This window comes from the organism of the source record quoted next, unplaced genomic scaffold (assembly GCF_019419815.1).
Source record: "Pyrus x bretschneideri cultivar Hongxiangsu unplaced genomic scaffold, Pyrus_bretschneideri_v1 Contig7, whole genome shotgun sequence".
NCBI lineage: Eukaryota > Viridiplantae > Streptophyta > Magnoliopsida > Rosales > Rosaceae > Pyrus > Pyrus x bretschneideri.
The window spans coordinates 3,387,208-3,452,792 of record NW_025999809.1 but is presented as its reverse complement, the minus strand read 5'-3'; the positions used below and the strand labels follow the sequence as shown (position 1 = coordinate 3,452,792).

Below are 65,585 nucleotides of genomic sequence, written 5' to 3'. Positions count from 1 at the left end.
TTAATTGTTTCTTATTTCATATGAGAGCAGGGGGTGATTTGTGCAATTTTCCTGTCAAAATGTTTAAAGAACCGTGCCCTGCACTGGGTTGCAAAACTCCCGACTGTAAAATATTTGTGTGACGGTGACCACACAGATTGGATTAATGAATCTCAATCTTAGGATAAGGGATAGTAAGAAGCAACAGAACCTTGTATGAGAGAAATTAATAAGGAAGAGGGAGAGAGAGAGAGAGAGAGAGAATAAATCCAAAAATTGCCGTCACAAATGGAAAATATTGGTCAGTGGACAGGAAGGCAGTGAATGATGAGTTCGTAGCAAAACGGACTACGTGATAGTTTTGAGTCGGTTGTAGTCAATGTTCATCAGGTTCAAGCTGTGATGTTTTGGTAGATATCTGAAAATTTTCCTATTAGAAGTAACTAGAAATTGATGTTCGCACGTTGCTGCGGGATTAAAAGAATTATAAGTTATAGTTCTATCTCTATCTTTCCAAAAGCATTTAAATTGAATTTCTATCAACAATCTGAAACAACACAATTGTAAACATAACGTTTGGTGATCTAATGGTTAAAAACTATGTAAACCACCTAGTAGACATCAAAAAATAAAATGTACACGAAAATTAAGGACTCGATTTACCTTGGAGTTCACAGGATTAACGTAAGTAAATCTCCTCCTAAGATCCTTAGATGTTATTTCTGCTATGTATACAGGTATGTTAGAGCAGTTATATTTTTATTTAAATATTTAAATATATTTATGTTTTGTTTTATTACCAATATTAAAAGTCAATTAATTTTGGCTTAAGGAGTTATCTCCCCTAAATATGAAACATGCAATTGAACCGTTTTAGTTTTAATTTTCAGTTTGAATTGATTTTTGTTTTGTCCCGTTATGGTTTTTATCCGTTTTGATTTCAATTGCCATTATTCCTTGCGGTTTTGATTTCAATTGCTTTGATTGATTACAGATTGCAATCTCAACGTATTTTTTTATTATAATATATATTTATATACACACACACACACCAACATATATAAAAAGATAGATACAAGTCATGCAGATGCAAAGAGGCTAAGAGAGAAAGAAAAAATAGTTTTACATATTGATTTAATAGCAATATATCGAAAGGGTGTAAGTTTGAAGGTTCTTCCGTTGTGCAAGGAAGAACCTTATTAGAAGAAGAAGGTTCTGGGCTGTTTTATCCTGGGGACGATGTGATGTTTGTGAACTGCTTGCACACGTTGGGCAGAGCTGCAAAACGTCTTAAAGAGAGCGACTTAGTTTGCGACTCATCCCAAGAATCATTCACTACTCAAGGCTTCTACATTTTTAGGGTAACTTCGTTCCTTTCTATTTCAGTTTACAACAATTTTAAGACGGATTCAATCTGCCATGCATTATAAGGAAAACTCTGCTTCTCAGGAAAATCTTTTTGAAGAGCAACTGATTGCAATGACATCAGAAATCAACGTAGTTGATGGATCCGAGGGATGGTGAGTGGATACTGGCACTTCTCGCCATGTTTGCTACGATCGTTCCTTTTTCAAGACCTATTCTGTGGCTGAGGGAAGGAAAGTCTTGTTGGGTGATTCGCACTCAAGTGATATTGCTGGTACTAGAAAGGTGGAGTTAAAGTTCACATCTGGAAAAACCATGATACTAAAAGATGTGGTGCACGCTCCGGCGATAAGGAAGAATCTTGTCTCAGGCTTTCTTCTCAACAAGGCTGGATTCACTCAAACGTTTGGAGCAGATATGTATAATCTTACTAAAAATGGGGTTTTTGTGGGAAAGGGATATGCTACTGATGGAATGTTTAAATTGAATATTGATAAAATGTCTACTTCTGCTTACATGTTGTCTTCTTTTAATACTTGGCATGCTAGACTTTGTCATGTGAACAAACGCTTGGTTAAGACCATGAGTAACTTAGACTTTTTACCCAACTTATCATTGAATGATTTTGAAAAATGTGAATGTTGTAGTCAAGCTAAAATCATTAGAACTTCGCATAAATATGTTAATAGAGAATCTGAACCACTTGACTTAATTCATTCCGATATATGCGAATTTGATAGAGTGTTAACTAGAAATGAAAAACGTTATTTTATTACCTTTATTGATGATTGTTCGAATTATTGTTTTGTCTATCTTATGAAACATAAATGTGAAGCTATTGACATGTTCAAAACTTTCTTGACTGAAGTTGAAAATCAATTTAATCGTAAGATTAAAAGATTTCGTAGTGATAGAGGACAAGAATATGATTCCACTGAATTTGTTAATTTGTTTAAGTCTCATGGAATTATTCATGAAACTACTGCTCCTTATTCTCCTGAAATGAATGGTAAAGCGGAAAGAAAAAATCAAACTCTTTGTGAATTGACCGTTGCTACTTTGCTTAGTTCTGGAGCTGTTTCTTATTGGTGGGGTGAAATTGTGTTGACTGTTTGTTATGTGTTAAATAGAATCCCTAACTCAAAAACAAATATTTCTCCTTACGAAATTTGGAAAAATAAGAAACCAAATGTGTTGTATTTCAGAACTTGGGGTTGCTTAGCTTATGTTCGTAAAGCTGATCCAAAAAGATCAAAATTGGCTAGTAGAGCATATGAATGTGTTTTTATTGGTTATGCATGTAATAGAAAAGCATATAGATTTTATGATTTGAAAAATCATGTCATAATTGAGTCAATTGATGCTGATTTTTATGAGAATAAATTTCCTTTTAATCTTCAAAATAGTGGGGGTTCTAATTCTTCTAAAATTTATGAACCTACTGTTGTAGAACATAACAAATCTGCATTAGAACCTAGGAAAAGTAAAAGAGCTCGAATAGCTAAAGATTTTGGGCTTGATTTTCATGTGTATAACTTACAAGAAGATCCTAATACAATTCAAGAAGCTTTGACTTCCTTAGATGCAGATTTGTGGCAAGAAGCTATAAATGATGAAATCGACTCCCTAGAGTCAAATCAAACTTGACACTTGGTGGATCTTCCACCTGGTTGCAAAACAATAGGTTGCAAATGTATTCTTAAAAGAAAATTAAAACCTGATGGATCAGTTGAAAATTTTAAAGCCCGACTTGTTGCCAAAGGCTATAGACAAAGAGAAAATATTGATTTCTTTGATACTTATTCACCTGTGACTTGAATAACTTCTATTCGTGTATTGTTTGCTTTTGCTTCTATTCATGATCTTGTTGTGCACCAAATGGATGTTAAAACAGCTTTCTAAATGGTGAATTGGAGGAAGAAATATATATATGGATCAATCAGAGGGTTTTATTATTCCAGGACAAGAAAATAAAGTTTGCAAGTTAGATAAGTCACTTTATGGATTGAAACAAGCTCCTAAACAATGGCATGCAAAATTTGATAGTTTGGTTACTTCGAATGGTTTTAAAATAAATGAAAGTGACAAATGCATCTATTATAAGTTTGAAAGTAATATATGCACTATAATATGCCTATATGTAGATGATTTGCTTATTTTTGGTTCGAATATTCATGTTGTGAATAATGTCAAATCTTTGTTATGTGCTAATTTTGATATGAAAGACTTGGGTGAAGCTAGTGTAATACTTGGTTTGAAAATAACTAGGTCCGAACATGGGTTTTCTTTAGATCAATCTCACTGCATAGAATTTTTTTTAAGAAAGTATAATTATTTTGATTGTAAAGCAGCATGTACTCCTTATGATCCTAGTGTAAAATTGTTCAAGAACATTGGTGACAGTGTTAAACAATCTGAGTATGTTAGTATTATTGGTAGCCTTCGTTATGCTACTGATTGCACTAGGCCTGATATATCTTATGTCGTAGGAGTTTTATGCAGGTTTACTAGCAGACCTAGTTTGGAGCATTGGCATGCTATAGAGAGGCTTATGAGATACCTTAAAAGAACGATGAATTTCAGATTACACTATGAGAAGTTTCTCGTTGTCCTAGAAGGTTACAGCGACGCTGATTGGAATACTCTTTCAGATGACTCTAAAGCCACTAGTGGATATATTTTTAGTATTGGTGGTGGGGCTGTGTCATGGAAGTCTAAGAAACAGACTATCTTGGCGCAATCTACTATGGAGTCAGAATTAATAGTGCTAGCTACGACAAGCGAAGAAGCAGGATGGTTGAGAAACCTACTGTCAGATACCCCTTTATGGGAGAAACCGATTCCAGCAATTTTGATCCATTGTGATAGCATAACGGCAATAGCTAAAGTGCAAAACCGTTATTATAACAGGAAAAGGCGACAAATATGTCGTAAGCACAGCACTGTAAGAGATTATCTCTCTAATGGAGCTGTAAGAGTGGATCATATACGGTATGAAGAAAACTTGGCTGATCCTTTGACGAAAGGACTAGCACGAGAAAAGGTTTGGAAAACCTCGAAAAGGATGGGACTAAAGCCCGTAGAAAATTGAGTCATTTGTGATAGCAACCCAACCTATAGACTGGAGATCCCAAGAAATAGGTTCAAGGGTAATAACAAGTCATAAGTGATATGAGTGAAGTCTTGCTAATTTTAATTTGGAATATTATTCCATGTCCATCCCTAAGAAGCATGACATCCCGAAGCGTTTTTAGGTTGAGATTTTTTTTCTCTTAGTAAGGTCTATACTCTATGTTGAGTGGGATATCTAGCTATAGGAATATCCTTGATAGTCTTACCCATGTGAATGTGGAAGTGAGGCCGCTTCCTATGAAATCTTGGGCAAGTTTCTAGAGCGTTCACTATATTGGGATATAAGCACAAGGCCGTAAGTGCTGGCTTTTTAAACTTCACCTTAATAAGGTTATGTGTGTGGTGTTGTCAGAGATAGAGTTCAAAACTATAAGTTACTCTAGTAGAATCTGGATCACTAACACTATGTACAAGTTCAAGTTGAGAAACACCTTTGCTTATGCATAGCTTTATGATATGTTGCTTGATATATATTTTAAATAAAAACAAGTGGGGGATTGTTAGAGCAGTTATGTTTTTATTTAAATATTTAAATATATTTATGTTTTGTTTTATTACCAATATTAAAAGTCAATTAATTTTGGCTTAAGGAGTTATCTCCCCTAAATATGAAACATGCAATTGAACCGTTTTAGTTTTAATTTTCAGTTTGAATTGATTTTTGTTTTGTCCTGTTGTGGGTTTTATCCGTTTTGATTTCAATTGCCATTATTCCTTGCGGTTTTGATTTCAATTGCTTTGATTGATTACAGATTGCAATCTCAACGTATTTTTTTATTATAATATATATTTATACACACACACACACACACACCAACATATATAAAAAGATAGAAAGATACAAGTCATGCAGATGCAAAGAGGCTAAGAGAGAAAGAAAAAATAGTTTTACATATTGATTTAATAGCAATATATCGAAAGGGTGTAAGTTTGAAGGTTCTTCCGTTGTGCAAGGAAGAAGGTTCTGTGCTGTTTTATCCTGGGGACGACGTGGTGTTTGTGAACTGCTTGTACACTTTGGGCAGAGTTGCGAAACGTCTTAAGGAGAGCGACTTAGTCCGCGACTCATCCTAAGAATCATTCACCACTCAAGACTTCTACATTTTTCGGGTAACTTCGTTCCTTTCTATTTCAGTTTACAACAAGGTACCTGCCTATGAGAAAGAATTTAGTCGTTATGTACGTGTTCTATGGATATTTTATAAACTAATACAAATTTTGAAGAAGCAGCAGAGTTTGTTTGCAATTTGCAATTACCACATAGATAACAGAAGGCAGACAGGAAAAGAAGAAGAAGAAAGAAACAGAAAACAATAAAAGAAAAAGAACCATTTCAAGGAGAAAGAAATAGAAAACAACAACCAAGGAAATGTTACTTTTCAATTCTTAATAATGTCATCCCATCGTTCAGTATAAAGATCAACTGAATTTGCCGGTTGAAAATTTCCAGAAAATCTGCTATAAAATGTCACCACACATTAGACTTCTTAATTGCATTCATCATATGTATATGGGGATGGGAAGGAGAAAAAACCATTGCAAATGCTATACTGACCCGCCCTACAATACTGAATATTTCAGATAGCCACATTGTCAGTTTCAAGATACCAACACGAAAGGAATGAAAAATACCTTAACAAATGCAGTGCATACTCAAAATTATGTAAAGTTCCAAAAAAAAAAACATTATATTTCAGAAAATTGTGTTCAAATTTCAAAGTTGATATAACTAAGGCAGCACTAAAACACAATAATTTAGAACAGAAAAGGAAATGTAACTAAAAAAAAGTTAACCGATGAAATTATGGAGAAACATGCACGAACCTTGAAAGCCTTTTTGTTGAATTCTTTAACAATCTAATGCGACTGAAACACTAAAGCTGAAAAGAAAGAAAAAATCATTCACCAAGGGGACTAAGTTTTAAACACAAATCAAATACAAAGTTGCATTTACACCATTGCAACATGCTATCACTATGAAATTCTCATGTAAAACCATACAACACAAAATATAGAGTGAATGAACAGAAGTGAAACACTAATATAAACTAATAATGTCTAAATTACTTTTACAAACTCTCTATAATAGAGATATCCAGTCCAGTTTGTTAGATATTTTGGTCCCAAGGTATTGCACTATCTTTCATATGACCAATGAAAAATAAGCAAAATTGAAAAGGTATGATAAGCAGAAAACAGAAGGCTGGATGGGAATGGGTATTCCTTTTACTGTTTGTTTTGTTGAAGGATTAATTACATTTACCATTTCACACATCACTCAATGTATTCATATAAAATTCCTTCTTGGTGTAGAAGCACCGCATCGTAACTTATCTACCTCATGAAAACAACTACGTTCAGTTAAAGAAATTCCCTAGATTGTATCTTAAACTACTTCTTAACTTTGTCAGCCATACCAATCTAATAAAAAATCCATGTTTCATTCAATCCTTATTAATTCTAACTCCAAGTATTTCAGCATGCAGATTATAGAAAAATCATAACAGAACGTATAAATGAATTAAAAAACAGTGAAATCCAAATATACAAACTGAATATAACTTCAAGTATAAATGAATTAAAAATCATAACAGAACATATAACTTCAAGTATTTATGCAATAATATAAACTGTGCTTTAGCACCACACCTAATCCTTACCTTAATTCTCAGAACACCCAGATTCCCAACACCAATTTGACAATCCAACCATGAATTTCCAAAAGTCTCCCAAATCCCAATCTTGAGCATGCATTAAATCATATATACTAAAACTCGTAGGGTTGGGCATTGTGAATGACCAGTGGGCGGACTGTTTTGCCCCTCCGTTTTATATCGATTTCCCTTGCTGCTCCCCACGTCCTCATCGTGCACCTTTTCGTTGGATTTTCTTCCCCCTATAGTGTTATACACGTGTTGCTCATCGTGGAGGGGAAGAAACATGGAAAAGCTGGCTCTTCCATTTGCTTCCACAGATTTCTCGAGCTCTCTCTCAAGCTCCGAATCGTTGGCCTCCGCAAGAAGGTATGTCTCTCTAACTTTATTATTATTATTTTTTTTCAATTCGAATTTTCTTTGCATGAATGTTGGATCTGTTGCCTTCGGGAAGAAATTTTAACCTAGAAAAGCTTGATTTTCAGGAAATCGCCAATTCGAAAGCTTGGGTTTCCTGGTGAGTTCTCCGACATATTTGTTGAAATTTTTGTGATTTTAATTTTAAAAATCTGGGTTTTTTTGTTCAATGGTTTGCTCCATCTTATTAGCTTTCTCACTAGAGATCTTTGCCATCGCTACTCCACCAAACTTGCATCCGCTCTTTCGAACAGGTATGACTTCTTTCATTTTCTTTTGTTTCCGAGAAAATTTAGGGCTCGAAAATGTGTAGAATTGTAGAAGTTAAAACCTGTCTCAATCTCTATGTTGGTCTGTACACAATGAAATTGAATTTTGTGTTTCGGCATACCCTTACAGGAATTTTATGATTTGGGAATTGTACAAGTTAGTGGCGATTTGAAACCGTTAACCGGGATGAGAATTAGAGTGATTTGAAAACAGAGAGCAAGGAATTGCAGGTGGGTAGTGATAAAGATAATGGTGAGGATACTATGATCAAAACAGAAATTCACTATTTTGCAGAGTTTTGAAAGTTGATTTCTTTTCTTTTTTCATTTTGATTTTTGATTTTTGTATTTTTGAACAGGTGGTGTTCTGATTTTTCATTCCTTCTCATCACTTCTACAAGAGGTTAGTTTTCTTTTCTGCATTTAAAGAGTATTTAAAGAAAAATTGTATGTAATTGATTTTCTGCTATAATGTTTTGAAATTCCTTATTTTACTTGAATGTAATAGTGCTTGCTTTTGCTTTCACCCAGCTACCAAATTCGGTTTTGTTTGTATGGTAACATGGATTGCTCAGGTTAGGTAGGAGAGGATGGAGGTGAGAAATACAATTGGGAAAGATATGCTGAGAGATTTACAAAACACCTTTGAAGCTATCAGTGAGGATTCTTCTGTTTAAAAGTAGGAATTTTTTAATTTTTCGTGGAATCAATGTTTTGTTTTCGACTGACTTTATAAAGGATTGCTTGGACAAGTACAGGGTGTTTGGGATTGAAAGGCTGGGAGAGGCCACATACGGGTTCAGAGAGAATATTCTTTTTTGAATCTCCATACGTGCAATTCCCTCTACATTAGAGGGTATTTTCATATTATTTTGCACATAAATTTATTGAAGGGTTTGTGTATAAAGGTTTCATTAATGGGGATTTCTATGCAATGACTGTTTGGGATTGAAAGGTTATTCTAGCGTTTATTTTAAACTTACTGCAATGACTGTTTGCAAATTTACAAAATTTGTGTTTAATTTGAGTAGCTGGAATGGAAGACGCAATTCCAACACCTATCAATCAGGTACAACCGTATAAAAAGGCAATAAAGATTAAAGTCCACGTGTGTAGAATGTGGAGACCGAGAACTTTAGGAACAACTGATAAAAATACAAGTCTGCACTATATACTGATTGGCGAAAGGTGAGCAATCATTATGTAATGATTTTAATTAATAAACGTTTAGTTTTGCCCATTGAAAGTTTGTTAATTGTTTTAATGCATATGATATAACGTTTCTACTTTCTGTAATAAACACTATCTAGGATCTGCTTATCATCTTTAGAAATTGCTTGATTTTGTATTGTCAAATGATATATATTTTCATACTGATTGTGTTTGTATAGTATATGGATTTCTTTTTATAATATTCAAAGCATATGATTCTTTGTATTAGAATTTTTTATACGTAAACAATTTTTTTAAAGTGTTAATTAAAATGGTTAATTGATAGTTACTATTTACCTATGCATATTCTTGCTTAGTATTTACTATCCACATGCATATTCATGTTATACTAAATGTAATGTTCACTGTCATTCACTTATTCACCGGATATTTAACAATATTTTTTCCCTTGCATTTTTTTCCCATGCTGAATTGTCAAGCAACAAGCATATAAACTTATACGAATTTTGTTTTTTCATTGTTAATCTACTGATGCTAGGGATGATTTGAGCTTTTACATTCTTTTGAACATTTTTCATATTTAACTTGCAGCATCAATGTCACTGTACAACTTTACACAATTGTTTGTTATGTCTTTCTCCCTTTTGTGTAATTTTAGTCAATTGAACTACTCTTTTCAGCTTAAGATTGAACTGAAGTGCTAAGAACTTAGTTAAATGAAAGTTATACTTTGGTTTGATGACATTTTGGTGTTTGGTGTTGAGTGCATGATTATTAGGTCCACAATCATTGGATACATGATCTTTCATATGTTTTCACCATAATATATCATAGCCCCGCAACAACGCGCGGGTCGCACTTTCTAGTCCTATCTAAAACTTGAATTCGTTTTTACAGAACAAAAAGTAGAAACATTGGGAATGCCTAATTTCCTAAACTGGCTTTTGCTTTCTCACTCTTCCGCAAAAAGAAAAAAAAAAAAAAAAGGTCTAGTCCTATCTAAACCTTATGAGCTCTGTTAATCATTATTTGTTGGCATTTTCGTCATGGTACAAAATGATTTACTTGCAAGAATTGCAAAGTACCATGACATCTTGACAAAAAAAGAAAGTGTTTCTTGCAAGAAGCACTTCTAGTGTTTTTTAGGATTTATTTGCATTTTTACTAAAGATTAGTTTCAAAAGCATTTCACAAAAAAACACTTTTACCTATTTTAAAAGTAGTTCTAAACGAACCATAATAAGAATGTGTGATGTGTAAAAGTGGATGTGTGGGTAGCACTATCCCTGAAAATAACATAGAAACTGAGCTGAAAAGAGACTTCACCAATTGGGCCTACAACATCGTGGTCCCAGGTCGAATCTGGCTCCACCAGTACAATCCTAAAAGCCCAAAAAAAAATCCCAAAAGCCCAAGATAATAAAGAGAGGCTACGACCCTCCTATTTTTTTATTTATTTTCCTATGAAAAAACGGTAGGGAAAAAAAAAAACTGAATTAAGTTTAGCTAAGTTGATTAGTTGATTAATATATCTCTTTTTTCTAAATTTGAAAGAGGTTATCAAGTTCTATATCTTTTAATGGCCTTATTATTATTAACAATTGCATGTTCATTTTATTAGCTCATGATTGGTAGCTTTTGAACAATGAAGAAATGATTAGCAAGCATCATGCCCCGCCACACCTAGAGATTCTGCTTAGTCTTCAATATCCTTACGAGTTCATATTATTCTCCATATAGTACGCGATCAAATTATATGATGAGCGTTGTAAATTCATATCTTTAATGAGAAAATGTTTTGGGTTTGAGCCATTTGATATGATATATGGTATGCTCGAATGGGTGATTGTACGCTTAGGATCCGTCCGGTAAGGTTTTGATTATCCTTTGTTTTGGATTTCTCTTCTTGATGTGCTATTTCTTCTTGTCTCACTATCCCTTTCGTATAAGCTTGAGCTTTAAGCCCCGTTTTCCACAAGTAGCAGCTTTTGCTCTAGCAATTTTCAGTACTAATAATAATTTTGCCACTTAGTTTTACAATTAACAGTGTTCCTCTTCACTTGTAAGTGAAAAAGTCTTAGGTTCGATTATCGTCAAAGGTAAATTTGAACCTCATTATATTGCTAGTTCATTGTGAGGCTTAGCCTATCCTCTTCTCTTATTGTAGATAATATCGTTTGTTTAAAAAAAAAAAATTATTATGCATGGGCAAGAATTAGCTTTTGCCCTGTTTTCCATAAGAAGTAGCTTTTGCTCCACCAATTTTCAGTACTAATAATAATTTTGCCACCTAATTTTACGATATTCATCTTCACTTATAACTGAGAGATTTTAGGTTCGATTCTTGCCAAAGATGAATTTAAACCACATTATTGCTAGTTCATTATGAAGCTTAGTCTATCCCTTTCTCTTTAGTGTAGATAATATCATTTGTTAAAAAAAATATTATGCACAGGCAAGAAGTAGCTTTTGCTCCACTAATTATCAGTACTAATATTATTTTTGCCACCTAATTTTACAGTTTAGTATTATTTCTCTTCATTTGTAAGTGAGAGATCTTAGGTTCAATTCTTGCTAAAGGTGAATTTGAACCATATTATTGCTAGTTCCTTGTGATACTTAACATACCCCTCTCTCTTAATGTAGATAATATCGTTTGTTAAAAAAAATATATATATGCATTAGAAAGGGAAGTGTGCTTCACGTCTGAGAAGTCAAAGTTTATAATGAAAATGAGTCATCTCAGGAAGCCAACCAACAACTTCCTCAAAGACACTAGCAGGGTCTGGGAGTGCCCCAGTCAAGCAGCTAATTGTCCAAGTCGTCCCTCAGCATTTTACCAAAAGGAATGACCTCAAAATGAAGAAATTATTGAGTGCTGGCATATTTAACAATTTTGTCGTCTTTTTATTTTATAACATGTTATTTTGTTTATTATATTGATTTTTCGTTGGGTTGAGATGCTGAATGACATATTTTGTTAAAGGATATTATGAGAGAATCGTACATAGTTTCGTTTGACCGAGATGTGTTTTTGTCTATTTCCATAAAAATATAGACACTAATATTGTGTACCGTTGTGATAATTACGCTGAAAAATTTTCCTTTCACTTAGGGGTCAAGGAAAAAAAAAGATGGACGTATAAACCACTCTGGCATTTAAGTTATGTCTTGACCATGGACATTAATTTTCTCGTTGAACTCTCTTTCCGAGTAAAATTCCTGGTTTCTTTCACATTCCCCAGTGTTATTAAAAGCTAGAGAATTTGTGGGTTTGATTGAGCACTATCTCTAGCTCTGGTCATTTGGCTTCAATTTTATTAAAACAGTAGAAATTTTTAAGATCGTTTTGATGGCTTTCTTAATACGTGATACCTTGTTGAGCAAACAAAATCTTGGCAACATTTTTATTTGTTGCGTCTTATTGCTAAGTTGTAGTTTCAGCTCTGCCGTTGAGAGTGATATCAACTGCTTGAAAAGTCTAAAAGCAACACTTCAGGACCCTTTAGGTTACCTAAAATCTTCATGGAATTTCAACAATAACACAGAAGGTTTCATCTGTAACTTTCTGGGAATCGAGTGTTGGCACCCTCACGAGAGCAAAGTTTTAAATATCAAGCTTTCGGATTTGGGGCTCAAGGGCCCGTTTCCTCATGGTGTAGCGAATTGCACAAGCTTAACAGGATTAGATCTTTCGAGCAACAAGCTCAGTGGACCTCTTCCTGAAGATATCGGTAGAATTATTTCGTTCATTGCAACTCTTGATCTCTCTTCTAACAGCTTCTCAGGGCAAATCCCAACAAATATTACCAATTGTAGCTATCTGAATGTGCTTAAGCTTGACAGCAACTTGTTCACCGGTAACATCCCTCTAGGGCTTGGCCAGCTCAGTAGGATTAAAATATTTAGCGTGGCAAACAATCAGCTCTCTGGCCAAGTCCCAGCCTTCGGTAACAATTCTGTAGTTACAATAGAAAGTTACGCAAACAATGCTAAACTTTGTGGGGAGCCTCTAAAGCCTTGTCGATCGTCTCAAGTGAAGTCCACTAGTACTCTAGTTAAGGTTTTGAAGTCAAACAGTGTTGTTATAGCAGCAGCAGCTGGTTTTGGATTTGCTTTTCCTTTTTCTTTCTGTTTTTTCCTTCCAAGAGCTCCTAGTGTGCGTCGCTTGTGGGTCTTCTATCGAGGATATAAACTGAGGTAGCCAGTAACCTTTGTCCTTTTATGTTATGTTTCAGTGAAATATATGCGGAGTTCTTGTTTCGGAGCATTTTCAGTGTACCATGAAAATCCTCATGTGATGTTATTATTATTATACTCAAATTATAATATACATATGTGGATCTCTCATTGAACAGCTTCTCGGGGAAAATCCCCCCGAATCTTCGAATTGTAGCTATCTGAATGTGCTTAAGATTGAAAACACTGAGTTCGCGGGTGAAATTCCACATTTAGTGTGGCCAACAATCGTCTATCTGGTCCAGTCCCAAATTCTGGTGGTTATGTGCAGTGGCGAAGCCGAAAATTTACAACAATAGGGTCATAAAATAGAAGCTTCCAAAAATTCATCAAACTTTTACTTATAATTGTTAACTTATAATTTTTTTTCTACAAAATATTCATGAAGGGTGCTTGAATTGGATTCACGAATACAACCAAGTGCGATGAAGGGTGTTTGAATGAACTTAAACCTCAGGGAAGCTTTGAATTAAGAGATATAAAGTCTAGATGGAAAATACGTTTGAGAAAATTAGAATTAGATGCCTCATTTTAGACTTTTGTAGACTAAACATTTATGCTTTTTGAGTTTTTGATTAAGCTTATAAAACATTTGATTAAGATACTCAGACTTGAACTACTTCAGATTAATTGAAATTAATTTACATTTAAATATCTGCTATATATTTTAATAATTTCAACTATATTTAAGTTTAAAAATTTAAACATTTCAAATCTAAATGTACACCCACGCCAAATGGAAACGTACCAACATTAAATGAAAACGTACGTCAAACGAAAACGTACCAACCCCGAATTCAAATGTACCCAATTATAAACTATATTAAAATGAATATTCATCTTTTTGAAATGTTTAAAAATATGTTTAATTCATACATAATGCTCTAGATAGTTTTGTTTTTTGGTTGATAAGTCTCTGGAACAACTTTTAGTTGATCGGAGATAAATCATTATTATTGTAGATAATGCTAAATAATAACAATAAATCATATAATTTTGAATGAACAAAAAGGTTATTATCCGTTGATTAATGGCTCTTTCTAGAAAGAAAAAATAATTAATTAAAGTAATTCAAACTTTTACATTGTTAACGACTCTTTCTATAAAAAAAATAAAAAAAAATTAATTAATGTAATTCCTCATTATTAGAACAAAAAGTAATAAAACTTATGTTTTGAAAACAAACATACCAAAAATTCAAATGTACAAAAAACTAAATGTACTAAAAATTCAAATGTACCAAGAAGCCAAATGGACCAAAAATTCAAATGTACCAAGTAATTAAATGTACTTGTACCATTATAATCAAACGTACCTAATTAACAACGAGTTTTGTTACATTCTATTTAATTTACTAAAATAAATATTTTAATAAAAAATAAAAAAAATTAAATCATTATAATAAGAGATGCATAAAAATAGGAAGAAAAAAAGAAATGCTAACGTGAATAGACTTCAAATGAAATAAAATGAAATAAAATTAAAGTACCAAAATTGTAGGAAAAATGTTTAATCAAATTTGCAAAAGGAATAGATGTTTAACCTATATTTCAAAACGAGGCTTCTAGTTCAAAACGTCCCAATACGTTTCTATGTTTGATAAGTCTTCAGCTTGTTTGATAAGTCTCCTTATTTCATGATCTATTGACACATATAATATAATAACGAGGAGAATGTCGAAAATCGGTCAATAATATGTCGGCTTCTTTTTGTTGACAACAATGATTAGTCTTTTTTTTTTTTTTTTTTTTCTTTCTAATCGACAATTAGTTATTTAAAAAAAAAAAGAAAAAGAAAAAAGGAACACATATTCAACAGCCGAAGTAATGGAATGAATATAATAACGAGAAGAATGTCGAACATCGGTCGATCATATGTCAGATTCTTTTGTTGACAATAATGATTAGTCTCTTTTTTTTTTTTTTTTCTAGTCGACAATTAGTTATTTTATAATAATAATAATAAAAAAAAAAGAAAAAAAAAAAAGGAACACATGTTCAATAGCCGAAGTAATGGAATGAATATTTTTCTCCTTCTCGTCCTCTTTTGTACCATTGTATGTATAGTTATAGTTAGACTTTGTGGCTTTAGGAACTTGCTTATCGACTCTATATTATGTTGTGGTTTGTTCTTAGGTATTTGTCAATTTCACCATATGCGTAAGGAAATTGGCCACCTCTGTTGTCTCTGCATCATTAATCGATCTCCTCATATATGATAGATATTGAAGCAAAAGTGGAGAACTTGGACCACTTTTCGGGTTTAAGAAATAGATAACTTAAGAGTGAAGATTAGGGATGGGCAAACGGGTTCTGGACCTGCGGGTCGGGGCGGATCCTTACGATTCGGGATGGGTAATGTTTGGGTCCAAAAATTATAATTACAAAACGGGGCGGGTCTTTGTAAAAAACGGAGCGGGCCGGTTTTAAAACTTGGAAAAAAAGGGGCCCCCGGCCGGACCGTTTATTTCCTACCCTCTCTTGGTCTCAGACCGAAATCGCTCAACCTCAACACCACTTCTTCCTCATCCTCAAGCCTTTTCTTTCTCCATGGACCTTTAACAACAACCCAATCTTCTCCGGCAACCCCAAACCCAATCTTCTCCGGCAAACCATCTTCTTCCTCCCTTCGGTGCAGATCTCACACTGAATTACTCTTTTCTCCAGCAACCCACCTCCAATCCTTCTATTTTGTAGCAACTACATATCGTCCTCCTCCGTCGTGGACGACATCGATTATTAGATGTCTTCTATCGTCTTCCTCCACGAACTTCAGGCCACCGATGATTAGCCATGGCCAGAAACAAGAGGCCGCCTTGGGGTTTTGAATCTGGCTTCTGGGTTTTGCGTTTTGAGTTGAATCTAGCTCCTTTGATCTTTAATTACAATCACATTTATACGGATATATATATATATATAGTGTAAGTGACTGATTTAAAGAAAAAAGAGGGATCCGAAAAACGACGGATGTGTGGAGAAATAGGGGCCAAGAGTTGAGAGGGTTTGAGAGAGAGAACTGCGACCTTAGGGTTTCGAAGGTAGAAATGGAAGTATGCACGGTGGCTGTGCAATCTGTGCCACACCTTCGTTTTCAGGTTCCGTTTGGACGGCGATCGGGAGCGAAGCAAGATCGAGAGTTGCAGAGGAAGCTCGGTTTCTGGTGATTCCACCAAGTCCTGTCTTTGATCAGTAGATTGGGAGCGAAGCAAGATCTAGAGTTGCAGAGGAAGCTCTGTTTCTCTTCCAGTTTTTTAGTTTCTGTTTGGTTTAATTTGTGCATAACCTGAGCTCAATTCCAATTGTAGTTTTGAATTCGTGCATAATCCCATCCGGGTGGCCTTTTCAACTCTGAATTCCAATTGTGATTTCCGAGTTCGATTTTTCTCATCATTTTACTTGAATCTGCTCTCCTCTTACTTGAATCCGCACCACGACGTCGATGGAGAGGACGTCGTGGCCTTGGCGGAGGCGGAGACATCAAGGAAGATGGCGATTTACTTAAAAAAAAAAAAAAACCTGTGGACCCGGCCCGTTTCTAACGGGCCGGATTAGATCCGGTTTTTGTATTAAAATATGATGTATCCGGTCCGATCCGACCCGTTCCTTTTAAATGCGGGTCTGGTCCGATCCCTTTAAAATTGAATCTGACCTAACCCGTGCCTAGCCCTAGTGAAGATAGGGCACTGACGTGGCAAAAGTACTCATGATGTAGGACAAGAATTAAGTTATTTCACAAGTAATAAAATTAAAAGGAAGAGGGGACAATCAAGAAAAGTAATTGGGAATTGATAATTTGAAAGGTTATTTTATGGTCATATCGTAAAAGTGAATGTTTTGAACTTTTCAGACTATTCGGATTGACGTAATTTTAGTTTAGTATGTTTGTTTTGGATCTGTAATATATAGATTCAAAGAAAATGATGTGATCTACAAAACTCATTATGTTGCAACGAACCCATGCGGAATTCAAGCGAATTATGTCGTTTACCATCTTTTATTCGGATTTTAATAGTTTAGGATGTTTTCATATTTTTATATTTGTTTATTTTCTTTTTTATTTGGTTTTCCTTTTTTTCTCTGTTCTTTCCTTTCGAGCTCCTACTGGTGTGCTTTATTTCATCGTGTGTCACGAAGATTGAAGTCGAAACAAATCTAACCACTAATTCGGATCAAATCATGTATACAAATAATCTTGTACTTGCAAAAGAGAAATTTTACAAAACATTGATTTTTTTTTATTGGAAAAAATACGCATTGCCGGACTACTAGTTCATTGAATTGCACAAAAAAAGGAACACAAATAAATAAAAGAACAATATTTGGATTTTGGGTCAAGCTGTCAATTGTCCAAGTCGTCCCTCATCTTTTTACAAAAAGAAATGACCTCAAAATGAAGAAATTATTACTTGCGACATATTCAATCTCTTCGTCTACTTACTTTATAACACCTTACTTTGGTCATTATTTTACAAATTCTTTTCTATTATTATAAAAAAATTCTCTTTGACAATGGTAGTCGAGAAAAAAAAACACGAACGCATAACCACTCTTGCATTTAAGTTAAGTCTTGACCATATGGGCATTAATTTTCTGGTTGAACTTTCTTTCCGAGTGAAATTTCTGGGTTCTTTCACATTCTCCAGTGTTATTAAATGCCAGAGAACTTGTGGGTTTGATTGAGCGCTATCTCTAGCTCTGGTCATTTGGCTTCAACTTTATTAAAACAGTAGAAATTTTTAAGACCGTTTTGATGGCTTCCTTAATACGTGATACCTTGTTGAGCAAACAACATCTTGGCAACATTTTTATTTGTTTCGTCTTATTGCTAAGTTGTAGTGTCAGCTTTGGTTTTGAGAGTGATATCAGCTGCCTCAAAAGCATAAAAGCCTCATCCTCCAGGCTACTTAAGCTCATGGGATTTTAGCAACCACACCGAAGGCTTCATCTGCAAATTTCTGGGAATCGAGTGCTGGCGCGCAAACGAGAGCGAAGTTTTGAACATCAAGCTTTCGGATTTGGGGCTAAAACGTCACTTTCCTCGGGGCTTAGCTAACTGCTCATATTTAACTGGCCTAGATCTTTCCGGCAACAAGCTCAGTGGACCTCTTCCTGAAGATATTGGTAGAATCCTAGCGTTTATTACGACTCTTGATCTCTCATCGAACAGCTTCTCGGGGAAAATCCCCCGCAGTCTTCCGAATTGTAGCTATGTGAATGTGCTTAAGCTTGAAAACAATGAGTTCTCGGGTGAAATTCCTGCACAACTTGGCCACATCAAAAGGCTTAAAACATTTAGCGGGCCAACAATCATTTGTCTGGCCAAGTCCCAAACTTCGGGAGCCATACTGCAATCACTGCAGAAAGTTACGCAAACAATGCTGGACTTTGTGGGAAGCCTCTGAAGCGTTGTCAATCGACTCTAGTTAAGGCTTTGGAGTCAAACAGTGTTGTTATTGCAGCATCAGCTGGTTTTGGATTTGCTTTTCCTTTGTCTTTCTGTTTTTTCCTTCAAGAGCTCCTAGTGTGCGTCGCTTGTGGGTTTTCTATCGAGGATTTAAACTTTGGTAGCCAGTAACCTTTTTCCTTTTAAGTTATGTTTCAGTTAAATTATATGCAGAGTTCTTGTTCCGAAGCATTTTCAATGTACCATGAAAATCCTCATGTGATATTATATTCCTCTCAAATTATATTAAGCATATGTTGATCTCTCATCGAACAGCTTCTCGGGGAAAATCCCCCGAATCGTTCGAATTGTAGCTATCTGAATGTGCTTAAGCTTGAAAACAATGAGTTCTTGGGTGAAATTCCTGCACAACTTGTCCAGCTCAAAAGGCTTAATACATTTAGTGTGGCCAACAATCGTCTATCTGGTCCAGTCCCAAATTCCAGTGGTTATGTTCAGTGGCAGGACCAGAAATTTACAACAATGGAATCATAAAATAGAAGCTTCCAAAAATTCATCAAACTTTTACTTATAATTGTTAACTTAGAATTTTTTTTCTACAAAATATTCATTCCAAATCTATCAATCAATACAAAAACCCTAAAAATCCCAATAAACCCAAGATGAGAAAAATATTGACATGATTTGGATTCACTAATACAACTAAGTGCGATGAAAGGTGCCTGAATGAACTTGAACTCCAAGGAAGCTTTGAATTAGGAGATACAAAGTCTAAATGGAAAAGGCATTTCTGTGTTTGATAAGTATTCAGTTTGTTTGATAAGTCTGCTTATTTCATGATTTGTTGACACATGATATAATAACGAAGAGAATGTCGAAAATCGGTCGATAATATGTCGGATTCTTTTTGTTGACAATAATGATTAGTTTTTTTTTTTTTTTTTACTGTCGACAATTAGTTATTATATATATATATATATATATATATATATATATATATATAAAAGCAACACATATTCAATAGCCGAAGTAATGGAATGAATATTTTTCTCCTTCTCGTCCTATTTTGTACCATTGTATGTATAGTTATAGTTAGACTTTGTGGCTTTAGGAACTTGCTCATCGACTCTATTATGTTGTGGTGTGTTCTTAGGTATTTGTCAATTTCACCATGTGCGTAAGGAAATTGGCCACCTCTGCTGTCTCTGCATCATTAATCGATCTTCTCGTATATGATAGGAAAGGGATTATATTTGGATCTCTTCCATCAAATCCACCCTATCAATCAATCCGGACCTTAAAAATTTGATCTAACGGTTAAAAACAAGAGACCTCTTTAAAAGTTATAAAAACTTTAGCTATGAGATCAAATTTCAAAAGCCTGAATTAATTGATGAGGTGAATTTGGTGGAAATGATTCGGAAATGATCCCTTTCTCTCTTAGATATAGAAGCAAAAGTGGAGAACTTGGACCACTTTTCAAGTTTAAGAAATAGAGAACTTAAGAGTGAAGATAGGGCGTGACGTGGCAAAAGTACTCGTGCTGTAGGACAAGAATTAAGTTATTTCACAAGTAATAAAATTAAAAGGAAGCAGGGACAATCATGAAAAGTAATTGAAAATTGATAATTCACGTGTTAATAGGTTATTTTATAATTATATCTTAAAAGTGAATGTTTTGGAATTTCTAATTGTCTGGATTGAAGCAATTTTGGTTTGGTATGTCTATTTTAGATCTGTAATATATAGGTTCAAAGAGAATGACGTGAACTACAAGACTTACTAAGTTGCTACGAGCCCAGGTTGAATTCAAGCGAATTATGTCGTTTACCATCTTTTCTTCGGATTTTAATAGTTTTGGACGTTTTCATATTTTTATATTTGTTTATTTTCTTTCTTATTTGGTTTTGCTTTTTTTTTTTATCTGTCCTTCCCATTCGAGCTCCTACCGGTGTGCTTTATTTCATCGTGTGTCACGAAGATTGAAGTCAAAACAAATCTAACCAGTAATTTGTATCAAATCGTGTTCGCAAATAATTTTGTACTTGAAAAAGAGAAATTTTACAAAACATTGATTGTTTTTTTTTTTTTTTTGGTTGTTGGAAAAAATACGCATTATCAGACTACTAGTTCATTGGGAAAGGGATCCGGATCGCTTCCACCAAATCCTACCAATCAACAAATCCGGACATTTGAAATTTGATCCAACTGCTAAAATTATTATAACTTTGAAAGGAATCCTCTATTTTTAGCCGTTGAATCAAATTTCAAAGGTCTAGATTTGTTGATTAGTAGGTTTTGGTGGAAGGGATCCAAAGAGGATCCCTTTCCGTTCATTGAATTGCACAAAAGAGGAACACAAATAAATAAAAGAACAATATTTGGATTTTGGGTTAAGCTGTCAATTGTCCAAGTCGTCCCTAATCTTTTTACAAAAAGGAATGACCTTAAAACGAAGAAATTATTGACTGCGACATATTTAATTTTGTCATCTACTTATTTTATAACACCCTACTTTAGTCATTACTAACAACGGTGTCCGCGCGATGTTGCGGGTTTTTAAACAGCATAAAACATGTAGAAGATTATGTATACAACTCTGCTTAAGTCAATCTATTTCCAACTTTGACTAACTCAAGTAATAGATAAAAGTTTGTTTCTTACTGAAATATACGAATTTGAATGAAATGTATCAAAGTATAGAGCGGAGCAAACCTTGTAATTTCTGTAAGGTGGGCAGCTGGAATACCAATAGTGATATAATTTGACGGAATCTGGCTGTAATCCAGCTTGGTTGTTCCTTGTAAATTTGTTGGAAAATGTAGTAGTTGGCTTGAAAACAACAATCAAGAGCGTTGAACGAATCAAACCTGAATGATATCAAGTCCAATCTTAATTATGTACCAATGGTGAACTTATATTTCACAGGCACCATGAAGCATATAAGTTTAACCAAACAATGAAAATCCAGCTAGAAGTGTCCATGTTTAAACATTTGAAACAAATAGAAGTCTAGTGAAACAATCAAAACCCAGTTAGAAACCTCAATGGTTGAACTCACAAACTATGTAAGTTTATGTTGTATTAATTCATGCACATCATTGCCCTAAAACAACTGAAAATGCTAAGAAAGGTTAGATATACATAGGATTTTGATGCTAAAAGCAGTACCTGAAGTGGGCAAAAAAGTTGGACAGTGCAGTGGACTTGAGAACTTCTCCATGAGATATAAGACACATCATTATGGGCAAGAAATTCGGAATTTAGTGTTATGGTTGAGCGTATGGAAACAATATAAATTAGAAAGAGAAGGGGGACAACTTGAACACATATTGGAGGAGTTTTGACGCTATCTTTTATCAAATAGGTGTAAAATAACTATTCATATCTGCAAAGAACATCTAATAGAAACTGAGAAAAACAAAGCAAAGCAATTAAAACAATCTTATAATGCAGTTTCACACCAACACAATAAACAGATTTGTAGAAAATGCTGGCAAAACAAAGAATAACAAAAAGAAAAAACATGCAATGATCATAATCCAAAATCATTTAAGTAATTAATCCACATTGGAAATCACACAATACAAACCCAAACCAAAATATATCATGCGAGACATTTTATTTCTACCTTTGTTATTGCGTCTTTATACTGATCAATAGCAGAATTGCTTTCTTTTTGAACAATTTGCGAAGGGCAATTTTTTAAAAACCTGCAATCACAATATATAGTTTTAACACGACAAAGAGGGAATTACAGTTTCAAGAATTTATAACAGCAAAACAATTACCCCATAGCGATAACATTGATTATTAAGATATATCTCTTAATCAAAATGAAAGAATACACATCAACAAAAAATGTTAAGTTTTTGTCCTTCCAGATCAATACACCTTAAAAATTAAGTGATACAATGAAAGTGAAAAAGAATAGGCAAAAGTGATGAAAAAAACAACGGTCCCAACTCTTGGATCCTCGATGATAACAGAGACCAACACCTGAAGAACCAGATTCAATGAGAAGGAATAGGAGGAAGAAGAAACGACCCAAGTTTAAACATCATAGAAAAGAAACTGATTTCAGTACCATAGAGTTTGATTTGGGGATGTCTTTTCTTGTTAGACTAAACATATAAACCAAGATCGTGTAACATGAATCACAGCCATCCAAACACAAACTGTAGTTCATAACCTTTGTACAAAGTAGAACTCTTACCTGCAGATCCAACTTTTACACAAACGCACAACCTCCCCAAAAACCAAAAATAAGGAACGAAAATTTGGAGGCCAATTTTGTGAATATTTTGCCAAATAAAGCTCAAAGGATTTGAGAGGAACGCAAGATTTTAGAGGAACAGAACACAAAATAAAGATGGATCGAAGCACAGATTGGCGAGAGAGAAAAGCCAACAGAAAGGTAAAGGGAAGAAAAAACCTAGTCGTTCTTTGTACTGCTTCTCCTTATATCAATGAACTATCATATTTCTCAAAAAGAAAAATATATATGTAATTATAGTAATGCAGGAGAACTTGGTCCCTTACTTGATAACATTAGATGTTTAAACAATGAAAAACAAATGTTAAAAGCCCATCTGCCTTCTCAAATTTTAAGATATCCATCTAAATGAAATCACACAAAATCAACAAACAATTCATCAAAGCACTCCTGCTTTCTTAAAATTTGACACATTCATTAAAATGAAATCATACAAAATGAAACTTCAAAAACAAAAACACAAATACACTTATTCAAATAAGAAATGCATACACAATTACGAAGGAGTGGAAGCAAGGAAAGCAAACCCAAACCAACAGCAGCCTTCCAACTCCTATCAAATCTCAGTGGAGGGAAATCATACCCAAACCAAACACAAAATCCGCTTTTAGCAGGCAAGGCCTAGATAAACTGGCATAACTCACCGCAAAACCAAACAGTTAATGTTTCATCCAAATCACACAAATTCAAAATAACAACTCACACACAGGTGTTAGAAAACCAACCTGAGTTGAATAAAACTTGTTTGAACAATGATCTGAAGGTAGGCTGTGCCCAGATTACACTAAAAATTTGTCAAAAGGCCGGTCAAAAACCTAGAATTGCGACGGAAAAAGAGGAAAACACTCTGAAACTCTCGCGTCAGCGATCGCAAAATTAGAAAGAAAAAAAAAAACGTTTGATACAAATTTTATAAGCTTTCGCAAAACAACGATAAATCAAAGGTTTACAGCGATGCAGAACCCCTTTGGAAACAGAGAACCCAAACAATCAGTCACGGATCCAGGATTTTAAACTCGGGGGTCCCAATAATAAAGGTCAAAAAATTTATAGACAAAAATAACATCGAAAAGTTAAATATAATACATTTCATTCAAAAATCATATGCAAAACAACATTACAAGCTATAAAATCCTAATTCAAGCGTCCACGTCGAGGTTTCATAGTTTGAAAATGTTCCATGATAGCTTCATTACCAATACATGAAAAACATCTTTCTCAATGTAAACAACTAAGCTGTCATTCAACCATTGATCTCCTATTTTGTTGCAAAGTGGACTCTTACGTTATGTTTGGGTGAAGAAATTTAAGATTACTAAAGAATTTAAAAATGACGGAAATTGAAATGACGATATTTTATTTTGTAGAATTTGTAAATTTTCTTGTTTGGTTAACCTAAAATAACAATGGAATTAAATACGGAATTTGTTATTTTTAAACTCTCAATCATAGAAATTGAGAAATGACACCAATTTACATGGAATTTGAACTTGGGATTTGGAGGTCCCAAATTCCAAGTTTTTTTTCCACGCGGAAATTCTAAATTTCTATTTTTTTGAATCCAAACAAAAGATTAATGATATTCATAGCGGAAAATGCCCTCTTCACTGAAGCAGTTGCAACTGGTAAAACCAAAGCCATCTGAACAAGCAAATATACATATGCAAATGTTCGATGCAACCCTTTCTCCACCATTTTCTTAGCAAGCTCATTAATCTCCCGCAATTGAGAAAAATCATTATCAGAACGCACAAAATGGGAACTCATACTTTGTAGGCCTACAAGGTCCCATTTGCAAATATGCTCTTCGGACCTCATCTTGAATATTAGAAGGATAGTCCTTCATTCGAATTTTTTTTCCCGGGTCTCTCTCAAGATTATTAAAATCAATGTTACACTCATTTTGTCGTGAGCTCGAACTACCCGAACAAGTAGATGGTGCTACTGGCTTTGGCTTGAAAAATCTTTTCATATTTCTTATTTCTAAACTACACATTTAACCAAAAACACAAAACATATACCAATCAACCAATAAACAAAAAATCCATCTAAATTTCAATGATAAAATGAGTATACAAACATAAAACATATCAACAATCATATCAATAATAGACTAAAAACTCCACCAATATCTAATATAATTTAATTGAGATTAGATTAGAATACCAAAATATTTACTTGAATTTTAAACCAAATGGTGGTGGCTTGGAGAATTGAAACAAGTGAAGGTATGATATTAGAGTAATGTAATTATAATATGGGATTAGGTGGGATTAGAAATTTAGGGTTTTGGAATTTGGTGAATATAAGAAAGATGGGGGGATTAGGGGGCAAAACAGAGGAATGGGGAAAGGACTCTCGGGAAAGATGGCTCGTGTGGGGCTAGGCCTTAAAAAAGAGAGTATGGAATCATGGACAAACAGCACCGTTTGTCTCAGGCTTTAAACAAATAAAAAATAAAAAATTAAACAAATTAAACAAATTGGCCAAAACACTGCGTTTTGGACCAATTTTTTAAAAGGCCTGTTTGTTTTCTTTCTTCTCCCCCGCGGCCCTATTGTCTTCTTCTTCGTTGCAAGCTGCAACCTGCAGCACAGATGTCGTGGTCAAGTACGAGGGGTCCTCCGAAAATTTTCTAGTAGAATTTTAGAATCGCCGAGGGGTTTTGGGACCTCCCAGGTCCCTCTATAGATCCATCTCTGCAAACAATCCCCCAAAAAAGAAAAACCAGAATTTGCAGTGAATATTTTACCAAAACTAAGAACAGAAGATTTAAGAGAAACTAAAAGCAAGAGCAAAACCAGGAGAGAAGCAGAGATTGGCGAGAGACAAAACACAAACCGAATGGTAAAGCGATGAAAACCCAGTGGAATCGTAGAGATGAACGATGATCGACATACGGATCAAATGGGTAAAAGCGACTTTTGACTGTAGAAAAAGAGAAAGCAGCATGTTCTTACTAAGACCATCTCCAGCAGAAGGATTTAGAAAGCTAGAAGACCCAAAATAGCCCGAAAATCATCTCTAACCGAGGGCTAGGCCAGAAGGCTTGTGGGCCCCACAGAATCTGAAAGGGCCAAAAGGCTGGCTGGCTGGCTGGCTGGCCAGAAAATAAAACAATCATGTTGGTTAATATATTTCTGTCGGTTATAACCGATAGGATTGCTTAAAAAAAATTTGAATCCAACGGCTAGCTGAAGTCAGGTAGCCGTTAATTTTGAATTTTTTATTTTTTATTTACAAATTTTTTTGGGTAAAGTACAAAAAACTACCTTAACTATTGCGATCATGACAGTTTCATACCTCATCTTTTAAAATTGACAATGTCATACCGCATCTTACGAATTTGTGACAATGTCATACCTCCGTCAATTTTTTTGTTAGTTTTTCTGTTAAATGCTGACGTGGCAATAGACGGGGACCACTTTCTATTAAAAAATTAATAAAATATTATTAAAAACTAAAAAAAAATATTTAATATTTTTTAAATATTAAAATAATAAATAAAAGTAAAATTAAAAAAAAGGGTAAAGTACAAAAAACTACCTCAACTATTGGGGTTACGACAGTTTTATACCTCATCTTTTAAAATTGACAATGTCATACCGCATCTTACAAATTTGTGACAATGTCATACCTCCATCAATTTTTCTGTTAGTTTTTCTGTTCTGACGTGGCTTGATTCGGGACATGCTTTCTATTAAAAAATTATTAAAAACTAAAAAAAAATTATTTAATATTTTTTAAATATTAAAATAATAATAAAAGTAGAGGAAAAAAAAAACCATCAGTTTGTCCCACCCCTCCCCCTGCCCCTCCTCTCTCTTCTCCCCATCTTCATTTTCTTCCCCCCACCTGCAAACCCAAAAAAAAAAAAAAAACAAAAAAAATTTTGAAAACCCAACAACCCCCTGCAGAAGAACAAGAAGGAGAAGGAGGAGGAGGAGGAGGAGGAGGAGGAGGAGGAAGAAGAAGAAGAAGAGGAAAAAAAAAAGGAGGAATGAAAAAAAAAAAAAAAAATTCCCCCTTATCGACGCGGAAGAAGAAGAAGGGAGAAGGAGGAGGAGGAAGAAGAAGAAAGGAAGAAAAGGAGGAGGAAGAAGAAGAAGATAAGGTATGAAACTGTCTTGACCCCAATAGTTGAGGTAGTTTTTTGTACTTCACCTTTTTTTTTAATTTTACTTTTATTTATTATTTTAATATTTAAAAAATATTAAATATTTTTTTTAGTTTTTAATAATATTTTATTAATTTTTTAATAATAAGTGGTCCCCTTTATTGCCACGTCAGCATTTAACAGAAAAACTAACAGAAAAAGTGACGGAGGTATGACATTGTCACAAATTCGGAAGAGGCGGTAGACATTGGCAATTTTAAAAGAAGGAGGGATGAAACGTCGGGACCGCAGAGTGGGAGGTAGGGGTTGGGACTGACCCATTTTTTTTTTCCGGAACGTCGAGGAAATCTATTGTAAACTCCATTTTACAAATTTGTTTCATAGTTTTTTTAAAAGTCATTTTTTCTATAACTCTATGTTACAAAATTTGTTTCATATTTTTTTATAAATTCCATTTTTTTCTAAACTTCATTCACAAAATTTGTTTCATATTTGTTTTCCTAAACTTCTACAAAATTGTTTCATAATATTTTTCAAATTCCATTTTCCTATAACTTTATTTCAAAAAATTTGTTTCATATTTTTATAAATTCTATTTTTTTCCTATAACTTCTATTTTACAAAATTTATTTCTTTTTTTTTTAAATTCTATTTTTTTCCAATAACTTCCAAAGCCATTATACAACATTAAATTAAATTAAGTAACATGAAACAACATTAAACAATATGAAACAACATTAAATAACATTAACCAACATAAAAATTATACAACATAAAAAAAAACATTTAACAACATAAAACTTAAACAACATTTTTAAAAACATTTAACAACATAACGCCTACTCCATGCTTCTTTTGGCCCAAAGATGTGCAACAAGATCTTGTTGCAGGTACTTGTTTGTGGCACAAGAACGTATCATTTTATAGCGCCTCATGTACTCATTTATAGAGATACTATTAGTTCTTGGATTGAAAGGAAAATTAGGCCCATCATATATTTTTTCACGAGCCCTTCTTGACCTATTTGGATCTTTTTGGTCGTCATCGGACTCTCCATCAATATACCCATCTCGCTCATCCTCCAGTATCATATTTTGTAATATGATGCAAGACATCATGATGGAGTCCAAATTTTCTCGACTCCAACCTCTTACCGGTTCGCTAATGATCTTCCACCGTGCTTGTAAAATATCGAAAGCTTTCTCAACATCTTTTTGGTATGCCTTTTGCTGTAAGGTAAACAACTTTTCCGGGTCATTCCTAGGGTTTGGAATTGCTTGGACAAGTGTTGCCCACTTTGGGTAGATGCCATTTGCCAAGTAATACCTCATATTGTATTGACGGCCGTTGATGTAGTAGTCAAGTTGAGGTGTTTTACCTTCCATCAGGAGATTAAAGAGGGGTGAACGCCCAAGAACTGTAATGTCATTTTGGGATCCAGGGATTTTAAAGAAAGCATGCCAGATCTATGTGTCATATGAAGCAACCACCTCTAACACAACAATTGGCTTTCTCGACCTTCCGCTAAAGCCTCTTTGCCATCTAGTGGGACAATTCTTCCAATCCCAATGCATGCAGTCTAATGACCCTATTATGCTCGAAAACCCACGGTCTTCAGCTTTGCAAAGGACCCGATTCAAATCTTCTTGATTTGGCTCACGGAGGTACTCGTCTTTGTAAACCTGAACAATTATGTCACATAATTGTTCAAGAGTATCAAGGCATGTAGACTCTGACATACCATGGGTTTCATCCATCGAATCAGCTAAGGAACCATAGGCCATCATTCGGAGTGCAATGGTAACCTTCTGATGAGGTGAGAAATCAAGACGGCCTACTCTGTCCCGCTTCTGTCTAAAGTATGGATTGACCTGCTGGACATCATGAAGTAAACGCTTGAAGACATGACGCCTCATCCGGAAGAGACGTCTGAAATCCTCTTCTATGTACACTGAGTTGGGGTTGAAGTAGTTGTTCATCAGATTGGTATACGTCATTGCTTTGTTTCATGGTTTGTCAGAGCGACCAGCAATAGAGCCACCCCATTGAGGTTATTCCTCAGTTGGCTGACACACCATGGCTGCAGCCATGACTGTTGCTCTGTTTTATTTGTTGCACCTTACTTGAACTTCTTCATCAGACTCCTCATCTTCTTGTCTCATTTGTGCCCATTTTTCTTCTAATTTGGAATTGGATGAGGACCCCTAGTTGGAATCCGAAGAGGATCCAAAGTTGGAATTCATTGCAAACTTGAATTGAAAGAGATTGAATTGAAATAGATTGAATTCAAAGTTGTGTGAATTATAGCCCAATATCCACCCTATTTATTGCAAAAAAAAATTCAAATCCAATGGCTAGCTGACGTCACTTAGCCATTGGATATAAATTTAAGTTGTAGTTTTTAAATAATAAATTATGTTTGGCCCTCAGTTGGAGATGGAGGCAAATATGGCCATTACTGTTCATTAAAAAATTAATATCTTGGAGGACGAGAGGGCTAAAATGAGTCATTTGACCAACCCTTAGTTAAAGATGGCCTAAGGGGGATGTAGTCAAACTTGGATTTGAGAGGATTTTAAAAGACTTTAAAATCCTAGTATAGTCAATTAAAAGATTTTAAAGGATTTTAAAATCCATTCAAATCTTGGTGTAGTTAATTAAAAGATTTTAAAGGATTTTAGAATCCATCCAAATCTAAGTGTATTAAAAAAATTAAGATTTTGGAGGATTTCATTAAGTTGTGGATTTTGTGGGATTTGAGAGCAAAAAGTAGATATAACCAAGATTAAAAAGAATCCAATCTCACCCCCTAGGATTTCAAATCCTTCCACCACAATACGTTCAAATTCTTTAAAATTTATATGGATTTTGTAAGAGTCTTTAATCCTCTTAAATCCTATCAAATCTATCACTTTTAAAATCCTTTAAAATCCTTCCGTCTGGACACTATAGATCAATAGTAACACAAAACTGGGTTATATATAATATTACAATTCTTTTCTATTTTTATAAAAAAAATTCTCTTTGACATGGTAGTCGAGAAAAAAAACATGAACGTACAACCACTCTTGCATTTAACTTATGTCTTGACCATATGGACATTAATTTTCTGGTTGAACTTTCTTTCCGAGTCAAATTTCTGGGTTCTTTCATATTCTCCAGTGTTATTAAAAGCCAAAGAACTTGTGGGTTTGACTGAGCACTATCTCTAGCTCGGGTCATTTGGCTTCAATTTTATTAAAACACTAAAAAAATTTAAGCCGTTTTGATGGCTTTCTTAATACGTGATACCTTGTTGTGCAAACAACATCTTCTTGGCAACATTTTCATTTGTTGCGTCTTATTGCTTACTTGTATTTTCAGCTTGGGTGTTGAGAGTGATATCAGCTGCCTCAAAAGCATAAAAGCCTCACTTGAAGATCCTTCAGGCTACTTATGCCTTTCATGGGATTTTAGCTATACCACCGAAGGCTTCATCTGAAAATTTCTTGGAATCGAGTGCTGGCACCCAAACGAGAACAAAGTTTTGAACATCAGGCTTTCGGATTTGGGACTAAAAGGTCAGTTTCCTCGGGGCTTATCAAACTGCTCAAGCTTAACTGGCCTAGATCTTTCCGGCAACAAGCTCAGTGGATCTCTTCCTGAAGATATTGGCAGAATCCTTGCGTTTATTATGACTCTTGATCTCTTATCGAACAGCTTCTCGGGGAAAATTCCCCCAGATTCTTTCGAATTGTAGCTATCTGAATGTGCTTAAGCTTGAAAACAATGAGTTCTCGGGTGAAATTCCTGCACAACTTGCCCAGCTCAAAAGGCTCTAAACATTTAGTGTGGCCAACAATAGTCTTTCCGGTCCAGTCCCAAATTTTGACGGTCCTGTTTCATTCGGACCAGAAAGCTATGCCGGCAACTCCGGACTCTGTGGAGGCCCGTTGAAGCCTTGCCAGTAGAAGCGTGGTACTATGGTCAAAGTTTGGAAGTCGAATGATGTAGTTATGGCAGCAGCTGGTTTTGGTTTTCCCCTTTTTTGTGTTTTTTCCCTGCGAGCTGCTAGCAGGGTGCTGTATTTCATGGTGTCTCACGAGGATTTAAGTCGAAATAAATCTGATCAGTAATTTGTATCCAATCGTGTATGCAAATAATCTTGTACTTGAAAATGAGAAATTTTTCGGCGTGACTTGAAAACTATGAATTAAGAAAGAGCTAGGTAGTTCCTGGGATTGACATATGAAGGAATAATATGGCTGAAATATTTCATATATTGAACAGAGGGTAAGTGGCCCATATATATACAAATACAAATAGAAAAGTCAAACCCTGATTCTAATCCTATAAAGCCGTGATCCACAATTCATGGAATAGCCTTCTCTAGTTTAGACTAATACAATATTATACATTAATTACAATATATTCTTAATACTCCCCCTCAAGTTGGAGAGTGAAGATTACGAACGCCCAACTTGTCTCGCAGCTTCACAAATTGATCCTTCCCTAAAGCCTTTGTAAAAATATCAGCTAACTGAAGGAGTGTAGGCACATACATAGGACGAATTATACCAGCTTGTAATTTTTCTCGAACAATATGGCAATCTATCTCAATATGCTTGGTACGTTCATGAAAAACAAGATTTGCTGCGATGTACAAGGTTGCCTGATTATCACAAAATAATGAAGCGGGAGTTTTCTGGGGAACACGTAAATCTTGTAATATGTATCGTAGCCAAGTTATTTCTAGGCAAGTATTTGCCATAGCACGGTATTCCGCCCCAGCTGATGACCTGGACACATTATCTTGCTTCTTGGACTTCCAAGAAATAAGTGAATTGCCAAGAAAAATACAATATCCCGTAACTGATCTTCTGGTGGCACGACATCTTCCCCAATCAGAATCACAAAAAGCTTTCAAGTCTAGATTATTGTTGGCTGAAAATAGTATACCTTGACCTGGAGTGCCTTTGATATATCTAAGGATTCGCATAACTGCATCCCAATGCGGTTTCCGTGGCTTGTGTATAAATTGGCTCAAAGTACGAACGGGATAAACGATGTCCGGTCTAGTAACAGTGAGATATATCAGTCTCCCAACTAACCTTCTATATTTAGTTGGATCATTCAACAATGCTCCATTTGTGGGTGTAAGTGCTAAGTTTTGTTCCATTGGAAAAGGATCTGGCTGTGCACCGAGTAACCCTGAGTCTTGCAGAATATCAAGTGCATATTTTCGTTGTGACATAAAAATTCCCTTTTCCGATCGTGCGAACTCAATTCCCAGAAAATACTTTAGATCACCAAGATCTTTGATGCGGAAGCGTTTGAAAAGGAAGGCTTTGAGTTGTTCCATTTCTTGGATATTATTTCCTGTGATACGTATGTCATCAACATAAATAAGAACAACAGTGATTGAAGTACCTCGAACCTTGGTGAACAAGGAATAATCCGCTTTTGATTGATGATATTTGGCTTTTTGAATAACATCCGAGAAAGTGGTGAACCAAGTTCTAGATGCCTGTTTGAGTCCGTAAAGGGACTTTTTGAGCCGACATACAAGATTCTCCCCCTGTTGGCGAAGACCTGGAGGGCGTTCTATGTAGACTTCTTCATGAAGAGTGCCATGAAGAAAGGCATTCTGAACGTCTAACTGGTGAATGAACCAAGTACGGGCAGCAGCAACGGTAAGGAGACAACGCAGAGTGGTGAGTTTGGCAATGGGTGAAAAGGTTTCCTAGTAATAAACTCTCTCAATCTGTGTGTATCCTTTTGCAACAACACGAGCCTTGTAACGATCAAGAGAACCGTCAGACTTGTACTTTTTTTTGAAAACCCATTTGGAATCGATAGGCTTATGACCAGCAGGAAGAGGGACCAAGTCCCAAGTGTGATTATGTTGTAACACATCTAATTCTGTGTGCATAGCTTGTTGCCAGTTTGGATTAAGGATAGCATCAGCAAATGTGGTGGGCTCAGATAGACCTGTAATGTTAGCTAAAAAGGAACAATGGGCAGAAGAGAAATGAGAGTTGGAAAGAAAATGAGATATGGGATAACGGGTACCTTGTGCAGAACGTGGTGCCAGAGAAGAATGATTGACGTGGTGAGACATATGGTAGTCTTTAGTCTATACTGGTGGTTGTTTGGGACGAATGAAATGCCTGAGAGAAGGGAGAATTGGGGGGGGGGGGTGAAGAGATGGGAATATCAGGGTCAGGATGAGAGGCATTGAGAGGGGTAGGAGAAGATGTAGGGGGTGCAGGATGGGTGGGTACGTGTAGTGAGGGAGAAGAGGTAGACACGGGTTGTGGAGGAATGTCGGTGAGGGATGGAGCATGTGGGATATTGGGAGTGAGAGTGTCGGCATGTGGAAGAGCAGTATATGGATCAGCGCCAGGTGGGGTTAAGGTAGGAGGTTGATCGATGTGATTGGTAGGTGCATGAAGCGGTGGAAGGAAATAGGAAATAGGAGAAAAAAGGGTGAGGTCCTGATTTATGGGGTTAAGGGTAGTGGTATAAGAATCAGGAGATGAAAGATTGGAAAATGGGAATGAAGTCTCATGAAATATTACATCACGGCTAATCAAAAATTTTTTAGTGTCCAAGTTGTAAAGTTTATACCCTTTGTGACTTGTGGGATAGCCAACGAAAACACACCGGTGAGCTCTAGGTTCAAATTTGTGGGTAGGGTGGACAACAGTAGCATAACTAAGACATCCAAAAATGCGTAGATGCTCAAGGGATGGTGGACGTTTGTATAATAGTTCAAAGGGTGATTTGTTGGAAAGTAACGGAGAAGGTAAACGGTTGATGAGGTAGACGGCAGTGAGCACGCATTCACCCCAAAATATGAGGGGTATGTTAGACTGAATGCGTAAAGCACGTGCCACTGCAAGAATATGGCGATGTTTGCGTTCCACGACCCCATTGTGTTGAGGGGTGTAAACACAAGTGCGTTGAAGTTCAATCCCATTAGATTGAAAATAATCCTTCATGGATAGGAATTCAGACCTATTGTCTACTATGATGGTTTTAACTGTGGCATGGAATTGAGTGTGAGCAAAGGTGATAAAGGATCTTAAAAGATGTTGTGTCTCAGATTTGTGAGACATTGAAAACACCCAAGTGCATTGACTAAAATCGTCCATAATTGTAAGAAAGAAACGAGCCCCAAAGTGAGTGGGAATTTTGTAAGGACCCCATATGTCATAATGTAATAAAACAAACGGTGCATGAGTTGATATTGAACTTAAAGAAAATGGAAGTCGTGTCTGTTTGGCCAAAGGATAGACACTACAATTATTGTCAAAAGAAATAGCATGAGAAAATAACAAAAAAGAAGCTAATTTGAGACGAGAAGGGGATGAATGTCCAAGTCGTTGGTGCCATAAATGGGAGGGATGAGAAACTTGATGAGAGGCAAGTGTCCGGTGTATAGGCGACATGTAGTAAAGACCATCACGCATCTTACCCGAACCAATCATCTTCCCTGAAGCCAAGTCCTGCAAAACACAAAAGGTGGAAAACAAAATGGCACAACAATTAAGAGAGTCAGTGACTTTGCTAGCGGACATGAGATTGAGATTAAAGGATAGAACACACAAGACATCGGCTAAAGTGATATCAAAATTAAATAGTATTGTGCCAGTGCAAGTGATTGGGATTGAAGAACCAGTGGGCAAGTTAACAACGGTTATAGATGGAGGTTTGATGGTAGTAAATAAAGTGGAATCAGAAACGATATGGTCGGTAGCTCCACTATCCAAGATTCATGGCTTAGTAAACACAGAATAAATGGCAGTAATAGAAAAAGAATTTGGACCTGCGACATTTGCATAAGCGTTTCCATTACCAGAAGAAAGCAAAGAGAGAGCATGAGTTAGTTGTTGAATTTGATCTGCAAAGAGGGTACTCAACGGATTGGTACTGGTGGATGCAGAAGGGTATGTTGGTTGCGGCATAGATGGCCCTTGAAGACTTGGCGTGGTTTCCGCTGCATGGGCGGCATGTAAAGGACGTGAAGAAGAGCCCCGTTGCTTTCGACCATTTTTATTGCCATTTCCTCCATTGGGATTAGGCACCCATGTGCCATTCTTGATTTTGCACCTGTCCTCTGTATGGCCTCTTTTGTCACAAAAATTGCAATGGTATTTTAAAGTGCGGCAATTATCGACGGTGTGTCCCTTTCGGTTGCAATGATCACAATGCTGGTCAGAACGAGTTTGACTTTTCTATTTGTATTTGTATATATATGGGCCACTTTGTATTTTTACAAAGGCTTTAGGGAGGGAAGGTGATAGGAGCATATTCATGCGACTTAAATGGCTTGTTCTCGTACATTTACGTTATGTTTCTTTAGTTATTTTAGTCCTTTATGCTTCTTTCGTGTGTTTTTAGGTTTATATGGCTAAGGAAGAAAAAAAGATGCATTTTGGAGCATTTTGGAGCAAAATCGGACTTGGAATGGATAGCTTATGTTTGGAGCAAAAGGAATGGACGAAATTGAAGACCAACTTATCATCACCACATATCATTCATTTATCACTTATCATATCATTCATTTATCACTTATCATATCATTCACTTATCACTTATCATACTCATAAGCATCTACACATTTCAACCATTTAAACACATGCATTTCAACTCACATGCACACCCACCTCTTTCCACCTAATCCACATGCTTTCACAACCTAAAACACATGCATTTCCAACACCAAAATCTGCCTTGCCGTGCACTCCCCTCCACATTCCAGCTTTCCTTCTCTTTGCAGCCACACTTTCACATGCATTCCCTCTTTTCCTAGCTGTTTTTCCATCATTATTTCAACCTAACATTTACCCACATGCACCCTTTAAACAAACCCAAACATGCAGCCACAAACAACCTCCCTTTGCCGTGCACTCTCCATCACAATTTCAACTTTCCAACCTAGCCACATTCACATGCATTCACTCATAATCATTCACCAAACATGCAGCCACATTTCCACCTATTCCTAGCTGTCATGTTCCCTCTCATTTACCTATAAATAAGCATGCATTGCAGCCACAATTCATTCATTCCATTCACAACACAACACACAACACAAACACTTCCCCTTCCATTTCTGTGCAGTTTTTCTCCTCCATTGCAGCCACTATCCAACCACTTCCCATCCCTCCAAAACACTTCATACCATCACACAACCTATCCTTAAACCTTGTGCTACAACAACGAGGAAGAGAAGAGTGCCTAAACGTTCATACAATTCAAGTTTGAATTGTTGGAATGTTTAGGTGATTCTTTGATTTCAATGTTTCATTTTAATTCTCTTTGTTTTGTACGTATGAGGAATGGAAGAGAAGAGTGCCTAAACGTTCATACAATTCAAGTTTTGAGTTGTTGGAATGTTTAGGTGTTTCTTTGATTTCAAAGTTATGAGGAACTAAACCCCCTTTAGCTAGGGGGTGATTCGAAACTATGTTTATATTTGCAATATGAATTGATTAACTTTCGTTGGAATTTCATAAGTTGTGGATTCAATTTGTTTAACTGTTTGATTGATAACTTATTTATGAATGTTTATTAAGAATGCGCGCTTAATTTTCATGCATAAATATGACGCTAGAATATAAGTGAATTTCACCTAATCGTTATGAACTTATATTCACAAGTAGTGGAGGTTGCTTATAAACAATCGCGTTAAATGAATTCTTGGCACGAGTTTCATGCTCATCATAGTAACGAATGCCTCGTCAACACTTATAGTTTTCATAATGCTTAATGATCTTTGATTGTATCTTTATTGTGCTGTTTGATAGGAGCATATTTAGGCGACTTACTTAGCTTGTTTTCGTGCATCTATGTTGTTAATTCACAGTTATTTTAGTCCTTTATGCTTCTTTTGTGTGTTTTCAGGTTCTAAGGGCAAAGTATGCAAAAGGATGCCTTTTGGAGCCTTTTGGAGCAAATTAGAGATTGGATTGGATTGCATATGCTTGAAGCCAAGTAGATGGACGAAATTGAAGATCATAACCATTCACTTATCATTACCATTCACTTATCACTTATCAAAACCATTCACTTATCACTTATCATAACCACAACCATTCACACCCCTTTAATCCACATGCACTCCCATCCATTTCATCATTGCAACCATTGCACATTTACACCATCAAAACATCATTTGCCGTGGCCCTTGCAAATCCATCCCATTTTCAGCCATTACACTCCTTCAATTCAGCCACCATTCATTCTTTATTCCACATACACTCATCATCACACACCCTAGCTATCATTCACATGCATCACAACCCCAAAACCATCAAGAAAACACCCTTGCCGTGGCCTTCACTCACACTTCCAGCTTTCCACCTTGCATTTCCAGATTATTCCTTCATCATTGCAGCCATTCCACATGCATTCTTCATCATTGCACCACAAATCAGCTCATCCCACACTCCATGCCTTGGCCTACTCACATTTCCAGCACCTTCACATGCCAATTTCCAGCTTTCCACCTAGCTTTCCACCTCACAACCACCAGAAATCAACCATGCCGTGCATTCCCTTTCAAATCTGTCAACATTCAAACACCTTCACATGCATTTCCCACCTAACATTTCCCCCTTTAATGCACATGCATTCCCTTCATAAATCAGCCACATTCACACACCTTTTCTCCACCCTTTGCCGTGAAAATCACCACACAATTCCAGCTTTCCAAATCAGCCACATCCACATGCATTCACTCATAATCATTCACTCACCTTACAGCCACATTTCCACCCACCTCCTAGCTGTCATGTTCCCTCCACTCTTCCTATAAATACCCTTGCATTCACTCCCCATTCCATCATCTCATTTCATACACAAACACATCCATTCTTCTTCCTAGCCGTGAGTTCCCATCTCTCCCTTATAATCCAAACACCACTCCTCTTCCATTTACACCACTCCTCATCCATTTCCATAATTCCCCAATCCATTTAACACACCAACAACATCCCTTAGACCTTGTGCCACAATAAAGAGGAAGAGAAGAAGGCCTAAACGTTCATACAATTCAAGTTTGAGTTGTTGGAATGTTTAGGTGTTTCTTTGATTTCAATGTTTAATTTCAATACTCTTTGTTTTGTACGAATGAGGAATGGAAGAGAAGAGGGCCTAAACGTTCATACAATTCAAGTTTGAGTTGTTGGAATGTTTAGGTGTTTCTTTGATTCTCTTTGTTTTGTATCATGAGGAACTAAACCCCCCTTGGCTAGGGGGGGATTCGAAATATATGTTTATGCTTGCATTTTGATTTGATTACTTCTAATTGCGTTTCATAAGTTGTGGATTCAATTTGTTTAACTATTTGATTGATAACTTATTTATGTATGTTTATTGAGAGTGCACACTTAATTTTCATGCATGAATATGACGCTAGAATATAAGTGAGTTTCACCTAATAGTTACGAACTTATATTCACAAGTAGTGGAGGTTGCTTATAAACAATCGCGTTAAACGAATTCTTGGCATAAGTTTCATGCAATCATAGTAACGAATGCCTCGTCAACACTTATAGTTTTCATGATGCTTAATGATTCTTGCTTGTATCTCTATTATGCAATTCATGTAGGGAACTTGTGAGGAATGCTTTGGGTTGTCGTATGCAATCATCCAATTCATTAACTTAAGGAAAACTTGATGGTTAATTTAAGCGGACCTAATTAACCCGGGGCGTTGAGAATTCATGATTTATTGAAATGCAATTGGAAATCTTTTTATTATGCAAGTGTAACATGTGTGGAGATGAACCCCTTGGCTAGCATCCATTCATTCCATTTCATCAATTTCATATTTACATTCTGTCTAGTTTATTAACTTGTTTCGTTATTTCAATTTTCGTCAAACCTAAATCCCCCTTTTTGCTTTAATGTTCAATTTAGTTAGAAATCAGTTTAGTTTGTGTTTTTAAAGCATTTTGAGTCTTTTGGTTTGTCTTAGTGTTTTAACGTTTAGTTTCACATTCTTTGAGTCTAGTTTAGTGTTTTATATTGTTTTTACGTTTTTGAGTCAGTTTCCAAGAGATTAACAATCCCTCCTAATCCCCGGTCCAGAATGATCCTTACTTATACCTATACTACAATTGTCAAAAAGAGGGTTTAATTTGTGCGCGTATAATTATCGCATCAAATTTTGGCGCCGTTGCCGGGGATTAGCAACTTTGCTAATCTCTTGGATTGTTTTATTTTCGTTTGTGTGTATATATTTTTTAGTTTTATTTTGTTGATTTTAGACGCAAGACATGGCACTTGATAGTGTTTCCCTTTTGTCACAGCTTATGGAAGAGTACCAAATGCAAAGAGTGGGTACATTTGATCATAATCAATCAAGGAACGACGTGTTTTCCAATAATTACAATTCGGATTGGAGTGATCATTCAAACTCTACGTGGTGGGAACCTCAACATATTCAACAAGAAGGATATTGGCAACCATATGAGGAGTTCTATTCAACGTCTATACATCCACCACAACCTCATATACAATATGCCCAACCAAACCAAGGTTTGTCAATAGATTATAATCAAGCTCTTAATGAATTAATTTCTTCGGTGCAGGGCTCACAAAACCAAGTCGAGGAGGCTCAACAAGGAGAATATTGGCAACCATATGAGGAGTTCTATACAGCACCTATGCAGCCACCACAACCTGCCCAAAGCAATGTAAGTAATTCAAGTGATAATGATACGATTTTTCAATTACTTACTACTTTGACGTAGGAAGTCCAAACTCAAAACAAGGACGAACAAAATCAAGACAAGAAGTTGGGTAAATTGGAAGAGCAAATTGGGCAGATTATGGGGTTCATGAAACAAATTCAAGAGCAAAGTGAATTCTCCAACTCAACTATTGAAAACTCGAAGGAAGATTTTGAAATCCATAATGCTATCACTTTGGGAAATGCTATGGAGGTTGGAGCTGACCTAAACATGTCCAAACATAGCCTAGAAGTAGATGAGGAGCTGCTAATTGAGGAAGAGGAAACACCTTTGCCGCAGGCACCTATTGCTCCTACGCAATCCAATTCAGGTAAGGTTGTTCCAAAGTTAATTATTTCTAACCCCGTTCCACTGAATGTCCCTATTCCTTGCAGGATCATGCAATCCAAGGAAGAAGAGGTTGAGAAACGCATCTTCGAATCCTTTCCAAAGAATCAAGAGCAAGATGTGACGGGGGAATATCAAGAATTCGTTAAAGAGGACATATTTGAAACCACAAAACCCAAAGAAGTTGAATTTGACGACATTGGACAAGTCATAACCATCACATGCAATCTGGCCAAGTCCAATATCCCTGAAATTTTCAAGGGAGTGGTGTTTGTCATTGAGTTCTTGTCGGAGCACACAGGTAAGCCGCCTCCCCGAATTTCAATTTTGTTTTATACTGATATGCTGTTAATGATCCAGGCACCCACTCTAGAATTTAAACCATTACCGGATCATCTCAAGTATCACCCCCCATTCAAAGATAAATTCCATGCCGTGGGTTCCAATTGAGCCTAAGAAGGCTTCGTCCGGCTGCAAGACGTAAAAGAAAGCGCTACTTGGGAGGCAACCCAATACAGTGAATAAAACAAAGCTTGTTCATTAATTTTCGAGAAATTACAAATGTATCTGATAGGAGCATATTTAGGCGACTTACTTAGCTTGTTTTCGTGCATTTATGTTGTTGTTTCTTAGTTCTTTAAGTGTTTTAAGTCATTTTCGTATGATTTCAGGTTCTAAGGGCTAAAGGAGCAAAGAAGTGCATTTTGGAGCCTTTTGGAGCATTTTTGGGCCAAGAATGGATAGCTTATGCTTGGAGCCAAAGTGTTGGACAAAATTGAAGCTTTGTGTGCACTTTAGAACATAAAACAAAGGGCCTAGCCCAATCAAACAAAGACTTAGAACCAGAAATTCCCATGCCAACACATAAACAAAGCCCTTTGCCATGCATTCACACACATTTACACCTAACACACATGCATTCACACATATTTACACCTAACACACATGCATTCACACACCAACAACAATTCCTTGCCATGAGTTCCCTACAATTCCAGCATGCATTCACATGCAATTCCAGCATGCATTCACATGCATTTGCAGCTACATATTCACCCTCATGCACTTTAATCATTCAACATATGCATTCACACACCAACAACCATTCTATGCCGTGCAATCCCATTACCTTTCCAGCTTTCCCTTTCAATTCCAGCATGCATTCACATACAAAAACAGCACCATTCATTTTGTGCCGTGCATTTCATCACCTTTCCAGCTCTAACTCTTCATCATTGCAGCCACAAACACCTTAAACAAACAGCCATATACATCTCCACTCCTCCTATAAATACCCTTGCATTCCATTCACCAAAACATCTCATATTTTTCATACACAACACAAACACAAAAACAGCAACCTTGTTGTTGCCGTGGGTTCCCCTTCTACTTTTCCTCCATTTCCTCCATTTCCACTCCATTCCACACTTCCATCCCCCCAACCAACTATCCCTAGACCTTATGCTACAACGAAGAGGAAGAGAAGAGGGCCTAAACGTTCATACAATTCAAGTTTGAGTTGTTGGAATGTTTAGGTGTTTCTTTGATTTCAATGTTTAATTTCAATTCTCTTTGTTTTGTACGTATGAGGAACTAAACCCCCCTTTAGCTAGGGGGTGATTCGAAATATATGTTTATGCTTGCAATATGATTTGAGTACTTTTAATTACGTTTCATAAGTTGTGAATTCAATTTGTTTAACTGTTTGATTGATAACCTATTTATGTATGTTTATTAAGAATGCGCGCTTAATTTTCATGCATAAATATGACGCTAGAATATAAGTGAATTTCACCTAATCGTTATGAACTTATATTCACAAGTAGTGGAGGTTGCTTATAAACAATCGCGTTAAATGAATTCTTGGCATAAGTTTCATGCAATCATAGTAACGAATGCCTTGTCAACACTTATAGTTTTCATGTTGCTTAATGATTCTTGCTTGTATCTCTATTATGCAATTCATGTAGGGAACTTGTGAGGAATGCTTTGGGTTGTCGTATGCAATCATCCAATTCATTAACTTAAGGAAAACTTGACGGTTAATTTAAGCGGACCTAATTAACCCGGGGCGTTGAGAATTCATGGTTTATTGAAAAGCAATTAGAAATCGTTTTGTATGCAAGTATAACATGTATAGAGATGAACCCCTTAGCTAGCTTCCCATCCATTCATTTCCGTCAAATCCATATTTGCAATTTGTTTTGTTTCCAAGTATCCATTTTAGTTTAAATTCGTCCAAATCCAATTCCCCCCTATTTCGTTGAAGTCTTAGTCTTAATATTTCTTATTTTTAGTTTTGCATTCTTCGAGCATTAAATAGTGTTTTATATTGTGTTTTTACATTTTTAAGTCAAATCCAAGTGATTAACAATCCCTCCTAATCCCCGGTCCAGAACGATCCCTACTTATACACTTCACTACAATTGACAAAAAGAGGGTTTAATTTGTGTGCGTATAATTCTCGCATCAGTATCTAACAAAACATGGCAGAAAGATGGAGCCTTCACAAAAGTTGTTTTTGTTTGCGTGAAGACCCACCACGAGGCAAAACTCTAGAAGCAGAAGGCATCGAAGCAGAAGGCTGATGCGAAAATTACTTGACACTCAAATTAAACCCTCGTTTGACAATTGTAGTAGAATGGATAAGTGAGGGATCGTTCTAGACCGGGGATTAGGAGGGCTTGCTAAAACCTTCTAAATTGACTTAAAAACATAAAAACTAAATTAAAACAGATTTAGGACACTTGGGAACAAGGAAATAAAAAAGGGGGTTTTAGTTTTGACGAAGTTGAAATAAACAAACAAAATGCAAAAATGGACAGATTGTAAACAAGTGTTGTGAAACAAGATGGTTGGTGAATTAGCTAGAGGTTCTTTCTCCACACATGATATTTATGCATATGAATCAATTTCCAGTTATTCCTTCATTGAATTATGAACGACAATGCCCCAAATTAACCGTGACATCACTAGTTAACCCTCAGATTTTCCTTATATTATTGGATTGGATGGCATCATTCGACAACCCAAAACATTCTCAAAAGTTCCCTACATGTCATCATAATAGAGATACAATCGAAGATCATTAAGAATAATGAAAACCATAAGCATTGACAAAGCATTTGCAACTATGACATCATGTTACTCATGCTAAGAATTAAACTTAACGCGATCGTGACAAGCGACCTTCACTACTTTCAAGTATAAGTTAGTAACGATTATGTGAAACCTTCTTAAACTTTAGCCACATATTCATGCATGCTAATTAAGTGTCGACCCTCAATCAACAAACACAAATAAGTTAATCATCAAATAGTTAAGCCAATTGCATTCACGAATCAAGAGTTCATAACCGGAATTCATCAATTCATATTACATAAATAATCATGGTATTGAAATCACCCCTAGCCAAAAAGGGTTTAGTTCCTCATATTTACAAAACAAAGAGAATTGAAATTAAACATTGAAATCGAAGAAACACCTAAACATTCCAACAACTCAAACTTGAATTGTATGAACGTTTAGGCCCTCTTCTCTTCCTCTTCGTTGTAGCACAAGGTCTAAAGATAGTTGGTTTGGGGGGATGGAAGTGTGGAATGGAGTGGGGAATTATGGAAATAGGTGAGGAGTGGTGGAGAAAATGGTGCAGAAAATGAAGAGAAACTCACGGCTAGGGAGAAGATGGAAGTGTTTGTGTTGTGTTGTGTATGAAATGAGATGATCCATGAATGAATGAATGCTAGGGTATTTATAGGAGTAGTGGAGGGAACATATGGCTGTTTGTTTAAGCATGCATGTGCTTGAATGTGGTGGAAAATAGCTAGGAAAGCTGGAAAGTGGAAGGGATGCACGGCATGGACAATTTTGATGTTGGACTTGCATGTGTTTGGTGGAAATGGTGTGTGTATGCATGTGTTTGGGAAGCTTTCTTGCTCATTTTCTGGATGCATGATGAAGAGTTAGATAAATAATGCATGTAGGTGGCTGAAATGATGAAGAATGAGTGGTGGAAATGCAAGGGAAAGCTGGAAAGTGGAAGGGATGCACGGCATGGACAGTTTTGGTGCATGTGTTGGCTGATTTGTGTGATTGTGTGAAGTGTGTGTGAATTAAAGAATGAATGGTGGTGTAATGATGAAGAATAAAGGGTGCATGTGGGGTGGAATTGAATGAATGCAAAGTGAATGAATAATGAAATGGGAAAGCATGACCAAGGTGGAAATGCATGTGAAATGTTGGAAAGGAATTGGGAATATGAGTAGGCCACGGCATGGAGTGTTTGTTTGATGATGATGCATGTGATGGGTGGAAACAAAGGGGGAAACATGGCACAAGGGTGCTTGAGTGAATGATTGAATGTGCATGTGGATTTAAAGAATGAGTGGTGGTGTAATGATGAAGTGAATGCATGTGGAATTTCAAGGAGTGCACAGCATGGATGGTGTTTTGTGCATGTGGCTGCAATGGTGTGTAATGATGGAGGAATAAGTGCATGTGGTTGAATTGGTGGTGAATGTGCATGATAAAGAATGGATTGGGCTGCAATGGTGTGTAATTGGGCTAGGGTTTAAGTGCATGAAATGGACCCAAATTGTTCCCCCTTGCATGGCAAGGAATGGTGTTTGTGTTAAGCCCATGGCAATGTGATTGTAATTGGGTTAGGGCCATTGTTTTGTGTCCTCAAGTGCATACAAGGCCTTCAATTTCATCCAACACTTGGGCTCCAAGAATAAGCTATCCATCCTTAGCCCAATAGTGCTCCAAAAAGGCCCCAAAACACTCCACAATGCATCCTTTCGTCAAACATGTCTTATAATCCTGAAAACACACAAAAGAAGCATAAAGAACTAAAATAACTAAAGAAACATAACGTAAATGTACGAGAACAAGCTAAGTAAGTCGCCTAAATATGCTCCTATCAAACTCCCCCACACTTAACTTTTGCTAGTCCTCGAGCAAAACAGAATAAAAACAAATAAACAAAACGACACTAAACACGTAAAACACAACCTACACCTTCCAACAATCGTTTCAGGGATTTCCAATGCACATGACAAGTTAAAAATCATTATTCCCACAGAATTTAGCCATCTTTACCCTTAAGTACATTCTTAATCATAGTCACCACATACTAGTTCGCAATTAAGCATTTAAAACCATGTTTTGAATGTAGTAACATGCCTTAGAGAATTTGCTCAATTCCTTTCAAGATATGCACTCAATTTTCACTCAGATTTTCTAACTACACACCCTAATCTAGTCATATGTGAGAAGATTGATGTAAACATGAAAACGAACACTCACATATATGTATCACAAAGAACGCAATTTTTGGAGTTAATAAGCATGTTTAGATATGATCTCATGAATGGAATGCTACTACTTAGACGCGAGAACCAGTGACACCATATGCTCATACCAAGTTCAAACTCCACAAATTGAAACACATAACACTCAAGATTGAAATCACGGGTTGTAATGGGGCTTGGGGCGTGTGGATAACAACGAAGGGATATGGAAAACAAAGGTTCTTAAAGAAATAGTGAGCAAGGCAATTGAATCAACTTAGAATTCACTTTTGAATGAAAACTCAACTTTGGAACAAAAAAGGAGACAATTTAGGGCCAGAATTGGTGTTTTGAGCCCTTTCTTCAATCACTCATTCTTTTTTTTTTCTTTCTTTCTTTCTTTCTTTTCTTTTCTATTTTTTCTTTTCTTTTGAAACTCAAAACATACTTAAGAACAAGCATTCCTTCCCCCACACTCATTTTCTTGCATATTGTAACTCAAAAGGAATTCACTTAAGTCATGCTCACTATACTTTAAGAACAAGGGTATAGAAAAGTCCTACTCTAGGCTAGGTAAGGAAAATGTGGGTAAACAAAGAATAAAGGCTAAACAAAACTCAACGGGGGTAAAACTTACAACATATACGAAATATGGGAAGGGAGGCTATTTGGCTATGGTGGCAACTACACAACTTCATCTTGATATATGTTATGCAAATCAATAATATGCTTTGAATGAAATGGGCATGAGTTCTAGCATTTGGAACTATATGATGAAACGCCTTCTAAGTAGTAACCAAGCAAAGAATAATGAGATCATGCAACGACTTTAGAAAACAATAATGCACAGATTTTAACTCTCCAAAGAACGTTATAGGCTCAAGTCTTTCAGGGCTGTAGCGTTTGTTTGAGTTCCTTCCTTCAGGCATGTTACAAAAACGAATTTTTCTTTTATGATTGCATGTGAAGTCATACATTATAACCATAACCAAGCATATACCAAGAGTAAATCAAACTTTTCTCTATGTTTATAACTCTTTTTAACAGTCATGCAATTAGAAACCAAATCCTTATCATTGTGTTGGAAGGTGACCTACGACACAAAAACGACTCAAAACACTCTTTTTAGGCTTTTCAAAACATGTTTTTCAAATTTTTATGTGATTTTCGAATTTTTAAGTCAAAACACACTAAACACACTTAAAAACAGTAAGAAACAACATTTGAAGTTATGGTGGATAAAACCCTACGAATTTGCATTAAAACACTTTAGTAACTCCCCCACACTAAAATCAAACATTGTCCTCAATGTTTTAAGCTTAACACCACACTAAACACAAGCAAACATATAAACAGAAATTAAACATACTAAACATGGCAGAATGTATCTAACAAAGAGAAGAGTTTAGAGATGCAAATTTGGTTATGGAGTGTTCGTTCCATCTTCTCCTTGGTGATTGCAGTGAGGCTTGGATCTTTGTGATTCCACAGGCTTACTCTTGAACTGCGCTGCTCCATCGTTGATTTTCCTTTGTGCTACTCTTGAACTGGGCAGCAGGCTTCCTTTGGTCTCCCCCGAAGGTCTGAGCTTCCTCCTCTTATCTGTTTCTTTGTTCAATCTCTCCAATTCGTATTGAAGAGGGTTAGAAGATAGCTCAGCAAAGCTAGGTAAGCAACCAGGGAATAGAGTCCAGATAGACTCCAAGTGCCGGCTGATTGCTTCTTTCACTTTGCCATGCAAGTAATATCAAGGACAAAGGAAAAGACAGGGAAAGAGCATGATATGATATACCTTTGCTTTCGCCCTTGATGATATGAGATACCTTTGCTTTCGAAGAGGCAGCGAATGAATCCACATGCTTCGATCCACCGTTTCCTCTTCCTCATTCGTACTGCAGGCATTTGGTATCTTCTTTGGGGGATACATCTATGTTTGAAAGTGTGTTCTCAAGAGAAGGAGAAATCTGAGCATGTTTGAGAGGGTTGGTTGCAGCTTACATTTTCGGCCGAGAAGGAAAGTTATGCGCTTCTGGGTGTATGCCTTGCCATGAATGTTGATGTATATAGGAATTGTAATGGCAAATGGCAGTGCGGATGCGGCAATGTCTTCCACGCGTCTTCTGAAAAGCCGGGAGCTTTTGATAAAGTGGCACGCGTCTTCTGAAAAGCCGGGAGCTTTTGACAAAGTTGCACTCGCTTTCTGGAAAGCCGGGAGCTTTCGGCTTTGTCACCCACGTTTGTCGGCTAAAGTGTGCAGCTGATTTCTCACCTTCCACGCGTCTTCTGAAAAGCTGGGAGCTTTTGACAATTTTGCACACGCTTTCTAAAAAGCCTGGATTGCGTCTGAAGAGCTGGCGATCTTTACGCCGGGAAATCCGGTTTTGAATAGTGGTGTCTCTTCATTTCTGAATCGGTGAACGCATCTCCTTTAATAGAGGTGATCGATCACCTCTATCTGCACACTTTGAAGACTTCCCAAAAATCATCTTCGGCCCGTCGAGATTTTTCCTCCATCCAACCCTTTTCTTTTAACTTCGTGAACAATGGCTAGCTCATCCAACCCATCGAACCTTTGCTTAGATTTGAGTCTAAGCAGTGACCCGGTCGCGCCTCGTCAGGATAAGGTATGGTGCCCGTCTTTCTTATCTTCTCATGGCCCTCTTACAGATGAGGACTCTGTGATGACGGATCCAACAACGGCTACGATAGTGGCTCGGAACCTCCTCACTCCCAAAGACAGTCAGCTGCTTTCAGGACGGTCCGATGAGTTGGCCGTTCAAGAATCCCTGGCTCTGAGTGTTCAGTGCGCTGGCTCTGTGTCCAACATGGGCCAACGCCTTCTTGCTCGCTCCCGTCAGGTTGAATCCTTGATGGCGGAGGTAGAGAGTCTTAAGCAGGAGATCAAACAGCTTAAGCACGAGAATCGAAGTTTGCACGTGCTTGCTAACAATTATTCAACAGGCATGAAGAGGAAGCTTGATGAGCTTGATGACCGTCAAAGGCTTGCGGCTTTCTTCCAGAGGCACCTCTTTCCTGGGTCATCCAGCGTTCCACCAAGATTTGGGGCCTTGAATGATCTATCTTTGATGCCTCCCGCTCCGATGCCTTCCTTTCCGATGCCTCTTGCTCCAATGCCTTCTGCTCCGAGACCTCCTGCTCCGAGACTGTTGCCACGTAGTGGGGCCTCACGTACACAACCTTTGTGAAGACTCCATCTTTCTGCCATGTTTAGATACAATTGTAATTTATCGAAAAATCAATGAACAAGCTTTGTTTTATTTACTGTATTGGGTTGCCTCCCAAGTAGCGCTTTCTTTTACGTCTTGTAGCCGGACGAGTACTCTCTTCAATCTTCATTTGAGCCCACGGAATGGAAAAGAATGTCTTCCACCACTTGCCCCACACCATGCTCGTAATATGGCTTCAACCGATGCCCGTTCACCTTGAATTCTACGCCATTCCTTAAGCTTTTTATGTGGACTGCACCATAAGGTAAAACGTTAGTAACAACAAACGGGCCAATCCATTTAGAACGCAACTTACCAGGAAACAAACGTAGGCGAGAGTTGAAAAGTAACATTTTCTGCCCAACTGTGAAGGTCTTGGTTCGAATCATTTTATCATGGAATGCTTTGGTCTTGGCTTTGTACATCCGGGCATTCTCATAGGCTTCATTCCGAATCTCCTCAAGTTCATTCAATTGGAGCTTCCTATGAACTCCCGCTGCATCTATGTCCATGTTGAAAGTCTTCACGGCCCAATGTGCCTTGTGCTCTAACTCTACGGGCAAATGACATGGCTTACCATAGACGAGCCGAAAAGGTGACATCCCAATGGGTGTTTTGTACGCCGTACGATATGCCCACAGTGCATCATCTAAACGTAAGCTCCAATCCCTCCTTGTTGGTCCAACGGTCTTCTCCAAAATTTGTTTGATTTCTCGGTTAGACACCTCGGCTTGGCCATTTGTTTGAGGATGGTAAGGTGTGGAGACCTTATGGTTGACATGGTACTTTCTTAGTAACGCCTCAATGGTCCGATTGCAAAAGTGAGACCCTCCATCACTTATGATTACTCTCGGCATTCCAAACCTAGCAAAAATGTTAGTTTTCACGAAATCTGCAACCACCTTAGAATCGTTAGTACGGGTGGCTTTTGCTTCCACCCATTTAGAAACATAATCAACGGCTAGCAAGATATAAGTGAAACCATAAGATGGAGGGAAAGGGCCCATGAAATCAATGCCCCAAACATCAAAAATTTCAACATTAAAGACAGGGGTTTGCGGCATTTGGTCCTTGGTACCTATGTTACCCATTCATTGGCAACGATCACAAGACATACAAAAGGTTCTAGCATCCCTAAATATAGTCGGCCAATAAAAACCACACTCTAGAACCTTGAGGGCAGTGCGTTGTGTGCCAAAATGACCACCACATGCATATGTGTGACAAAAGCTTAGAATTGAGTGAAATTCAGAATCATGCACACATCTACGTACAATTTGATCTGAGCAATACTTCCACAAATAAGGGTCATCCCAAACATAGAAACGTGCATCATTTTTAAGCTTATCACGTTGGTGCTTGTTTAGTTCATTTGGAAATTGTTTAACCACCAAGTAATTCACTAAATCTGCATACCATGGTTCACTTACCTCAATGGATAGCAGCTGCTCATCGGGAAAAGTTTCAGGGATAGGTACGGCATGTTCATGCTCCTCGTGGATCATTCGGCTTAAATGGTCAGCCACTACATTCTCGCTTCCTTTCTTATCCCGGATTTCAATATCAAATTCTTGAAGAAGAAGAATCCAACGGATAAGCCTTGGCTTTGCTTCCTTTTTCGTGAGCAAGTACCTCAAAGCTGCATGATCAGAATAAACGATTACTTTAGTACCAATTAAATATGAACGAAATTTATCTAAAGCAAAAACCACAGCTAGAAGTTCTTTTTCCGTCGTGGAGTAGTTCAATTGGGCATCATCGAGAGTCCGAGAGGCATAGTATATGACATGCGGCCGCTTGTCTCTTCTTTGTCCTAGAACAGCTCCTAATGCATAGTCGGATGCATCGCACATGAGCTCGAACGGAAGGCTCCAATCTGGAGGTACAATAATGGGGGCCGAGACTAGCTTCTCCTTGAGTTGGTTAAATGCCGAATTACACTCTTCATCAAACTTGAATGGCACATCTTTTTGAAGCAATCGGCAAAGAGGGTTGGACATCTTGGAGAAGTCCTTGATAAAACGCCTATAGAACCCTGCATGGCCAAGAAACGAACGTACCTCTCTAACCGAAGTAGGAGAGGGTAAGTGACGTATAAGGTCTATTTTCGATTTATCTACTTCAATTCCTTTTTCTGAAACAATATGTCCTAAAACTATACCTTGTTTCACCATAAAGTGACATTTCTCCCAATTCAAGACAAGGTTAGTTTCAACACATCGTTTTAAAATTAAGGTCAGATTATCCAAGCAATTATCAAATGAACTCCCAAACACACTGAAATCATCCATGAAAACCTCAATGATCTTTTCAACAAAATCGGAAAATATACTTACCATACACCTTTGGAAAGTGGCCGGTGCGTTGCATAAGCCAAATGGCATGCGACGATAAGCAAATGTTCCAAAGGGACATGTGAATGTGGTCTTCTCTTGATCATCCGGGGCTATCACAATTTGGTTATATCCAGAGTATCCATCAAGAAAACAGTAAAAAGCATGACCGGCTAACCTTTCGAGCATCTGGTCGATGAATGGCAAAGGAAAGTGATCTTTCCTAGTCATGGCATTTAGCTTCCGGTAATCGATACATACTCGCCATCCAGTCTGAATGCATGTAGGCACGAGCTCATTCTCATCATTCTTGATAACAGTTACTCCGGACTTCTTGGGAACGACTTGAACTGGAGAGACCCAACGGCTATCGGAGATAGGGTAGATCACTCCGCAATCCAAAAGCTTGATTATTTCCTTCTTCACCACTTCCATCATCGGAGGGTTGAGACGGCGTTGAGCCTCTCGGGATGGCTTAGTCCCCTCCTCAAGAAGTATACGGTGCATGCATGTGGTAGGGCTTATTCCTTTAATGTCGGCCAAAGTCCACCCTATGGCCGTTTTGTGTTCTCGCAGCACCCTCACAAGCTTCTCCTCCTCCATTGCCGTGAGACTTGATGAAATGATGACGGGCAATGTTTCGCCTTCTCCCAAAAACACATACTTCAAATGGTCCGGCAACGGCTTAAGTTCAAGTGATGGTGCCTGAACAACAGAAGGTAGCATCTTAGTGGAAACTGAATTTGAAAGTGAGAGTGGAACCTTACCATATTGTTGTGGCAATGACTCAAGGGCTGCCACAACCTCAATTATTTCTTCAATAGAACCCATGGCAAAGAATTCCTCCTCCTTGCCGTGGCCTTGCATTGGCCCAAATCCTTCATTTTTGCACTCTATGGCCTTAGTGATGGTTGTTTCCAGGGCGTCCTCGTTCAATTCTTCAAGGTATACCTGCGCCAAAGACTCGATAACATCAATGGAAAAACAAGAATGGTCATCAACGGGATATCTCATAGTTTCAGAAATATTAAAATCAATCACTTCCCCATCGAATTCCATTGTCAAGGTGCCTTTGTATACATCAATCTTCGTTCGGGCCGTCTTCATGAATGGCCTACCAAGGAGAATCGGCAAAGATGTAGAATGGGCTGAATCCTCCATGTCTAGGACGTAGAAATCAGCCGGAAAAATTAAATGGTTCACCTGCACAAGCACATCTTCCAAAACTCCTTTTGGATACGCGTTAGAACGATCGGCCAATTGTATAATTACACCATCTTGTTTTAATTCACCCAAATTCATAGATGCATAAATATAATAAGGCATGACATTTATGGATGCACCTAAATCAAGCATGGCATGTTCAAAACGATTATGTCCAATCACACAAGGAATCGTGAAACTACCGGGGTCTTTGCACTTGGTAGGCAGTTTACGTTGCAAAACAGCGGACACATTCTCGCTTACCTTCACTACCTCTTTGTTTGCCCTTCTTCTCTTTGTATTGCATAGGTCCTTGAGGAATTTAGCATACTTTGGAACCTGTTTGATTGCATCGAGAAGCGGTATGTTCACTTGCATCTTCCGGAACGTTTCAAGAATGTCCTTCTCGCTTTCTTCCTTTTTTTCTTGCATGAACCTGCGAGGAAAAGGTACATTGGGCAGATTAGGACGTGAAGTACATGAATTTGAACTTAAATTACCTGATTTGGCCGAGTTAGGGTGATTGGGGGTCTGCGGCATTGGGTCTTTCACCCTTTCCGTGGGTGAGCTAGACACTTCCTTAGGTTGTGTCGTCTCTTCATCTACTTTCTGGGCAGATTTGGGATTGTTTGGCTCGGTCCCAACTTCTTTTCCACCCCTTAGGGTGATGGCCTTGGCGGATTCGAATCCTCCCTTTGGATTGATTGTGGTTGAGCTAGGAAGTTTTCCTTGCTCTCTAATCTGTCCAAGGAACTCAGAAATCTGCCCTATTTGTTTCTTCATATCCATAATCTCCTTCTCGTTATTTGCTATCCGGTTGTTTTGATTTTGCAACCCCTGCGAAATAGAGGTTAGTAATTGCATAGCTTGATCACTTTCCAAGGACGTACCTGAATGAGATGATGCCGAAGGTTGTTGGGGTTGTTGGGGTGCATACGGCTTGGAATAAAAACCAGGGGGGTTTGGCCTAAATCCTCCTTGTTGGGCAGCTTGTTGTGGCTCCCTCCATTTGAAGTTTGGATGGTCCCTCCATCCGGCATTGTAAGTGTTCGAGTATGGGTTGTTTTGATTTTGTCCTTGGAAACTAATTGCATTGGCAGATTCCCACCCACCATTCTCGATTAGTTGAGGGCACTTGTCGGATGGATGCCCTTGAATTGAGCACATGCCACAAACTTGGTGTTCTTGTGCTTTTGGACCAATCACAACCTGAGAAACAAGAGAAGTAAGATTAGCAAGTTGTGATTGAATTTCAGAAATAGCACTCACCTCATTTACACTTTGTTGCCGTGGGGCTTCTCTTTGGCCCACTCCTTCATATTGTTGAGCGTTGAGCGCTCGGTTGGCTATGAGCATCTTGGCATCCCTTGGTGTTTTGTCCACCAATGCTCCTCCCGCTGATGCATCAAGCATTTGACGTTCGATAGGAAGGAGGCCCTCATAGAAATATTGAAGGAGAAGTTCCTCCTTCATTTGATGTTGAAGACATGAAGCTACAAGGCCCTTGAAGCGCTCATAATAAGCCGGGAATGTCTCACCATGATTCTGTTGAATACCACTAATTTTCTTCCGTAGGAGAATCACTCTCGAAGTAGGGAAGAATTTCTCCAAGAAAGCACGCTTCATACTCTCCCACGAAGTCACAGTTTCCGGGGCTAGTTCGTAGAGCCAATCTTTGGCCTTGTCCATAAGTGAAAATGGAAAGGCCTTCATCTTAAATATACTCTCATCCACAGTGACGGGGGTCATGCTCGAACAAACAACCTCGAACTCCTTGAGATGCTTGTTGGGATCTTCCATGGAAAGCCCATGGTATTTCGGAATGTGGTGCAACAAGCTTGACTTCAACTCGAATTCATCGGTCTTGCCTTGGGCAGCCACAGGGTATTGAATGCATAATGGGGCGGCATTGGCCAATCCCGAAGCGGAAAGCTCCTTGATTGTTCGGTTGTCTGCTGCCATGCCTTCTTCAAAAATCTGATCCGTGGGCTTTTCTTCTACACCTACTTCGTCTTCTTCAAGCCCAGGTTATGGTGGAGGTTGTGGTGGCTCTTGTTGACTCCTCATTCTCCTCAAAGTACGTTCAAAATCATCGTCAAAGTCGGAGATGTTCTCTATAATAGGCCGAGAGCTACGAGTCATACACAGTACCTGAAAAACAAGAAAACAAACAAACAAAGAATCTGAAATAAGAATGTACGAAAAACAAAAAAAAAATAAAAATAAAGACAAGGGATTAACAAAGTTGCTAATCCTCGGCAACGGCGCCAAAATTTGATGCGAAAATTACTTGACACTCAAATTAAACCCTCGTTTGACAATTGTAGTAGAATGGATAAGTGAGGGATCGTTCTAGACCGGGGATTAGGAGGGCTTGCTAAAACCTTCTAAATTGACTTAAAAACATAAAAACTAAATTAAAACAGATTTAGGACACTTGGGAACAAGGAAATAAAAAAGGGGGTTTTAGTTTTGACGAAGTTGAAATAAACAAACAAAATGCAAAAATGGACAGATTGTAAACAAGTGTTGTGAAACAAGATGGTTGGTGAATTAGCTAGAGGTTCTTTCTCCACACATGATATTTATGCATATGAATCAATTTCCAGTTATTCCTTCATTGAATTATGAACGACAATGCCCCAAATTAACCGTGACATCACTAGTTAACCCTCAGATTTTCCTTATATTATTGGATTGGATGGCATCATTCGACAACCCAAAACATTCTCAAAAGTTCCCTACATGTCATCATAATAGAGATACAATCGAAGATCATTAAGAATAATGAAAACCATAAGCATTGACAAAGCATTTGCAACTATGACATCATGTTACTCATGCTAAGAATTAAACTTAACGCGATCGTGACAAGCGACCTTCCCTACTTTCAAGTATAAGTTAGTAACGATTATGTGAAACCTTCTTAAACTTTAGCCACATATTCATGCATGCTAATTAAGTGTCGACCCTCAATCAACAAACACAAATAAGTTAATCATCAAATAGTTAAGCCAATTGCATTCACGAATCAAGAGTTCATAACCGGAATTCATCAATTCATATTACATAAATAATCATGGTATTGAAATCACCCCTAGCCAAAAAGCGTTTAGTTCCTCATATTTACAAAACAAAGAGAATTGAAATTAAACATTGAAATCGAAGAAACACCTAAACATTCCAACAACTCAAACTTGAATTGTATGAACGTTTAGGCCCTCTTCTCTTCCTCTTCGTTGTAGCACAAGGTCTAAAGATAGTTGGTTTGGGGGGATGGAAGTGTGGAATGGAGTGGGGAATTATGGAAATAGGTGAGGAGTGGTGGAGAAAATGGTGCAGAAAATGAAGAGAAACTCACGGCTAGGGAGAAGATGGAAGTGTTTGTGTTGTGTTGTGTATGAAATGAGATGATCCATGAATGAATGAATGCTAGGGTATTTATAGGAGTAGTGGAGGGAACATATGGCTGTTTGTTTAAGCATGCATGTGCTTGAATGTGGTGGAAAATAGCTAGGAAAGCTGGAAAGTGGAAGGGATGCACGGCATGGACAATTTTGATGTTGGACTTGCATGTGTTTGGTGGAAATGGTGTGTGTATGCATGTGTTTGGGAAGCTTTCTTGCTCATTTTCTGGATGCATGATGAAGAGTTAGATAAATAATGCATGTAGGTGGCTGAAATGATGAAGAATGAGTGGTGGAAATGCAAGGGAAAGCTGGAAAGTGGAAGGGATGCACGGCATGGACAGTTTTGGTGCATGTGTTGGCTGATTTGTGTGATTGTGTGAAGTGTGTGTGAATTAAAGAATGAATGGTGGTGTAATGATGAAGAATAAAGGGTGCATGTGGGGTGGAATTGAATGAATGCAAAGTGAATGAATAATGAAATGGGAAAGCATGACCAAGGTGGAAATGCATGTGAAATGTTGGAAAGGAATTGGGAATATGAGTAGGCCACGGCATGGAGTGTTTGTTTGATGATGATGCATGTGATGGGTGGAAACAAAGGGGGAAACATGGCACAAGGGTGCTTGAGTGAATGATTGAATGTGCATGTGGATTTAAAGAATGAGTGGTGGTGTAATGATGAAGTGAATGCATGTGGAATTTCAAGGAGTGCACAGCATGGATGGTGTTTTGTGCATGTGGCTGCAATGGTGTGTAATGATGGAGGAATAAGTGCATGTGGTTGAATTGGTGGTGAATGTGCATGATAAAGAATGGATTGGGCTGCAATGGTGTGTAATTGGGCTAGGGTTTAAGTGCATGAAATGGACCCAAATTGCTCCCCCTTGCATGGCAAGGAATGGTGTTTGTGTTAAGCCCATGGCAATGTGATTGTAATTGGGTTAGGGCCATTGTTTTGTGTCCTCAAGTGCATACAAGGCCTTCAATTTCATCCAACACTTGGGCTCCAAGAATAAGCTATCCATCCTTAGCCCAATAGTGCTCCAAAAAGGCCCCAAAACACTCCACAATGCATCCTTTCGTCAAACATGTCTTATAATCCTGAAAACACACAAAAGAAGCATAAAGAACTAAAATAACTAAAGAAACATAACGTAAATGTACGAGAACAAGCTAAGTAAGTCGCCTAAATATGCTTCTATCAAAGGCATCGGAGCAGGAGGCATAAGAGCGGAAGGCATCAGAGCAGGAGGCATCGAAGATAAAGCATTCCAGGCCTCAATACTTGGCGGAATGCTGGATGACCCAGGAAAAAGGTGCCCCTGGAAGAAAGACGCAAGCCTTTGACGGTCACTTTGCATCCGACCTTGAGATTCCTGCATCTCATCAAGCTTCCTCTTCATGACTGATGAATAATTATTGGCAAGCACGTGCAAAGTCTTATTCTCGTGCTTAAGCTGTTTGATCTCCTGCTTAAGACTTTCCACCTCCGCCATCAATGATTCAACCTGACGGGAGCGAGCAAGAAGGCGTTGGCCCATGTTAGACATAGAGCCCGCGCACTGAATACTGAGCGCCAAGGACTCTTGAACGGCCAACTCATCGGACCGTCCTGAAAGCAGCTGACTATCTTTGGGAGTGAGGAGGTTCCGAGCTACTATCGTAGCTGTTGTTGCATCCGTCATCACAGAGTCCTCACCTGTAAGAGGGCCATGAGCAGATAAGAAAGACGGGCACCATACCTTATCCTGACGAGGCGCGACCGGATCACTGCTTAGACTCAAATCTAAGCAAATGTTCGATGGGTTGGATGAGCTAGCCATTTTTCAAAGAGTTTAAAGAGAAGGGTTGGATGGAGGAAAATCTCGACGGGCCGAAGATGATTTTTGGGAAGTCTTCAAAGTGTGTATTGATAGAGGTGATCGATCACCTCTATTAAAGGAGAGGCGTTCACCGATTCAGCAATGAAGAAACACCATTCTTCAAGGCCGGATTTTCCGGCGTAAAGATCGCCAGCTTTTCGAACGCAATCCCGGCTTTTCAGAAAGCGTGTGCCACTTTGTCAAAAGCTCCCGGCTTTTCAGAAGACGCGTGGAAGGCGAGAAAGCAGCTGCACACTTTTGCCGACAAATGTGGGTGACAAAGCCGAAAGCTCCCGGCTTTCCAAAAAGCGAGTGCAACTTTGTCTAAAGCTCCCAGCTTTTCAGAAAACGCGTGCCATTTTGTCAAAAGCTCCCGGCTTTTCAGAAGACGAGTGAAGGACATTGCCGCATCCGCACTGCCAATTGCCATTACAATTCCTATATTAATCAACATTCATGGCAAGGCATACACCCACAAAAGCATAACTTTCCTTCTCGGCCGAAAATGTAAGCTGAAACTAACCCTCTCAAACATGCTCAGTTTTCTCCTTCTCTTGAGAACACACTTTCAACCATGGATGTATCCCCCAAAGAAGATACCAAATGCCTGGAGTACAAAGGAGGCAAGAGGAAACGGTGGATCGAAGCATGTGGAGACATTCGCTGCTTCTGCAAAAGCAAAAGTATCTCATATCATCAAGGGCGAAAGCAAAGGTATCTCATATCATGTTCTTTCCCTGTCCTTTCCTTTGTCTTTGCTATTACTCGCATGGCAAAGTAAAAAGAGCACTCAACCAGCACTTGGAGTCAGTCTTTCGATCTACCCTCTTCAATACGAATTGGAAAGATTGAATAAAGAAACAGATCATCACCTCCACCTCGTGCTTGCCTGCCATGTGTCAGAGTTCTCCAGCCCAGTTCAAGAGTAGCACAAAGGAAAATCAACGATGGGAGGAAACCTCAGCCTAGTTCAAGAGTAAGCCTGTGGAATCACCAAGATCATGCCCATGCATTCAACAAAGGAAGGCCGAGAAAGCACTCCAATTCCAGATTTGCATCTCTAAACTCTTCTCTTTATTAGATACATTCTGACATGTTTAGTATGTTTAGTATGTTTTTATGTTTGCTTGTGTTTAGTGTGGTTTTAAGCTTAAAACATTGAGGACAATGTTTGATTTAAGTGTGGGGGAGTTACTAAAGTGTTTTGATGCAAATTCGTAGGGTTTTATCCACCATAACTTCTAATGTTGTTTCTTGCTGTTTTTAAGTGTTTTTAAACTGTTTTAGTGTGTTTTGACTTAAAAATTCGAAAATCCCATAAAAATTTGAAAAACTGTTTTGAAAAGCCTAAAAAAGAGTGTTTTGAGTTGTTTTTGTGTGTTTGTGTCTTAGGGTACCTTCCAACACAATGATAAGGATTTGGTTTGTAATTGCATGACTGTTAAAAAGAGTTATAAACATGGAGAAAAGTTTGATTTACTTTTGGTATATGCTTGGTTATGGTTATAATGTATGACTTCACATGCAATCATAAAAGAAAAATTAGTTTTTGTAACATGCCTGAAGGAAGGAACTCAAACAAACGCTACAACCTTGTGAGACTTGAGCCTAAACGTTATTTGGAGAGTTAAAATCTGTGCATTATTGTTTTCCAAAGTCGTTGCATGATCTCAATTATTCTTTGCTTGGTTACTACTTAGAAGGCGTTTCATCATATAGTTCCAAATGCTAGAACTCATGCCCATTTCATTCAAAGCATGTTATTGATTTGCATAACACATATTCAAGATGAAGTTGTGTAGTGACCACCATCAAAGCCAAATAGCCATGTGCCCTTCATTCATTTTATGTTTAAGTTAACCCCGTTGAGCCTTGTTTAGCCTTTATTCCTTGTTAACCCACATTATCCTCACCTAGCCTAGTTTAGGACAATCCCCATCCTTGTTCTTAAAAGATAGTGAGCATGACTTAAATGAATTCCTTTTGAGTTACATTATGCAAGAAAATGAGTGTGGGGGAAGGAATGCTTGTTCTTAAGTATGTTGTGAGACAGAAAAGAAAAGAAAAGAAAAGAAAAGAAAGAAAAAAAAGAGCTTGAAAAAAATGAAAGAATGAGTGATTGAAGAAAGGGTTCAAAACACCAATTCTGGCCCTAAAATTGTCTAAATTCTCCCTTTTTGTTCAAAAGTTGAGTTTTCATTCAAAAGTGAATTCTAAGTTGATTCAATTGCCTTGCTCAATACTTCTTTAAGAACCTTTGTTTTCCATATCCCTTCTTTGTTATCCACACGCCCCGAACCCCGTTACAACCCTTGACTTCTATCTTGAGTGTTGTGCATTTCAATTTGTGGAGTTTGAACTTGGTATGAGCATATGGTGTCACTGGTTCTCGCGTCTAAGTAGTAGCATTCCATTCATGAGATCATATCTAAACATGCTTATTAACTCCAGAAATTGCTCTCTTTGTGATATATATATGTGAGTGTTCGTTTTCATTAATCTCCTCACATATGACTAGATTAGGGTGTGTAGTTAGAAAATCTAAGCGAAAATCGAGTGCATATCTTGTAAGGAATTGAGCAAATTCTCTAAGGCATGTTACTACATTCAAAACATGGTTTTAAATGCTTAATTGTGAAATAGTATGTGGTGACTATGATTAAGAATGTACTTAAGTGTGAAGATGACTAAAATCTGTGAGAATGATGATTTTTAACATGTCATGTGCATTGGAAATCCCTAAGACGGTTGTTGGAAGGTTTAGGTTGTGTTTTACGTGTTTAGTGTCGTTTTGTTTATTTGTTTTTATTCTGTTTTGCTCGAGGACTAGCAAAAGTTAAGTGTGGGGGAGTTTGATAGGAGCATATTTAGGCGACTTACTTAGCTTGTTTTCGTGCATCTATGTTGTTAATTCACAGTTATTTTAGTCCTTTATGCTTCTTTTGTGTGTTTTCAGGTTCTAAGGGCAAAGTATGCAAAAGGATGCCTTTTGGAGCCTTTTGGAGCAAATTAGAGATTGGAATGGATTGCATATGCTTGAAGCCAAGTAGATGGACGAAATTGAAGATCATAACCATTCACTTATCATAACCATTCACTTATCACTTCCATTCACTTATCACTTATCAAAACCATTCACTTATCACTTATCATAACCACAACCATTCACACCCCTTTAATCCACATGCACTCTCATCCATTTCATCATTGCAACCATTGCACATTTACACCATCAAAACATCCTTTGCCGTGGCCCTTGCAAATCCATCCCATTTTCAGCCATTACACTCCTTCAATTCAGCCACCATTCATTCTTTATTCCACATACACTCATCATCACACACCCTAGCTATCATTCACATGCATCACAACCCCAAAACCATCAAGAAAACACCCTTGCCGTGGCCTTCACTCACACTTCCAGCTTTCCACCTTGCATTTCCAGATTATTCCTTCATCATTGCAGCCATTCCACATGCATTCTTCATCATTGCACCACAAATCAGCTCATCCCACACTCCATGCCGTGGCCTACTCACATTTCCAGCACCTTCACATGCCAATTTCCAGCTTTCCACCTAGCTTTCCACCTCACAACCACCAGAAATCAACCATGCCGTGCATTCCCTTTCAAATCTGTCAACATTCAAACACCTTCACATGCATTTCCCACCTAACATTTCCCCCTTTAATGCACATGCATTCCCTTCATAAATCAGCCACATTCACACACCTTTTCTCCACCCTTTGCCGTGCAAATCACCACACAATTCCAGCTTTCCAAATCAGCCACATCCACATGCATTCACTCATAATCATTCACTCACCTTGCAGCCACATTTCCACCCACCTCCTAGCTGTCATGTTCCCTCCACTCCTCCTATAAATACCCTTGCATTCACTCCCCATTCCATCATCTCATTTCATACACAAACACATCCATTCTTCTTCCTAGCCGTGAGTTCCCATCTCTCCCTTATAATCCAAACATCACTCCTCTTCCATTTACACCACTCCTCATCCATTTCCATAATTCCCCAATCCATTTAACACACCAACAACATCCCTTAGACCTTGTGCCACAATAAAGAGGAAGAGAAGAAGGCCTAAACGTTCATACAATTCAAGTTTGAGTTGTTGGAATGTTTAGGTGTTTCTTTGATTTCAATGTTTAATTTCAATACTCTTTGTTTGTACGAATGAGGAATGGAAGAGAAGAGGGCCTAAACGTTCATACAATTCAAGTTTGAGTTGTTGGAATGTTTAGGTGTTTCTTTGATTCTCTTTGTTTTGTATCAAGAGGAACTAAACCCCCCTTGGCTAGGGGGGGATTCGAAATATATGTTTATGCTTGCATTTTGATTTGATTACTTCTAATTGCGTTTCATAAGTTGTGGATTCAATTTGTTTAACTATTTGATTGATAACTTATTTATGTATGTTTATTGAGAGTGCACACTTAATTTTCATGCATGAATATGACGCTAGAATATAAGTGAGTTTCACCTAATAGTTACGAACTTATATTCACAAGTAGTGGAGGTTGCTTATAAACAATCGCGTTAAACGAATTCTTGGCATAAGTTTCATGCAATCATATTAACGAATGCCTCGTCAACACTTATAGTTTTCATGATGCTTAATGATTCTTGCTTGTATCTCTATTATGCAATTCATGTAAGGAACTTGTGAGGAATGCTTTGGGTTGTCGTATGCAATCATCCAATTCATTAACTTAAGGAAAACTTGACGGTTAATTTAAGCGGACCTAATTAACCCGGGGCGTTGAGAATTCATGATTTATTGAAATGCAATTGGAAATCTTTTTATTATGCAAGTGTAACATGTGTGGAGATGAACCCCTTGGCTAGCATCCATTCATTCCATTTCATCAATTTCATATTTACATTCTGTCTAGTTTATTAACTTGTTTCGTTATTTCAATTTTCGTCAAACCTAAATCCCCCTTTTTGCTTTAATGTTAAATTTAGTTAGAAATCAGTTTAGTTTGTGTTTTTAAAGCATTTTGAGTCTTTTGGTTTGTCTTAGTGTTTTAACGTTTAGTTTCACATTCTTTGAGTCTAGTTTAGTGTTTTATATTGTTTTTACATTTTTGAGTCAGTTTCCAAGAGATTAACAATCCCTCCTAATCCCCGGTCCAGAACGATCCCTACTTATACCTATACTACAATTGTCAAAAAGAGGGTTTAATTTGTGCTCGTATAATTATCGCATCACTGTTCACGTAAAGGACTTTTGGAGAATGTTGTGAATTGCGTTGCGCAAACCCATCCAATTCATTAACTTAAGGAAAACTTGACGGTTAATTTAAGCGGACCTAATTAATCCGGAGTGTTGAGTTTCATAATTTATCGAAAGACCAACTGAGAATCAATCTTGTATGCAAGTATAACATGTGTGGAGAAGAACCCCTTAGCTAGCCTTCATTCCATTCATTCTATCACAAATTCATATTTACATTCTGCTTAGTTTATTAACTTGTTTTGTTATTTCAATTTTCGTCAAATCAAAACTCTTCCCCCCCCCCCCTTTACTTTCTTGTTCTTCAGTGCTTAGAATCTGTTTAGTTTATGTTTTAAAGTATTTTGAATCAAGCCATAATCTTAAATTCGTCCAAAATTAGTTTTGAGTCTTTTGAACTTGTTTTGAGTCTTTTGGTTTGTCTTAATGTTTTAAAGTTTAGTTTTGCATTCTTTGAGTCTAGTATAGTGTTTTAAACTTTATTTTACGTTTTTGAGTCAGTTTCCAAGTGATTAACAATCCCTCCTAATCCCCGGTCCAGAACGATCCCTACTTACATCATTACTACAATTGTCAAAAAGAGGGTTTAATTTGTGCGCGTATAAATCTCGCATCAAAAGGCTTTAGGGAAGGATCAATTCGTGATTCCTGACAAAGGAATAAGCTTGAAGAATATTGGGCAATGGCGTCATCATGAGAATGCTGGTGCGAACGATGTCATGAACATCGTTGAGGCCCATAAGAAATTGCATGATTCGGTATTTGTCTCGTTGCTCATGATGCTTATCCATCATGTTGCAAATGATGGGGTCTTCATATGCATCGAGTTAAGTCCAGAGATGCTTGAGTTCTGTAAAGTATGCTGAGACGGTCAGGGAGCCTTGTGATAGAGAAGCAATCTGTTTCTGGATTTGGTAAATTGTTCGTGTGTTTTGTTGGGAAAATTGATGCTTGAAATCCTCCCAAATCGTGTATGCAGATTCGGCATGGACAACTCCGGTCGAGAGATGAGACTCTACCGAATTCGAAATCCATGATAGGATCATGCTGTTGCAGCGTGCCCATAGGGCATAATCACCTGGTTTTTTATCTTCGGGAGGGGGTTTAATGGATCCATCAATGAATCCAATTTTATTTTTGGCTCGTAATGCATGAAGCATAGATTTGCTCCAAGAGGAATAATTGGTGCCATTCAATCTTTCAGAAACAAGAAAATGGCCAGGGTGATCTGAAGGATGAATATAGTATGGATGTGATAAATCCATACTAGGATTGTTGTTTGTGTTGGCGTTGGGTGTTGGATTGTCTGTCATGGTGTTTGTAATTTTGCTAGGGTTTGATGAAGTGGATCGAAGAGCCTGTGTTGATACCAAATTAAGAAAGAGCTAGGTAGTTCCTGGGATTGACATATGAAGGAAATAATATGGCTGAAATATTTCAAATATTGAACAGAGGGTAAGTGGCCCATATATATACAAATACAAATAGAAAAGTCAAACCCTGATTCCAATCCTATAAAGTCGTGATCCACAATTCATGGAATAACCTTCTCTAGTTTAGACTAATACAATATTATACATTAATTACAATATATTCTTAATACTCTGCACATGATTAATTATTGATCTCATAAACTTTGCAAATTTTACAAAACATAAATTGTGTTTTTATTTTTTTTATTTTTATTTTTGTTGGAAAAAAATCCATTGCCGGACTACAAGTTCATTGAATTGCACAAAAAAGGTAACCAGATAAATTAAAGAACATCCATTTGTATTCCCAAAGACATGAAACGCGTCCTCTTATTTTTCAAACACCAAAAGTAAACCTAGTTGTATACTAGTTTTGCAATGAACTCATCGATGTTTTTATCAGAACTTCCACCTTCATCCACTGCCGTTGTAGCCAACATTTTCCACTTCAAAGCGTTCATTCGAATTTCCGTCCCTCTATCCCCTTCCAATATTTCCCTCACACAACGTGCTATTTCTTCTTGTCTCACTATTCCATTCTCATCAGCTGAAGCTGTAAGCCCCATTTTCCACACATCCATAATAAACCTGGCATTGGTGCTTTGGTCAGTCCACTGCGGCACTGCCACCATTGGAACACCCAAACTCATAGCCTCCAAAGTAGAATTCCAACCACAATGTGTCACAAAGCATCCCACAGCCTCACGTGCTTAAACCTCCAACTGGGGGCACCACGAGACCACGAAAGCCTTCTCCGATGTCTTCTCTACAAATCCTTTTGGTAGCTTAGCCGCTTCTTTTTCTCTAACCACCCACAAGAAGTAGCTTTTGCTCCTCTTCAAACCCCGACTTAGTTCCTCCATTTGCTCAGCTCCCAGTTCTGCTAAGCTGCCAAAGGACACACATAAGCTACAGACTCTTTTGGCTTTGCATTTAGCCATTTCATACAGGCATCAGTGTTTGGATTAAAAAGACTAAAGCCATATTTTGTGTCATCTTCCCGCCGCTTATCCAAGTACTTTGATGGTATGGTTGGACTGATCGTCCTCAATGGCCAAAACTTTGCCATCCAATCCACCACCTATATATGCACAAACAAATCAAAACATCAAATATAAGCTTGGAATTAAATTTAATGTTTGTAAGCTCAATTACTCTCTTTTTACATGAATTCAGTTTCATTTCATTCGGAAAACGCTCTCTTTTTCTTAACAATGTCTTTGTCATTTGATCCAATAACGAACTTCCATGAGATAGGAACAACTTTATTGCAAGTACCAGTAGTTATTAGGGTTAATAACTATTGGAAGAAGCACATAGGTTAGTATAAATCCTAGTCGGCAAGCACATGGGTGTATGTACCTGCCATCATTACAACTATAGTCATCATTGCCATAAAGGAAAGACAGCAAGGGTGTGCACTCTGGA

The 65,585-nt window shown here is 37.4% G+C and overlaps 2 protein-coding genes and 3 pseudogenes across 46 annotated transcripts; 3 read left to right on the top strand and 2 right to left on the bottom strand.

Moving 5' to 3' along the window:
• The first annotated feature begins 7,216 nt into the window (after window positions 1-7,216).
• On the top strand, window positions 7,217-13,235 carry LOC103934380 (probably inactive leucine-rich repeat receptor-like protein kinase At5g48380). Of its 45 annotated transcripts, XM_048573862.1 has the most exons (8): window positions 7,221-7,499; window positions 7,616-7,647; window positions 7,739-7,801; window positions 7,947-8,069; window positions 8,176-8,219; window positions 8,392-8,495; window positions 8,848-9,004; window positions 11,736-13,235. In XM_048573862.1, the coding sequence occupies exon 8, from the start codon at window positions 12,342-12,344 to the stop codon at window positions 13,191-13,193; it is 852 nt and encodes a 283-aa protein (XP_048429819.1). In that variant the 5' UTR covers window positions 7,221-7,499; window positions 7,616-7,647; window positions 7,739-7,801; window positions 7,947-8,069; window positions 8,176-8,219; window positions 8,392-8,495; window positions 8,848-9,004; window positions 11,736-12,341; the 3' UTR covers window positions 13,194-13,235. The 45 variants fall into 45 exon arrangements, 40 of the variants coding, with proteins under 40 accessions (XP_048429842.1, XP_048429838.1, XP_048429826.1 ...); XM_048573885.1 differs by lacking the exon at window positions 8,392-8,495 and having other exon boundaries at window positions 7,217-7,499; window positions 7,979-8,047; XM_048573881.1 differs by lacking the exon at window positions 8,392-8,495 and having other exon boundaries at window positions 7,218-7,499; window positions 7,975-8,047.
• Window positions 13,236-17,817: 4,582 nt separating this feature from the next.
• LOC125472356 lies at window positions 17,818-22,337 on the top strand (annotated as a pseudogene).
• Window positions 22,338-28,490: 6,153 nt separating this feature from the next.
• Window positions 28,491-29,021, bottom strand: LOC103934382. The gene is made up of 2 exons (XM_009344129.1): window positions 28,830-29,021; window positions 28,491-28,706 (listed from the first exon to the last, which is right to left on the bottom strand). Exons 1-2 carry the CDS (start codon window positions 29,019-29,021, stop codon window positions 28,491-28,493), a joined length of 408 nt encoding a protein of 135 aa, XP_009342404.1.
• Window positions 29,022-30,292: 1,271 nt separating this feature from the next.
• On the top strand, window positions 30,293-31,039 carry LOC103934385 (annotated as a pseudogene).
• Window positions 31,040-64,376: 33,337 nt separating this feature from the next.
• The window catches only part of LOC125472457, a 7,209-nt pseudogene continuing 6,000 nt past the window's right edge, over window positions 64,377-65,585 (bottom strand).

What these genes read in the sequence shown, in the direction of transcription:
- LOC103934380 (XM_048573885.1), top strand. Translation starts at nt 12,342, where the DNA reads ATGGCTTTCTTAATACGTGATACCTTGTTGAGCAAACAAAATCTTGGC.
- LOC103934382 (XM_009344129.1), bottom strand. Translation starts at nt 29,021, where the DNA reads ATGACGTATACCAATCTGATGAACAACTACTTCAACCCCAACTCAGTG. An exon ending in ATTTCTCACCTCATCAGAAG is followed by an intron (nt 28,707 to 28,829) that starts GTTACCATTGCA and finishes ATAATTGTTCAG; the next exon opens with GTTTACAAAGACGAGTACCT.